The 72,089-nt window shown below is 43.5% G+C and overlaps 1 protein-coding gene across 1 annotated transcript; it reads right to left on the reverse strand.

The window, feature by feature from the left end:
* Positions 1–3,307: 3,307 nt before the first annotated feature.
* B4GALNT2 (beta-1,4-N-acetyl-galactosaminyltransferase 2 (SID blood group)) lies at positions 3,308–23,914 on the reverse strand. The gene is made up of 8 exons (XM_067714216.1): positions 23,788–23,914; positions 22,566–22,603; positions 19,785–19,965; positions 18,664–18,750; positions 7,239–7,426; positions 6,363–6,503; positions 4,497–4,716; positions 3,308–3,661 (listed from the first exon to the last, which is right to left on the reverse strand). Exons 1-8 carry the CDS (start codon positions 23,912–23,914, stop codon positions 3,456–3,458), a joined length of 1,188 nt encoding a protein of 395 aa, XP_067570317.1. The 3' UTR covers positions 3,308–3,455.
* Between the last annotated feature and the right edge of the window lie 48,175 nt (positions 23,915–72,089).

A 72,089-nucleotide genomic window follows, 5' to 3' on the forward strand; every position in this document is an offset into this window, starting at 1 on the left:
AATAAATAAGAATTGGTATCACACTTCAAGCATGATACATCTAGAACTACATGTATAAAAATTAGAGTAATAAAAATTGCTTCTATTTTATTTTTTAAAACTATCCAATTTAGAATGTTTATTTTTGGCATGAGGCATTGAGGACTCTTTTACGTTAAAAATTAAGGTAAGATCTTACTCCAATAAAGATCTATTAAAAAAAAACCAAAACAAAAGAAAATGTCTCATAGTATCTTGTTCAAAGATCTTTGCTTACTATTTTTAAATGTTCTTAAGCCACACGTGCAATTGTTGTGAACAGCACACTAATTTTCTAGTACTTTTGGAACCATGAATTGAAAGGCAAGAAAATAGACACTAGGTAGTGGGCAAGACTCTATTGCTATTTATGTTATCTGAGAGGAAGAATTTGACAAATTTAAAAATGTGTCTTTTTCTTTTACCTAAGCACTTTGCTGCTCAAATATTACCAGCATTCCAAAGCACTGTCCACAGACTTGCAGGGCGTTTACACGCAGTCGCCTTTTGTTTTGAGAACATAGGGCAAAAAGAATGGAGAGGGCTTCCCTGGTGGCGCAGTGGTTCAGAATCCACCTGCCAACTCGGGGTACATGGGTTCAAGCCCTGGCCCGGGAAGATCCCACATGCTGCGGAGCAACTAGCCCGTGCACCACAACTACTGAAGCCCATGTGCCACAGCTACTGAAGCCCACATGCCACAACTACTGAAGCCCACAGCCTAGAGCCCGTGCTCCGCAACAAGAGAAGCCACTGCAATTAGAAGCCCATGCACTGAAATGAGGAGTAGCCCCCGCTCGCCGCAACTAGAGAAAGCCCGCGTGCAGCAACAAACACCCAATGCATCCAAAGATAAATTAAAATAAATAAATTTATTTTCTTAAAAAAAGGAACAGAGAAACATTTCTCTAGAGCCTGAACAGTGTTTAGTCCCAAGAGGGGATATTTAGGGAAACAGGTTATGCTGTCCCGGCGCTAAGCACTAGATCCTGAGTGACAGAGATGCCCAAATGTTCATCAGTAAATACATGTGTTTGTTCTTTTCCTCCAGTTTTATTGAGATATAAATGACCGACAGCACTGTATAATTTAAGTAGAGCATAATGATTTGACTTAGCATACATCATGAAATGATTATCACCATAAGTTTAGTGAAAATCTATCATCTCACATAGGTACAAAATTAAAGAAATAGAAAAATAATATTTTTTTCTGCGATGAGAACTCTTAGGATTTACTCTCTTAACCACTTTCATATATTACACACGGCAGTGTTCGTTATATTTATCATGTTGTACATTATGTCCCTAGTACTTATTTATCTTATAACTGGAAGTTTGTACCTTCTGACCACCTTCATCCAACTTTGCCTTCCCCCACCCCCTGCCTCTGGTAACCACAAATCTGATCTCTTCTGTGAGTTTGTTTGTTTTATTTATTTGGTTGTGCTGGGTCTTAGTTGAGGCAGGCAGGCTCCTTAGTTGCGGCTCACTGGCTCCTTAGTTGTGTCATGTGAACTCTTAGTTGCAGCATGCATGTGGGATCTAGTTCCCTGACCAGGAACCGAACCTGGGCCCCCTGCATTGGGAGCGTGGAGTCTTAACCACTGTGCCAACAAGGAAGTTCCTGTTTGTTTGTTTTTAACATCTTTATTAGAGTATAATTGCTTTACAATGGTGTGTTAGTTTCTGCTTTATAACAAAGTGAATCAGTTATACATATACATGTGTCCCCATATCTCTTCCCTCTTGCATCTCCCTCCCTCCCACCCTCCCTATCCCAGCCCTGTTTGTTTCTTGTTTTTTTTTTTTTTTTTTGCGGTACGCGGGCCTCTCACTGTTGTGGCCTCTCCCGTTGCGGAGCACAGGCTCCGGACGTGCAGGCTCAGCGGCCATGGCTCATGGGCCCAGCCACTCTGCGGCATGTGGGATCTTCCCGGACCGGGGCACCAATCCACGTCCCTTGCATCGGCAGGCGGACTCTCAACCACTGCACCACCAGGGAAGCCCTGTTTGTTTGTTTTTGAAGTAAATACATGTGTCTGTGATATGCAGGGTTCTCTAAAGCACAGGATCCAGGTAGGGGCTCGTCTTGCCTGGGTCTAAGGACAGTACTGAATGGAGCAATCCAACATTGTCCCCCTCTATAGCTATGGTGTTGTACATAAAATACATACTATTGCACTAAATGATCATGCATGCTGAAGTTATAAAAACTTTATAACTATGTTTATGACATACACAATGGAATGAGGTGTGTACTTTACTCCTGTTTGGGAGAATAAACAATGATCGCCAGTCTGTATTTGTATCTGAGAAACGCTAAATTGAAGTTAAGCCAATTTCTTTACACCAGGACTTCTCAGAACCTTGAATATACTAATGTGAATTGCGACTGTCCAAGAGGGAGACAGAGCGTGCAGTATTTTTCAAAATTATTTGACCACCAAAACATTTTTCATGAAGTTTTATTAATATCTCACAGACACATTTTCAGAGATCCTGAACTACCCTCGGCCATCTTCAGTAGGAAAGAGTAGAAACCAAAAGGCAGAGCCAGTGCAGCACTGGGAGAACCTCCTGACTCCCAAGGTAACCGAGAGAGCCTGCCTCATCGTGACGGCTCCACTCTGCAGATGACACGGGTCTCTGAGCGGTCAGCAACTGATCTCAAGGCCCTAGAATTTAGTGGCTTGGCCACTGCACTTACGCCGTTTATCATGGCTCCTCAGCAGTGTCTGAGTTCAATCCCAGGAAGTATGGAATCTGTCTTTATGATAGGGAGTCTGATGCCAGGGAAATCTTTATTCCAGCAGTGAGTGGACTACCCCAGGGATCTCATCCCTCCAACTGCCTGCGTCCCATCTGTGTGCCGGGCTCCAGGTGAGCTGACTCCCTCCTCGCCTGCCTGGTCCGCCTCTCATCATCTGATCCGATTCCACTAGTGGACTGAACTGAACCAGGCTTCCACCTTCTCCAGGCAAGGACCCTGGGTTATTCACATTATTTGAGTCCACAAGGTAGGACCAAAAAAAATCTGTGGATGGCAATGATGCTGGAGATGATCTGTGATATAATTTCCACCAAATAACCCTCAAGGACCCAGCAGCCATCTTTTTGACTGAGGATACCAACCCATCATATACTCTTTTGTGTGAGATGAAATGAGATAATGTGAGACACTATATGTACAAATGTTTCATAAATGGTAAGACATCATACAAACAATAATGAATACAGTCTCCGTTGCCCTGATCAGTGATTGGTCCATTTCTAATAACCCTCAGCTTTTGATTGAGATTTCCAGTACCTGAGCCAGACCCATCTGCCCTGTCTGTCTTATCTAGAGTTCAAATTTTGATAGCCCATCCACCAGTTCCTCTGTTTTAGATACCTGCAACCGCTCAGCATAGCGCTTTTCCAGTGCCCGGACAACCTTTACGTGGCACATTGGAGATGGTTCTTGAAGTAGTGGAGAGCCAGCTTGAACTGGATCTGAGCTTTGGTGTTGGTCCGGTATATGTTGTAGCTCTTCTCCAGGGCTGCCAGCTCTGGGTCCGCCACTGGAGAACGGGGCTGGTGACCTACAATCACATTTGAGCAGGACCCCACAAGCAGGCTTCCGAGCCCATCGATAAAGAACTCTGCCAAGAGAGGGAAAGTGCGAGAAGGAAATGTGAGCTTCCGCCAGAGACCCAGGGCCATACTGCAGGTCTGGGAGGGGAGTCGGGGGGAGGGGACACAGTTTATACCCCTGGGGAGCTTCCGCCCCTGTGAAGCCACCTGCCCAGGCTACTGAGTTGAGGACAGACAATGATATGGGTAGAGAGACACAGATTGGCTTCCAACTGGACGGAACTGTGGACTCCAGGACTGAGAGGAATGAGAGGGGAAGGTCACCAGCTGCAGTTTCATAGGAGAGGATGTCTGGAAAAGAAGCAGCAGCAGCCAGGTGGGAAAAGAGGGAGGGGCCAGAGCTGGAGGCAAAGGAAGGGGAAGGGCGTCGTGGAGAAGCAGAACAGCCTGGGGGAGACAAGAAGGCAGAGAGGGTGGTGGGAGGCAAGAGAGACCACGAGGGACTTCCCTGGTGGTCCAGTGGCTGAGACTCTGAGTTCCCAATGCAGGGGGCCTGGGTTCAATCCCTGGCCAGGGAACTAGATCTCACATGCCGCAACTAAGGGTTCGCATGCCGCAACTAAAGACCCTGCATGCTGCAACAAAGACCCTGCACATGGCAATGAAGATCCAGTGTGCCGCAACGAAGACCCAGTGCAGCCAAGTAAATAAATAAATATTCTAAAAAAAAAGAGAGAGACCACGAGCTCTCCATTTTAGGGAGAAAGGGTGAGCTCCCCATTTTGGGGAGAAAGGACAAGCTCCCCTGAGCAGTGGCATACGGCCCTCCCTCCTTGGGAAAAAATAGGCTTCTGAGATCTGTCCACAGCACAGCTCCCTTCCTCACTCTTCCAGCCTCCCCACCTGAATGAGCCACTCGCTGCAGGCGGGGGTCGAAGCCCACTCTTTGGAGCCGCTCTGTGTGGGCCAGGAAGAAGTTGACAACGCCACTCGTCACCACGCAGCTGGGGAAGCCGTCCAGGGGCCGGAAAGATCCTGACCGCCGGTGGAGACAGTTCCCATTCTCACTGTGCTCCAGGAACAGCTTAAACTGGAACACGTTTCCAAGCACACTGCCGCCTACCTAGCCGGTGGGCAGAGAAATCCACATTAGAGAATAGACTCAGTATCCATGTAGCTGCTGTCAAGAAGCCTTCCTGGACTGAACCTCAGTTATGACAAAAATCACACCCTTTATCTACCCTTCATACTACACTTACACCAAGTCCAAAGGGCAGACAACTCTGCTCCGTTTACCCTCCAGCAGGCTCACTCTTTCCAGGTGACTCACTCCCTTCCAGTACAAGGAGTGGTGTTTAGGTGCAAGAGGCAGCCTGCTCGTGCAGGGGTCCCTGTGTGGACTTCCTGCAGCTAGTAGTTTGTCTCAAGCTGCCTTCGTTCCGTTCTCTGCTCCCGGCTCACCTCTCTGTGCTGCCCGTCCCTGCACTCGTGGGAGATGCATGCATCTAGCTGTTGCAGCCCGAACAAAACAGGACAAGCAATTATATCTATTCCTGAACCATCATAATCACCCTGGGTAGCACACCAGTCTGATTGTCTGCCATCACCTGTACTTTCCCTCCCCCCTTAGTAAATGAACCCTCTTGAGTTTTAACTGGACTAAATTAAAGTCTAGCCAATTAACCCAATAAAGATGAAATTTTCCCACTTCCCTTGCAAGGTCTGACCATGTGTCTAAGTCCTGGCTGAAAGGATGTGATTCAGAACAGATGTCTGCAACTTTTATAAAGATCTCAATCTTAAAAGAGAACTTGTCCTTCACTTCCCCTCTCCCCATTTCTTCCGACCATACAGCTGAGGACCACGAAGATGGACAAACAACGGGGAAGGAAGCTGGTCCAGGATGACCCTGGAAGGAGAGTCGAGTGCCAGCTTGCATTCTTACACGGGTGGGAACTGCACCTTCTATGTCATTTACGCTATTGTGATTGGGTCTCTAGAGACATCTTAGTCAAGTCAGATGCTTTGGGGACTGTCCACCTGGAGTATGAAGTAACTGTGGTCACTGTGCTACTTCTTATACATTTTCTTTCTTTTTAACAGCTATATTGAGATAGCTTTGACATATTAAAATTGTATATATTTAAGGTGTACAGCTTGGTGTTTTGATGTATGTATACGTTGTGAAAAGATCACCACACAAGCTAATTGACAAATCTATCACCTCTACCTAGTAATCTCTGCAAATTTCAAAAATACAATGCAGCATTATTAATTACTGTCACCTTTTTCTTCTCTTTTCTATATGTGACTTGACTTTTGATGTTTTTGTTATTTTTTTAATGTCCTTAAGGCCACATAGTCTTTTATAGCCTTGTGCCATTTTCATTTTTGTAACGGTGTGTGACAGCGCCAGAGCCCCGCTCGCTTTCTCTGGCCACTCCAGAGAGGAGGAAGGTAGAAGTAATAAACACACCATTTTAAAAACAGAACAACGGTGAGTTTTGGGCGTGGGTGTTGGTGTAATTTGCTCAAAGAAAAGTAAGAACAGAGGCAGAAGCGGAACTCGTGTGTCTGATTCCCGCGTGATGGTCTCAACCCCGGAGCTGTGCTGCATCACCTCCTGCACCGGGCCCTCCCCCGCCCCTTCTGCCCTCCCTTCTCTCTTTCCCTCCTCTTCTTTCGCATACTTCCCTCTCTTCCTTTCTCCTCCCCTTCCCCTCTCACTTGTCAGATTGCAATGGGGTAGAACCAGCAACTCTCCCTTACCACGTCCAGTTCTGTCTTCTCTAGGACATCCACCAGCACCTCAATCTTGGTCTTGTCGTTGAAGAGAAAGTCATCGTCCACCCAGAGAACGTATTTGGTGGTGACCTGAGATATGGCCAGGTTCCTACCAGCAAACCAACCCTGTGAGTAGAGTGAGGTTAGATGGTGGTTGCCTGCCCTGCTTCATATCAGCGTCACCTGGGAGATTTCTCAGTTCCCAACAAGCAGGCTGCACCACAAACAGTGGCTGAGAACCTCTGGGTTAAAGGGAGTCCATGTCTCAGAGACACTGGAAGAGGGACAGGGACTCTCTGGATCAAAGACTGAGACAAAGGCAGAAAGTCCTTCCTTGGCCCTGTGGCTAACATGGACCGATGGAAGTCCCCTTTCACCCCAGAGAGTCTCTGTGGCTCTCCCGCCCTTTCCCCTCATGCAGCCTGGAAGCTGTTGGAGCGGGGGACACTCTGGTACGTATAATATCCACTATCCACTTCCTCCTGTGTGTGCTTGAAAGATGGTGCATGGGGGAGAGAGACGCTCCAGCGAGGGGGGAATTATAGGGATGAGAGGTTTCTCTGCTGTTGGACCTGCATGTCAGGAAACCTTAGCCTGTCGGACACCTCAAGCCACTTAGAAGGCCCTCAATCAATTTCCACACCAAGTGTGAGGAGAGGCAGATTAACTACCCTGTTAATGCAGAAAAGGGAGAGTGGCCTGATTTCTCTGTGAATTCGGAATCAGCAAGGGGACTCCCCGCCCATGCCAGGCCCCTGCTGCCTTGGGAGGGCCACTGAAGCAGCCCCATTCAGGGCAGAACCTGACTGTGGGCCCTCTTGTCCCGGGATCCGGGTGTCTCCCCATCTGGGAGGGACATACCTTCCCATAAGGCATGGTGTAATACTCCACGTGGCTGTCATTAATTTTCAGGGGCTCCTTGCTGTCATCAGCCACGATCACGGTCAAATCTGGGTAATACTCACGAATGCTCCGGACCATGGTCATGAGCTTGTGGGGACGGAGGAAAGTTTTGGTGGCAATGGTCACCAGGTCTCTGAGCTTCCTCTCTGAGCAAGAAAGGGTAGATGTCAGAGCTCTGTCTTCAGGAAGCCTCGCTGTCCTGACTTGCATCATTCTGGGGGCACATGGGTCGTCTGGTGCGGTGGGGTCAGCTGAAGTTAACGCATGCTGAAAGCTACACCCTCACCTATTGTTGTGGGTGAATGCAAGAGAACCCGACTGCAGAGCCACTTTTCAGAATGACAGAAATCAGAAATCATTCTATAAACCCTTTTCAGTACATGCTGCAGCATTACCCAGCTTCTCCTGGGTCTGTGGGAGAGAATGGAAATGAGACAGGGAGACAAGAGTACAGCCATTTTGGAAAAAGACCGGTCTTGGGTAAACAAGACTTGCAAACTAAAGAACAAAGGCCCTGGGGGCCCGAGTCCCAGAGGAAAAAAACCAGACTCACAGGAATAAAAGATTAACTTTATCTCTGTGCCACTAAGAGTATACCTAGTTGCCACAAGACAAGAAGCTCAACTGTAAATTTTCGCCTAATCTGTTCCTGGGCTTTCTTACAGAACATTCTCATGCATTTCTTCCCCCTCACGGAAGGGCTCCCTATTCCTGACAGCCACCATGCAGCCACCCGCTGCTGAGCAAAGAAGTTGGATGATTTCTGGAAATTATCCGTGATTGTGAGACAAACCTCCCTTTTGTTATAAAAGCAACTCTTCCCTTCTACTCGAGGAGTTGGCACTTTTTTCCCGCCTTCTCTCTCTCTCTCTTTTAAATTTTATTTTATTTTTTATACAGAAGGTTCTTATTAGTTATCCATTTTATACGTATTAGTGTATACATGTCAATCCCAATCTCCCAATTCATCCCACCACCACCACCCCCCCGCCACTTGGTGTCCATACATTCGTTCTCTACATCTATGTCTCTATTTCTGCCCTGCAAACCGATTCATCTGTACCATTCTTCTAGGTTCCACATATATGCATTAATATACGATATCTGTTTTTCTCTTTCTGACTTACTTCACTCTGTATGACAGTCTCTAGATCCATCCACATCTCTACAAATGACCCAATTTCGTTCCTTTTTATGGCTGAGTAATATTGCATTGTATATATGTACCACATCTTCTTTATCCATTCGTCCGTCAATGGACACTTAGGTTGCTTCCATGTCCTGGCTATTGTAAATAGAGCTGCAATGAACATTGTGGTACTTGACTATTTTTGAATTATGGTTTTCTCAGGGTATATGCCCAGTAGTGGGATTGCTGGGTTGTATGGTAGTTCTATTTTTAGTTTTTTAAGGAACCTCCATACTGTTCTCCATAGTGGCTGTATCAATTTACATTCCCACCAACAGTGCAAGAGGGTTCCCTTTTCTCCACACCCTCTCCAGCATTTGTTGTTTGTAGATTTTTTGATGATGCCCATTCTAACTGGTGTGAGATGACACCTCATTGTAGTTTTGATTTGCATTTCTCTAATAATTAGTGATGTTGAGCAGCTTTTCATGTGCCTCTTGGCCATTTGTATGTCTTCTTTGGAGAAATGTCTATTCAGGTCTTCTGCCCATTTTTGGATTGGGTTGTTTGTTTTTTTAATATTGAGCTGCATGAGCTATTTATATATTTTGGAGATTAATCCTTTGTCTGTTGATTCGTTTTGCAAATATTTTCTCCCATTCTGAGGGTTGTCTTTTCCTCTTGTTTATGGTTTCCTTTGCTGTGCAAAAGCTTTTAAGTTTCATTAGGTCCCATTTGTTTATTTTTGTTTTTATTTCCATTACTCTAGGAGGTGAGTCAAAAAAGATCTTGCTGTGATTTATGTCAAAGAGTGTTCTTCCTATGTTTGCCTCTAAGAGTTTCATAGTGCCCGGTATTACATTTAGGTCTCTAATGCATTTTGAGTTTATTTCTGTGTATGGTGTTAGGGAGTATTCTAATTTCATTCTTTTACATGTAGCTGTCCAGGTTTCCCAGCACCACTTATTGAAGAGACTGTCTTTTCCATTGTATATCCTTGCCTCCTTTGTCATAGATTAGTTGACCATAGGTGCGTGGGTTTATCTCTGGGCTTTCTATCCTGTTCCATTGAACTATATTTCTGTTTTTGTGCCAGTACCATATTATCTTGATTACTGTAGCTTTGTAGTATAGTCTGAAGTCAGGGAGTCTGATTCCTCTAGCTCCATTTTTTTCCCTCAAGACCACTTTGGCTATTCGGGGCCTTTTATGTCTCCATACAAATTTTAAGATTTTTTGTTCTAGTTCTGTAAAAAATGCCATTGGTAATTTGATAGGGATTGCACTGAATCTGTTGATTGCTTTGGGTAGTATAGTCATTTTCACAATACTGATTCTTCCAATCCAAGAACACGGTATATCTTTCCATCTGTTTGTATCATCTTTAATTTCTCTCATCAGTATCTTATAGTTTTCTGCATACAGGTCTTTTGTCTCCATAGGTAGGTTTATTCCTAGGTATTTTATTCTTTTTGTTGCAGTGGTAAATGGGAGTGTTTCCTTAATTTCTCTTTCAGATTATTCATCATTAGTGTATAGGAATGCAAGAGATTTCTGTGCATTAACTTTGTATCCTGCAACTTTACCAAATTCATTGATTAGCTCTAGTAGTTTTCTGGTGGCATCTTTAGGATTCTCTATGTATAATATCATGTCGTCTGCAAACAGTGACAGTTTTACTTCTTCTTTTCCAACTTGACTTCCTTTTATTTCTTTTTCTTCTCTGACTGCCATGGCTAGGACTTCAAAAATTATGTTAAATAATAGCGGTGAGAGTGGACATTCTTGTCTTCTTCCTGATCTTAGAGGAAATGCTTTCAGTTTTTCACCATTGAGAATGATGTTTGCTGTGGGTTTGTCATATATGGCTTTTATTATGTAGAGGTAGGTTCCCTCTATGCCCACTTTCTGGAGAGTTTTTATCACAACTGGGTGTTGAATTTTGTCAAAAGCTTTTTCTGCATCTATTGAGATGATCATATGGTTTTTTTCTTCAATTTGTTAATATGGTGTATCCCATTGATTGATTTGCGTATATTGAAGAATCCTTGCATCCCTGGGAAAAATCCCACTTGATCATGGTGTATGATCCTTTTAATGTGTTGTTGGATTCTGTTTGCTAGTATTTTGTTGAGGATTTTTGCATCTATATTCATCAGTGATATTGGTCTGTAATTTTCTTTTTTTGTAGTATCTTTGTCTGGTTTTGGTATCAGGGTGATGGTGGCCTCATAGAATGAGTTTGGGAGTGTTCATTCCTCTGCAATTTTTTGGAAGAGCTTGAGAAGGATGGGTAATAGCTCTTCTCTAAATGTTTGATAGAATTCACCTGTGAAGCCATCTGGTCCTGGTCTTTTGTTTGTTGGAAGATTTTTAATCACAGTTTCAATTTCATTACTTGTGATTGGTCTATTTATATTTTCCATTTCTTCCTGGTTCGGTCTTGGAAGGTTACACCTTTCTAAGAATTTGTCCATTTCTTCCAGGTTGTCCATTTTATTGGCATAGAGTTGCTTGTTGTAGTCTCTGACGATGCTTTGTATTTCTGCAGTGTCTGTTGTAACTTCTCCTTTTTCATTTCTAATTTTATTGATTTGAGTCCTCTCCCTCTTTTTCTTGATGAGTCTGGCTAATGGTTTATCAATTTGGTTTATCTTCTCAAAGAACCAAGTTTTAGTTTTATTGATCTTTGCTATTGTCTTCTTTGTATTTCATTTATTTCTGCTCTGATCTTTATAATTTCTTTCCTTCTAATAACTTGCGTTTTGTTTGTTCTTCTTTCTCTAGTTGCTTTAGGTGTAAGGTTAGATTGTTTATTTGAGATTTTTCTTGTTTCCTGAGGTAGGCTTGTATTGCTATAAACTTCCCTCTTAGAACTGCTTTTGCTGCATCCCATAGGTTTTGGATCATCACGTTTTTGTTGTCATTTGTCTCTAGGTATTTTTTGATTTCCTCTTTGATTTCTTCAGTGGTCTCTTGGTTATTTAGTAACGTATTGTTTAGCCTCCATGTGTGGTTTTTTTTTTAACGTTTTTTCCCTGTAATTGATTTCTAATCTCATAGCGTTGTGGTCAGAAAAGATGCTTCATATGATTTCAGTTTTCTTAAATTTACTGTGGCTTGATTTGTGACCCAAGATGTGATCTATCCTGGAGAATGTTCCGTGTGCACTTTAGAAGACAGTGTAATCTGCTGTTTCTGGATGGAATGTTTTATAAATATCAATTAAATCTATCTGGTCTGTTGTGTCATTTAAAAGTTATGTTTCCTTATTAATTTTCTGTTTGGATGATCTGTCCATTGGTTTAAGTGAGGTGTTAAAGTCCCCCACTATTATTGTGTAACTGTCGATTTCCTCTTTTATAAGCTGTTAGCAGTTGCCTTATGTATTGAGGTGCGCCTATGTTGGGTGCATATATATTTATAATTGTTACATCTTCTTCTTGGATTGATCCCTTGATCATTATGTAGTGTCCTTCCTTGTCTCTTGTCACATTCTTTATTTTAAAGTCTATTTTATCTGATAGGAGTATTGCTACTCCAGCTTTCTTTTGATTTCCATTTGTATGGAATATCTTTTTCCATCTCCTCACTTTCAGTCTGTATGTGTCCCTAGGTCTGAAGTGGGTCTCTTGTAGGCAGCATATATATGGGTCTTGTTTTTATATCCATTCAGTGAGCCTGTATCTTTTGCTTGGAGCATTTAAGCCACTCATGTTTAAGGTAATTATTGATATGTATGTTCCTTTGACCATTTTCTTAATTGCTATGGGCTTGTTTTTGTAGGTCCTTTTCTTCTCTTGTGTTTCCCACTTAGAGAAGTTCCTTTAGCATTTGTTGTAGAGCTGGTTTGGTGGTGCTGAATTCTCTTAGCTTTTGCATGTCTGTCGAATCTGAATGAGATCCTTGCCGGGTAGAGTAATCTTGGCTGTAGGTTCTTCCCTTTCATCACTTTAAATGTATCATGCCACTCCCTTCTGGCTTATAGAGTTTCTGCTGAGAATCAGATGTTAACCTTATGGGAGTTCCCTTGTATGTTATTTGCCATTTTTCCCTTGCTGCTTTCAATAATTTTTCTTTGTCTTTAATTTTTGTCAGTTTGATTACTATGTGTCTCAGCATGTTTCTCCCAGGGTTTATCCTGTATGGGACTCTCTGCACTTCCTGGACTTGGGTGGCTATTTCCTTTCCCATGTTAGGGAAGTTTTCGACTATAATCCTTCAAATATTTTCTCGGGTCCTTTCTGTCTCTTTTCTCCTTCTGGGTCCCCTATAATGCAAATGTTGTTGCCTTTAGTGTTGTCCCAGAGGTCTCTTAGGCTGTCTTCATTTCTTTTCATTCTTTTTTCTTTATTCTGTTCTGCAGCAGTGAATTCCACCATTCTGTCTTCCAGGTCATGTATCCGTTCTTCTGCCTCTGCTATCCTGCTATTGATTCCTTCTAGTGTATTTTTCATTTCAGTTATTGTATTGTTCACCTCTGTTTGTTTGCTCTTTAATTCTTCTAGGTGCTTGTTAAACATTTCTTGCATCTTCTCGATCTTTGCCGCCATTCTTTTTCCAAGGCCCTGGATCATCTTCACTATCATTATTCTGAATTCTTTTTCTGGAAGGTTGCCTATCTCCACTTCATTTAGTTGTTTTTCTGGGGTTTTATCTTGTTCCTTCATCTGGTACTTAGTCCTCTGCCTTTTCATTTTGTCTATCTTTCTGTGAATATGGTTTTCATTCCACAGGCTACAGGATTGTAGTTCTTGCTTCTGCTGTCTGCCTTCTGGTGGATAAGGCTGTCTGAGAGGCTTGTCTCCTGCCTTCTCTCTTGTGCACAAACTATCTCTTTTAATAAAAAGCTCTGTGTGCCTAAGAGTCTTGCAGAAGCGATATTCATTTCTATGGTATTGCTGCTGCCCAAGAATCTGGAAAGGGCTCAGTAACAGAAAGTGTCAAGTAAATCATGTTCAAGAGCATGGCAAATGAATCCTCTCCTACCTTTTCTCTTCTCAGGCCACATGATAAGTTTGGTTCTTTTGTTATAGTAAAGAGAGAATCAGGGGCCTGAATTACCATAGGAGGTGGTCAAGGTAGGGGACTCCCAGCCAAGTTGGTGGTACAGAATTTTGCTTTGAAATTCCATATTTTTCCAAACACATAGCAATGATAAAGAAAAATGCAGACACAGCTGTGCTCAAAAATAGACAACATTTCTTCCAAGAACAGATATCAACAGCTGTGAGCAGAGCTGGAGCTGGGTGTGCAGCAATCTGAGGTCAGAACAGCAGAGGAGTCTGGGAGGCCAAGTCTGAGTGTTTTAATGGAATAAAAGTGTCTCATAAGGTATGTGGGTCCACAGCCAGGCTTTTTGCTAGAAGCCACACACTGAAGCCAGGCTGCACTCCCTCCATCTCTCACCACATACTACCTGCTGGGCAAGGAACCCCAAACATCCATCATCCCTGTACACAACTCTGGTTGCAGAGATGACACCACATCACAGCCAAGCCCTGTGCCAAGCCACCCTTAGGCCCAGCAACTGGCTCTTCAGTGATGACAGTATCACTAGGGAACAAGGACCCCAACACTCCGGTATGAAATGATGGACTAGGAATCTTGGGCTAGTGGAAGTAGAAGCAATTGTAAAGCTGTGAGATGGGAACAAATCAGGAGAGAGAGAGAGAGAGAGGAAAGAGGGAGAAAGAGGGAGAGAGGAGAAAACAAAACAAACAAGCAAAAGCCTCCTACTCAAGATGAGCCACCAGCAAAAATTCCAAGACACTCAAAGAAAACTACAGCCAGCAAATCGACTCTGCACAGTGTGTATCTACCACTCTAGATAGACAAAATCATAGAGGAAGCTGAAAAGGATTTTAAATGAGAATGTTTAAAATCTTTAAAGTGACAAATCACAGAATCACCTATATGAAAAAGAAAATATGGAACAAAAACAGGCATAAATGAAACGAGAATATTTAGATATGAAACCAACTTAAAATTACTGAAGATAAGTGTAAAGAACCAAAAGGGAGACCTGACTTCAGATATTTAAAATTTTTTAACTAACATAAGAGAATGCTATGAACAGCTCTATGACAAAAAAAAAAAAAGTAGGCAATTTACATCAAATTTAAGACAACTTTACAGAAACATTTTAAAAATTGACTCAATGTACATACAGATCAATAACCATTAAAGACACAGAACTGATAGTTTTAAATTTCTTCCCTTTCTCTCACTCCTTCCCATCCACATTCCCATCCTTAACCACCTTCCCCAAAACTTGGACCAAAAAAAAAAAAAAAAAAAGACATAAGGATCAGATAAGTTGTAATAAAACTCCAAGAGACGTATTATTCTTATTTTATTACAATTCACTTCAGCAAACAGTGAAAAAAGGAAAGCTATCCAACTTGTCTTACGAGACTTGTATAATATTGACAACAAAACTGGGCAAGGACATTACAGGAAAAAATAGTCTCAGTTTTGAATACAGGTGCAAGAATCCTATATAAAATTTCATCAAATTTAATTCAGCATTTAATCAACTAATACATTGCAATCAAGATGGGTTTATTCCAGAAATACAGGAACAATTTCAACAGCAGGAAGTCAATAATATAAGTCACTACATAAACCCAATTAAAGGAGAAAAATTATTTCAATGGGTACAGACAATTTATCTGATAAAGTTCAATACTCATTCATATAAAAACTCTCTGCAAGGAAATAGAAAGTAGAAATAGAAAAATTCTTAGCAGCAGTAATAGAAGGAAAGGGACTTCCCTGGTGGTCCAGAGGTTAAGACTTTGCCTTCCAATGCAAGGGGTGCAGGTTCAATCCCTAGTCGAGGAGCTAAGACCCCACATGCCTCACAGCCAAAAAACCAAAACATAAAACAGAAGCAATATTGTAACAAATTCAATAAAGACTTTAAAAAAATGGTCCACATCAGAAATAGAAGGAAAGAAGGAAACTTTCTTACCCTGACACATCTACCACACTCCTACCCAGCAAACATGAATGGTAGAGCATTCGAATGTTCTTAAACTCAGGAACAAGCAAAAGTGCCTTCTACCACTGCTATCATTCAACACTGTACTGCAGATTTTAGCAAAATGCAGTAAGACAAGAAAACTAAACAAATGATAAGAACTGGAAAAGAAGAGACAAAAATTATTATTTGTTCAAGAGACTCTGTTAAAAACGATCACTAATATGAGTGCAAGAACGATGCTGCTTGTGTAAGTTCAGCATTCAAAAATCACTAATGTCCTATATACCAACAGCAACCAATTAAAATGTAGAAGAAAAAGATCCAATTTATAAAAGCAATAAGAAATATAAAGTACCTAAGACTAAATCCAATGAAGTGTGCAATTCCTTTACAAATAAAACTAGAAAATAAATTATTGAAGAACCTATGAAGAGACTATGACATGGAGATTATAACATGGAGTGGTATACCAGATTCATGGTTGGGAATATTCAACTTCATAAAACTGTCAATTCATCTCTAATTAATCTACAAATTCTATGAAATTCTCATCAAAATCTCAAGGGATTTTGGAGGATCTTGATGAGCTGATGCCAAAACGCTAATGAAAAAGTAAAAGACCAAGAAGGGCTGAGAAAAGTTTGCTAAATGAAATACAGTCATCCTGAAGTACAGAATTTATCCCCACTAGATACAAAACCTGTTATAAAGTGTATGGAAACATTATGGAATGAGCCCAAGGATAAATAGATCGATGTGACCTAAGAAAGGTTCAGACCCCTGCATGCATGAAAGTGGGTGTGTGAACGGCTGGCTGTACGAGCAGTAGGCGGCTGCACCACTAGGTCTGTGGTGGTGGGACAACAGGCTCTCCATACACAAAAAATTAGGTCCTCTTCACATGCCACACATAAATATCTAAATGTAAGAACCAAACATGTGCAACTTTTGAAAAAAATAGAGGAGAGTATCTTTGTGGCTCCAACGTAGGGAAGAATTTCTTTTTTTTTTTTTTTTTTGTGGTACGCGGGCCTCTCACTGTTGTGGCCTCTCCCGTTGCGGAGCACAGGCTCCGGACGCGCAGGCTCAGCGGCCATGGCTCACGGGCCCAGCCGCTCCGCGGCACGTGGGATCTTCCCGGACCGGGGCACGAACCCGTGTCCCCTGCATCGGCAGGCGGACTCTCAACCACTGCGCCACCAGGGAAGCCCGGGAAGAAGTTCTTGAATAAGGCACAAAAAGCAAAAGATAGAAAACAACGAATCAATTCTATTAAAGGATAAAGCTTTTAATAACAAAAGACCCCGAAGCAAAATCAAAAGACAAGCCATGGACTGACAAAAGGTCAGAAACTAGAACTTCATGCCATACAATGTAACTTTTATGAGAAGTTCAAAAATGCATTGTACCACACTGTATATGCTGTGTGTGTGTGTGTGTGTGTGTACACATGTGTAAGAATAGAAATCTACATATTAAAATGTACAAAAACAGGGAAAAGAAAGATCATGACTGCTGGAAGAAGGGAGGGGAAGAAGATTGTGGTGATTTCCATTTTATTGGTAACACTTTATCTTTAAACAAATCTGAAGCCAGAAAGGGTTTTTTTGTGAACTCCTTGTACTTATTTCTTTTATTTTTGAGATAGTTATGATGTTAAGCCCATACTTTAAATCCCTCTCCACAGATATTTAATACTATTACTTTAAAATAACAATTTATATTTTGAAAAGAATCTATTTGAATAGATTACATTTTGAATATATAGGTAATACAGTAAAAAAATGTCAACTGTTCAAAATCCTAAATGTATTGAAAGTTATACCATGAAAATACTTCTTCCCATCTCTGTTCCCAACTACTTGGTTTCTTCCCAGGAGTTTACCAGTATTACTAATTTCTTGTTTATTTTTCTGTAATCAAGCAGTTATGTCTTCTTTCCCCCTTTCTTTTTACAGAAAAGGTAGCTTACTCTTTACTCTTTTCTGTACATCTTGGAAAGCATTTTGAATCAGAATAAAAACCTTCCTGCTCCTGTTTTCCTCCTCCATCCTTCTGAATGGCACTGCGTGGCATTTCATTATACCGATGGACCACACTTGATTTAACCCGTGCCTCCCACTTTTAAGGTTTTTGGCATTGCAAACAATGCTGCAATAAATACCTTCAAACAAATGTCATTTCACACAGATGTAAGCATCTTAGGATAATTTCTAGAAGCCACATGATAAGTGGCTGGACCAAAGCACATATACGTTTAAAATGCTGATAGGACTTCCCTGGCGGTGCAGTGGTTAAGAATCTGCACTTCCACTGCAGGGGGCACGGGTTCCATCCCTGGTCAGGGAACTAAGATACGGCTCGCAGTTTATATTTCCCCACTCTTCCAACACAATATGAATGTAGTTTTCATTTGCACTTTTCTTAGCATGAAATTGAGCATATATTTTAATGGCTAAAAGTATTCTTGAATTTAACTTTTTGTGAATTGGCTTATTCTTTTCTTATTGTTCTTTTCTTATTCATGTTCTTTTCTTATTGATTCACAAGTGCTCTTAAGTAAAATTAGACCTTTGACTTTAATGTGTGTTGAAGATATTTTTTCCCAATTCATCCTTTGTCATTTGACTTTGCATATGGTAAGTTTCTGTCATAAAAACATTAAAAATTGTTATGTATTTTATGTTTTTAGTCTTTTCCTTATGGCCCGTGGGTTTTGTGTCATATTTAGAAAAGCATTATACGCCAAAGTTTTTATTAATTAATTAATTTACTTGGCTGTGCCACACAGCATGCGGGATCTTAGTTCCCGGACCAGGGATTCAACTCATGCCCCTGCAGTGGAAACACAGAGTCCTAACCACTGGACTGCCAGGGAAGTCCCTCCAAAGTTATTTTTAAACTCCACGTTTTTTTCTAGTACTTCAAAAAAAATAGATATTTGCCTATTTGGAATTTATCTTGGTATGAGCTGTGAGATAGATTCAACTTGTTCTTTTCCACATAGTTACACAGTTATCCTGCATGATTTCTTAAATAATCCATCTTTTCTCCCTTTAATTTGAAAAGCTACCTTTATCACATGGTAAACTATCAACATGTCTATTTCTAGATTTCTAATTTGATTCCATTGATGTACATATTCCTGCTCTAGTACCACTCTATCTTTATAATTATTCTTCTCCTCCATCTCAGATGGGATCCCTTCTGAATCTCACCAATATTCTATAGGACCCACCATGAAGCCCCAGAGACAAGGGCCTTACCTGGTCCAGGATCATATAACTTGGGCATAACAGGAAGGCGGATGGTCACTGGAAACTTGGCCACTGAGGACTTGGACTCCAGACTCACTGGAGAGAGAAATAAGGTCAGGTTGGGTGCACTGTGTCTGGGTCACTCCCCACGCTGCCCGGGAAGCTGACGGGATGCGGGAGTGGACTGGTGGAATGAGACTGAGGACCGCATAGTCTATGGCAGTGTGGCTCATAACCTGCTGTGCATCCCTGGGGCAACCTGCTGATCACCTCCAAAACTCACGTTTCCTCCCCGTAAGAATCTGTTGGGTAAAGTGGGCTTGGAATCAGAGGGATGGATTAAATTTGACTTTGCCTTGTTATCTGAAATTCCTTGGATAAATCACTTCACCTCCTTCTCCATCTACAAAAGCAAGATAATACTACCTGCCCCATTTTATACCTCACAGGGTCATTTTGTGATAAGAAACGTTTGAAAATCTGAAGGTGAAGAGAACTTTGCCTCTAGTTTGTGCTCATGGGAAATCTGTCCCACACTTCATTTTTTCTGTTGGTGTCCTGGGAATGCATCCTGTGTAGCTGCTCAAAATGGGAACGGGTGCCTTGAATTCAACCAGAAAGAAACTGGGGCTGCCCTGCCGGTGGCAGGAGTTGTTCTCCCAGGAATTCTGGGGATGGGAATGGGGACTGGGATGGGAGGAGGAAGACAAAGCCACTGACCTGGGGGCTTCTAGTTCCCCACATCCCTCTTTCCTGTTAGTGCCCAGGACAAAATACTGATGCATAGACTGCCCCCCATCTACTGCAGCCAACATCTTCAGGTTTGCTTGCTACTGAGAATGAGGAACAGAACTGGATGGTTTCTAGGGACACAGCATGAATGATCTGTCTTCATGGAGAGTCGAGCAGGCACTTTGCCTGTCCTTTCCTTTGAGTCACTCTATGTGGTCAATGGCAACGTGGGGGATAGCACTGGGTACAGTAATTGGGAAGTTAGGTGTTTAGAGTTAGAAACAGGAGCTAGAGAGGCAGGCTTCCTGGAGGAGGAAGACTTTGAGGGCCTGATGGTGTTTTTCTGGGTCCCTAAGCATTTTGGACAGGTCCCTAAGCATCCAAGGACAGCCTCTCACCTACATCCACCCTGCAGCGCTGATACTCTGTGCTTGTGTATGTCACGTGCTGGAGTATGAAATTCAAAAGCTTCCGGTTACTGGTCGAAATGTTCAGCTGCTTCTGGCCTCTGCCCTGTACCACACTGTCTGGGATGTCAGCGAGGGTGTTCAGTGTCCCCAGAGAAGCTGTCAGGGTGACCTAGGGTGGATGAGATAGAAAGATGAAATGCAAAGAACAGCACATACCCAGAATGGCCAGTAGGGAGCAGAGTGCATAAACACGAGAGGAGAAGGATCACGGGTGCCCCTGAAACCTAGGGTCTGGCTCTGCGGTTGCTGCCCCAGCCCCAGTAAAGAAGAATCAAGTTCTAGGACCTGGTGTGTTCAAGGGCCATTTCTGAAGCATTCTTAACTCTTGCCTTGCAGGATACCATTCTTAAAGATTTCTTCCTACCCTTTCCTACCCCGGCTGCTCATATATATATCTATCTCTCCCTCTCCCTCTCTCTCCCTCTCTCTCTGTCTCTCTCTCTCTCTGTCTCTCTCTCTTATTTATTTATTTATTAAAATTTATTTATTTATGGCTGCGTTGGGTCTTCGTTGCTGCGCACGGGCTTTCTCTAGTTGTGGCAAGGGGGAGCCACTCTTCATTGCAGCGCACAGGCGCTTCTCATTTCAGTGGCTTCTCTTGTTGCTGAGCATGGGCTCTAGGCATGCAGGCTTCAGTAGTTGCGGCACATGGGCTCAGTAGTTGTGCCGCACGGGCTTAGTTGCTCCACGGCATGTGGGATCTTCCCAGACCAGGGATTGAACCTGTGCCCTCTGCATTGGCAGGCAGATTCTTAACCACTGTGCCACCAGGGAAGCCCCATGGCTGCTCCTTTTGAATTCCGTTTGCCGACTCCTTGTCTATCTGACCTCCAAAGAGAGTTTTTCAGGGTTTGGTTCTGCATCCTCTTCCCTTCTTAATCTACACCTTCTCACTAGAGGAGGCAGCAGCTTTAAATACTATTCATATGCTGATGGTTTAAAAATGTACATCTTCAGGGACTTCCCTGCTGGTGCAGTGGTTAAGAATACACCTGCCTGCAGTGGTTGAGAGTCCGCCTGCCGATGCAGGGGACACAGGTTCGTGCCCCGGTCCGGGAAGATCCCACATGCCGCGGAGTGGCTAGGCCAGTGAGCCATGGCCTTTGAGCCTGTGCGTCCGGAGCCTGTGCTCTGCAACAGGAGAAGCCACAACAGTGAGAGGCCCACGTACCTCAAAAAAAAAAAAAAAAAAAAAAAAGAATATGCCTGCCAATTCAGGGGACAAGGATTCGATCCCTGGTCTGGAAGATCCCACATGTTGTGGAGCAACTAAGCCCGTGCGCCGCAACTACTGAGCCTGTGCTCTAGAGCCTGTGAGCCACAACTACTGAGCCCACGCGCCATAACTACTGAAGCCCGCGCACCTAGAGCCTGTGCTCTGCAACAAGGGAAGCCACCACAATGAGATGCCTGCGCACCGCAATGAAGAGTAGCCCCCGCTCGCCGCAACTAGAGAAAGCCTGCGTGCAGCAATGAAGACCCAACGCAGCCAAAAATAAATAAAGTAAATAAATAATTTTTTTTTTTTAAGTACATCTTCAGCTCCTATCTTTCTGAAATCCAGCTGCTTCATTGGTTGCTCTGCTAGGAAGTTTCACAAGCAGCTCAAACTGATATCTTCAAAACTGAACTATGTTTTTTTCTCGAGAAACCTGTTTTCCACCCCGTCCCTGGCTCTCCTTGCCTTGTGAATGGCATCTCCACCCACTCAGCTGTTCCAGTCCCCAAATGAAGTCATTCTTGTCCTGCTCTTTCCCCAACACCTACAGCCAATCCATGAGAGAGTCCTGCCCAGTCCACCTTCAACATGTAGCTAGAAGCCATCTGCTTCTCTCCATCCCCACTGCTACTCTCTTCCCTTGCCTTCTTGTCTTTTGCAACAGCCAGTTATCTTTAGGAAAAGTAGCCTAGATTATGTCATTCCTGCTGAAAACACTTTAGTCATTCGAGGTGCTTTCTGAGATCCAAACTACAGGCACTGGGAAAAGAGCAGTGAATAAGACAGACTCCCTGCCTTCAAGAAGCTTATAGTCTAGTGAGGAAGAGTGGCAATAAGCATATCATGACACATATAAAGTAATTCAGGTATGATAAGTGCCATGAAGAAGGGAACACAGAGTAGAGACAAAGTGACAAAGGTGTAGGGGGCAGCGGCGGTGAGGGTAGTTGCGGGGGAGGTGTCCAGAGGCGCCCTCTGGAGGACAGAGCAGCTTTGCTCAATCACCACCTATTACAGCCCCGTGTGGCATGCAGAAGGAGGAAAACTAAATTTCCCAGACTCCTTTTCAGTTAGGGTCTGGATGTGATTTACATCCCACCCCTCAGACATACTTGCATAGACCTTGATTTGGAGCTATCTTAAATGGGAAAGAAGGGCCAGCCACAGAGCATCCACCTTGCTGGCACTGACCCGAATAGAGCCAATACAGCCCGGCTGTGGCCGCAGCTTCCTCTTGTAGCTGAAGGACCCTTGGTGGCCCAGTCCTCTGGAAGTCCTCCCTGGAACTCCAGCTACCCCACGGCTGGAAAATTCTTGACGTCTATAGGCACCCTTCCCCCTCTCCCCACCATGGACTCACGTCTAATATTTAATCAGGATAGAGACTCTGTCAAAATCTGAAACCGGCTACCATGGGGGGAAGAGGGCACAGGCAGTGAGCAAAAGACAGGATGCCAAGTGCAAAAGGGAGCTGGGAAGGGGACCCTTGCCTCATAGATGGGAGCATCTGGTCCTTCAAACTGGAGACCTGGAGAACACAGGGAAAAGGACAAAAAACAACATTTGAGAGGATGCCAAGGACTCCCTGATGCTCTCACCTTCCTGACTGACTCCTACACATCCCTCCAGAGCCCCTTTAAGTGTCACCTATCCAGAGAGTTTGCTGACCACTCCCCTCTCACCAGGGCTCTATTAGATGGTGTCCCATGGTCCTTCTCAAATTCCAGCAGTTCTAAAGCCACCAATGCCCACCCTCAGTTTTGGATGGGTGCTGTGAATTAATCCAGTCCCTTCTAGGTATCTCTGTTACTAAAGGGAAGGAAGCAATAGATAAATAATGAATTATCCTGAACACGCTCAGTTTCCTGGAATAGTCAAATTCATAGAGACAGAAAATAGAATGGTGGTTGCCAGGGACTGAGAGGAAAAGGGAGTTACTGTTAAATGGGTGCAGAGTTTCAGTTGGAAAGATGAAAAAGTTCTAGAGATGGTTGCTGGTGATGGTTGCAGAACAATGTGAATGTACTTAATGCCACAGAATTAGACACTTAAAAATGGTAAATTTTATGTTATGTATGTTTTACCACAATAAAAAAAGAACTACCCAAAATGGCAAATCATTTTTTAAATGACTATTCAAAAACACTAGCAATTCATCCGAAATGATTTTATTTTAGAATCTATCTCTGTTCTTATAATATGATCAGTTCAAGCTCTAATTCAGACATATTCTTCTTATGTGGCCTCAGATAACTCTGTGAAGTTGGCAAAATAATATTTACCTCACAGGGATGTGATGCTGAACTAAAAGAGTGTGTAAAATTCCCTTGTAGAGGAGAGTTTTAACTGGCATAAATATCCTTTGCCATATGCACTCCCTGGAGATGGGCTCATGCTTTGCCTGCTCCCATGATGCTGGAGGCCACCAAAAAGCCAATTATGTCCCAAGATTCCTCGATGCACATAGATTTCTGTCCTCTTCTGTTATCTCGGATACCCAGGGAGGTCACAGCTACTAAGGGCGATTCCCAGTGGTGGCAAGAGTGAGACTAATGAAATGGTTTCATTTCATTAAATGAAACCATATCAAGCTTCATTGTGCTGGGTACACAGCAGGTACCCTATGAATGACTGTTCCCTTCTGCTTCCTCCTTTTGCTTAAGAAGGAATAAGAAAGTTGCTCGGGTCTTTTCTGAACGGAGATGTACCTACCTGGGATGGGAACCGTGTGCAGGGGCATCACTTCCACCCCGTGGACAGGGTACCCAAAGGGCAGGTTGGGCTGAGCCAGCAGGGGCGGTGGGCGAGGCAGCCCTTCTCTGCAGAGAAACAAAACCATTGGCAGCTGCTTCGACGCCTGTCCCTAGTTAGTTCTTAAAGTGATGTTTGTACCCAGAGCTTTGGGCTGCCAATGGTGAGAAACTGAAAGTAGATTGGCCCGATCTGCCCTCCATTTTCTCTCCTCCTTTATTCCTGCCCCTCCCTCCAGCCTCTAATTCCGCACAGGAATTGAAGCAGATTACAACAAAGCACATTCAAAGTCAAAATCACAACCAGCAAAAAAGAAGAAGCAAAATAATCAGACCATATCGGCCAACCCAGCAGCAGTGGCTAAACACCAAAGACACATCTGAACTTCCTGGTAGGCAAGGTACAAAGTAATTGACAACCAATACGCTGGACAAAGGGCAAAGCAGACCAACTCCTGAACGGTGGTAAAACTTTTCTTGTCACTGAACAAATAAAATATATAAAACTTTATCTAGGAATGGATGTTGTCTCAATATTTTTAGAGCAACCACAGTGACCATTTCCAGGTGGCTTTGTTGTTGTAACAACCTTCAGTCAAACGCATAACACAATCCAGTGATATTTTGACTGTTTGAGGGACTAAAGGTAATACGGTTGTTAGGTAGGCTTCAGGGATCCGCTTAACCATGGAAATCATTTAGATTACCTGGAAGGAAGATTAGACTCCTGAAGTATTTACGGGAACATGAAAAGGACAAAATTTTTAAATGGAAAGGTACAGAAATAGGCAATTAACAGAAGAGGAAATACAAATGGCTAATAAATATATGGAACACGCTCAGCTGCAATATTAATCAGGGAAATGCAACTTTAAAAACAATGCAAAAAACAATGATACCTTTTCCTTGAAGCTTTAAAATGTTATGATAGCCAGTGTTGATCAGGTAGACAGTATGTAAATAAGGTACTACACTTACCGACTCTTCATGAAAGTGTGAATTAATATTGGTCCTCTTGAAGGCAATCTGGCCATATTTATTAAAAGCAGAAATAAGTATATCCTATGATTGAGTAATTCAGATGCTAGGTAAGGGGAGAAACTTGTGGTTGTCAACAGTAGGACATGCATAAGGAGGTTTGTTTCAGCACTGCCTGAAGTGAACATCCTTATACACATCTTAATAAATGAAAGAAAGAATGGAAGTATAATGTAATATTATTATAAATTATGTAAATGTAATAATGAAAAATTTGCAAAAATCTGAATATCTTTCAATAGGGGAATGGCTTAATAAAATTCATTGCATTCATATTCATAGCTGTATAGCAATTAAAAGGAATGAGTTGGATGTATCGAACGCTCTTAAAAATGTATCATTGAGGCTCCTGGTGTTGCTTGAGTGCTCATGTGGTGCAGACCTGGTACCTCTTTTGTGAAACGGCAGCTGAGGAGACTCCCGGCGCTCGGATGACGGACAAAAAGCCCAAGAGTTTGTGCATCTGAGTATAGTTTATCCAGAGTGTAATTACAACTGGGGGTGGGGGGCGTCCCTCAGACCGCAGGGGAAAATGTGAGGATCTTGAGCCCTTGAAGGGTTGAGGTGAGGAGAAAGCCCCAAGCAGGATCTTCTTTCCTGAGCATGGGGGACTGACTAGCAGAAAAATTTCCCAGAGCCGGGCCTCTTGGATACCCCTAAATTGGTAGCCAGCGTATCAGCCATTGAAAGCAGGCGCCTCAATGACTTGGCCCAGCCCGCTGTCCCCTGGAAAGCTTAGACACTTTGTGTGAAAGGGGCTTGTAAGGCAATATCTTGCTTACTCACTTGTCTGCCGCCAAGGGACACACAGCCATTGATATTCATGTATAATAGTGGTGTGTGAGATCTGGTTGTACTGACACAGGAGAGTCAATTGTTGAATTTTCAGGAACTTTGAAAGCCAGCTTTTAAACACAGCCAGTAATAAAAATTAAATTATATACATTTAAAATTAAATACAATGGGAACACAGGTAATAAATACTCAAAACTCTCCACTTCCAAATTATTTTACTACATTTTCCTATTATTCTGCTCTTGAGGTTATTTTCATCTATTGTGTCTGTGTGGTGGAGATATTTTATAACTGGAATTCAGTGATATCTTGTCTGTAGCTTGAAATCAGCCACAGTGTGATTATTAAACCACAGAAATTGGCAGACACTACAAGCCACTATCAAAAGACCATTGTGAAACATTTACACCACTGTTCATACTTCTCCCCCCAACATCCATAAACACACCTCCACACACACACGCAACACACAAATGTCCACCCCTCTTCTAAAAACACAAACTAATACACTGTACAAACTTTCTGCACCTTGATGCGGAAAGGTGCTATTCTACTTCACCTTCTAAAGGTACAGCGGGATCTACTTCATTCCTTTTTAATGCCTGAAGCTTCATCCTCCAAACTGCTTCTCTTCCCTCAGGAAGTGAATCACACCCAGAGCTCTGTCCAGAGTCACACATCACCCCATGCCTCTTATTCATTCATTTCTTGACTTGCCCAGCACAGTGCTAAACTGAGGACAAAGAGATCAATAAAGTTCCTTTCCTGGAAGGGTGAGAACCCAGAGCCAGACTCCAAAAGCTAGAATACAAAGTCATCTGTTCAGTAACAGAGGTCAGGCCAGCTCTGAATGTCACCTTTTTCTTGAAGTTCCTTTTTCAATTCTCAGAGCTAGATGCTGTTCTCCCTCTTAAAACCTAGCACATCCCTCCCTCTGACTGCTGTTATAACATTGAGCTTGGGATTGAACTCTTGAGTTCCATGCAATTTGCTGAAAACACTCCCTGGGCCACAGACTGCTCGTGTGCTCTGTGATGATGGTGGCGCAAGGAGGATGTGGTGGGGAGAGTGGCCACTTGACCCCGGTGGGAGGGCACAGTCTGTATCCCTCTATTATACTGTAAGCTCATTGAGAGATGTTGTCTAGATCAGCCCACTACTATAGATAAAATAGATAACCAACAAGGACCTACTGCATAGCACAGGGAACTCTACACAATATTCTGTATATAACTGAATCACTTTGCTGTACACCTGAAACTAACACAACATTGTAAATCAACTAGACTCCAATAAAATAATAAAAAATAAATTTTATAATCCAAAAAAAGGCCCCCTCTCTTGAGTCATCTCCTGCACCAAACTTCTGCCACACTGCACGGCTTGTGCTATCTTAGTTCCCCGACCAGGGATCGAGCCCAGGCCCGGCAGTGAAAGCTCAGAGTCCTAACCACTGGACAGCCAGGGAATTCCCCAAGCTTCTTTAAACTTGAGAGTCGCAGGAATGTCAGTGGCATCTCAGCAACCCCGACCAGAAGAGGAGGCCAGAGGGACAGAAAGGCAGCATCTTTTCTGTGGTTTGGGTTAAACAGGCGCTCCAAAATCATAAGGGACTTCGTTCGCTGGGAACAGAGTCTGTGCCCTGCAGACCAAGCCTTTTCCTGGTTCCGTGGTTTGGAATCACGTTCGCAATCAACACAGGTGCAGGAAGGTAGGGAACTGGCTGTAAAGTGGGCACAACAGGACACTGTGAGCCACAGGAAGGAAAGGTCAGACCAAGGTGGAATAACTTGTTATCTCACCAGATTCCATCATAGGCAAAGAGGCTCCTGACACGTTCCTCAGGTAGAAGCTTCAGCATCCCAGCAGCCGGAGCAGGGTGAGGGAGCCGTGGTTTGTGGTTACTGGACTGTGTATAAAGGTATACACTTCTGAACATAAATAACACAACGCCCAGGACCAAGAGTAAGACCGGCATCTTGAGGATCCACAGACATCTACAGCTGTTGGGACACAAAAGAGCAAAGGCTGTTAAAGTTATTTTTCTTGATTATGTAAACAAAAAAGACTTGATTGTGTAATATAGACGGGAACAGTAACTGGAGGAAAAACGTCAGTTAAACCTGTATCTTACACTACTTAGCAAGATTGATTTCTGTTAAATAGAAGAGTAAAGAATCAATTTGCAACAGAGAGACTCAATAAAAAATCAGAAATAAAAGAATAGGCGGGGGCTTCCCTGGTGGCACAGTGGTTGAGAGTCCGCCTGCCGATGCAGGGGACACGGGTTCGTGCCCCGGTCCGGGAAGATCCCACGTGCCGCGGAGCGGCTGGGCCTGAGAGCCATGGCCACTGAGCCTGCGTGTCCGGAACCTGTGCTCCGCAACGGGAGAGGCCACAGCAGTGAGAGGCCCGTGTACCGCAAAAAAAAAAAAAAAAAAAAAAAAGAATAGGCAAAAAGAGCCCAAGGGGAAATAAAGAGTAAGGTTTGCAATATTAACGTCAACACAGTTGAATTCGAGGCAAAAAAATTATTAAGTGGGACCAAAAGGATCACTTATCATGATCACATGCATGATCCAGAAAACAGACGTAGAGGTCATGACCTTTATCCATTAGATAATAGCATTAAAGCACACAAAGCAAAGAATGGCAGGACATGGAAGGAGAAGGATTACAAATACGAAGACAGTCATAGGTTCTAACCTTCTCACATCTAACACTCTAAAATCTCAGTCCTTAACGGATCAAGTCTCAAAAATATATAAAGCAATAGAGCAACTAAATTATAGAACTCATATTCTGTTAAAGAGCTTTTAGAACATTTACAAAAATGGGCCACTTATTTGAACACAAAGAAAACCATAATAAAGTAGAAATCGTTCAGATTATACACTCCACACTCTGACAAGTACAATCAAAATGAAACCTGTAATAATAAGCCCCCTCTCCCAACAATGTGGAAAAATTTTTTTAAAGCTTTCCAAAGCAAGTGTTTGAATCAAGGACAACATTAGGACAAAAATATAAAACTAATGAGGGTACTACATACAAAACTGTGGAACACACTAAAACTACACTGAGAGGAAAATTTGAAGCTTTAAATACAAATTTCTGATCACAAGACATAAAATTAATAAATTAAACAATCAAATAAGAAGTTTGAAAATAGATAACAAAATGAATCTAAGAAAAGCAGAAACAAGGACTTAATAACAATGCAAATGGAAAGTGGCAAATTAGAAAGAAACCTGAAATGAAATAATTGCTAAATCTAAGCACTGAGGAGAAAATTTTTGAGATACCTGCCTACTTTATAACCTCCCTGCTCTAAGACTCTTCTCCTGACCCACAGAGGTGACACCTATGAGTCTAGTTGTACCACACGATGCTCCCCTGGCCATGGCTGATTGGACCAAGGGTGGACACCTCTGAGCTGGGCTGATCAGCCAGAACTTATTCCCAGGAATCAGGAAGCAGAGATATTGATCAGTTAAACCTGGTCCCCTGAACTGAGAATAGAGGGGAGGAGAGAAGGGAGAGGAGATAGAAGATGAGCGACACAAGAAGCCTAGATCTTGAATAGCTAGATGAAAAAGATGACTTTCTAGAAAAACACAAATAACCTAAACAGATCTGTAAAAGTGAAAAAAAATTGAGGAAGTTGTCAAAGGCCTATGTACTCAACAAAGTCCCAAATCCATGTTTCATAAGTAAACAACTCAATGCCAATTTATAAAAACCAGTTTTAGGGACTTCCCTGTTGGCGCAGTGGTTAGGACTCATGCTCCCAATGCAGGGGGCCCGGGTTCAATCCCTGGTCAGGGAACTAGATCCCACGTGCATGCCACAACCAAGAGTTCGCATGCCACAACTAAGGAGCCAGCAAGCCGCAACTAAGGAGCACACGTGCCGCAACTAAGGAGCCAGCGAGCCACAACTAAGACCCAGCACAACCAAATAAATAAATTAAATAAATATTTAAAAAAAAGTTTTACAGCGATGCAAATGTAGGTATAGATGAATAATGATGTAAACATGCTAAACAAATATTAGCAAATACAGTACAGTGGTATCCTAAATGAAAGATTCACCACTAACAAATGGAGTTTTCTCTAGGAGAGCAAGGATGTCTCAGTGCTATAGTGTGGCTGAACCACTCTGACTCCATTTTGTCAGCTTATCTTAGGCCCACAGTCCTACTCGCGCCCCTTTCTTTTCTTTTCCTTTTTTAAAGAATGACAGCGTCATCAAATTCATTACACAATTTTCAACCTAACAAAAAGAAACAAATCACCGACAACAGAGGGACGTGGTCTTGACCTTTTTGAGGGTTGGGTTTTTTTCCTTTTGCCGTCAGGAAATAAAACTAAGAATTATGTCACTGAGTAAAAACGAAAGTGGGGAGAAAAAAATTCTCCAGGTAAATGGCTTCTCTGGTATTCTATAGTTTTTTTCTCCTTCAACTGTTACCTGCTCCCTTTTCCATGTCATCGAGCCTACTCACAAGGAATGTGCCCAAGCAAGGTAAGTTTCCTATCAACTTTTCCCCTGGCCTTTTCAGTCCTGGAAGGACGCCTTTTGCTGACGCAGACGGTTAAGGGTCATAAGAGCCCCAAGGGGAGGGGAAAATAACCCAGTTCCCATTAATATGGACATGATTCTCCCTAGTAGTCAGATTCTATTTTTAGCTTTGGCCCTTTAAATCCCCCTGTACCCTTTTCTGCAGCACAGAGTGCAGCTTCGAATGCCTATGGATCAAATGCCTCTGGATCCTCTGCCAGAGCCAGCCCATATGTAAGTTACCCACAATAAACTCATAACTGCACTTCATGGAGTTGCCTGCTTCGTTTTCCGGTATCAAAGTTCATTCTCAGTTAGAAGGATATTATTCGATGTCTCTGCCTCCCAACAATCACACAATTTATTAATAAATTTCACCAAGAGAAAATTCAGGTCAGGAGAAAACCCAATATGATTATATTGACAGATGATTTTTTTTTAATAAATTTATTTATTTATTTTTGGCTGCGTTGGGTCTTCGTAGCTGCACGCGGGCTTCTCATTGCGGTGGCTTCTTTTGTTGCAGAGCACAGGCTCTAGGCACGCGGGCTTCAGTAGATGTGGCTCGCGGGATTTAGAGCGCAGGCTTAGTAGTTGTGGCGCACAGACTTAGTTGCTCCGTGGCATGTGGAATCTTCCCTGACCAGGGATAGAACCCATGTCCCCTGCACTAGCAGGCAGATTCTTAACCACTGCGCCACAAGGGAAGCCCTTGACAGATGATTTTAAAAGTATTTAATAAAATCCAACATCCATTCTTAATTTGTTAAACATCCCTCATTTAAGAAAGGACCAAAAACGTCTCCCAAGGCAATAGAAAAGCAAAAATAAACAAATGGAATCTAATCAAACTTACAAGCTTTTGCACAACAAAGGAAACCATAAACAAAACAAAAAGACAACCTAGGACTGGGAGAAAATATTTGCAAATAATGTGACTGACAAGGGCTTAATTTCCAAAACATACAAACATACAATTCAATAACAAAAAAACAAACAACTCAATCAAAAATGGGAGAAGACCTAAATAGACATTTCTCCAGAGAAGACATACAGATGGCCAAGAGGCATATGAAAAGATGCTCATCATCGCTAATTATTAGAGAAATGCAAATCAAAACTACAACGAGGTACCACGTCACACCAGTCAGAATGGCCATCACTAAAAAGTCTACAAATAATAAATGTTGGAGAGGGTGTGGAGAAAGGGAACTCTCCTACACTGCTGCTAGGAATGTAAATTGGTGCAGCCACTATGGAGAAACTAAATCAGAGCTACCATATGATCCAGCAATCCCACTCCTGGGCATATACCCAGACAAAACTATAATTCGAAAAGATACATGCACCCCTATGTCCATAGCAGTACTATTTACAATAGCCAGACCCCCTGGAAACAGCCTAAATGTCCATTGTCAGATGAATGGATAAAGAAGATGTGGGGTGTGTGTGTATATATATAATATATATATAATATATATATATAATATATATACACACACACACAAACACACACACAATGGAATATTACTCAGCCATAAAAAATAAAATAATAATACCATTTGCAGCAACATGGATGGACCTGGAGATTACTGAGCAAAGTAAGTCAGAAAGAGAAAGACGAATACCATATGATATCACTTATATGTGAAATCTAAAATATGACACAAATGAACATATCTATAAAATTGAAACAGACTCACAGACATAGAGAACAGACTTGTGGTTGCCAAGGGAGAAGTGGGAGTGGGGGAGTGAAGGACTGGGAGTTTGGGATTAGCAGATGCAAACTATTATACAGAGAATGGGTAAACAACACGGTCCTACTGCATAGCACAGGGAACTATATTCAATATCCTGTGATAAACCATAATGAAAAAATATGAAAAAGAATATATATATATGTACAACTGAGTCACTTTGCTGTACAGCAGAAATTAACACATTGTAAATCAACTATAATAAAAAATTTTTAAAAAGAAAGGACCTAAAAGAAATGACATCACACTAATAATCGTAAGCACACCTAACATCTGGATCTTGGTTTACATACAGTATTCCCTTCTAAAGGAAATCAGAGCCCCTTGGAGAAATGGTTGATTCTGGCTTTGGGGCAAGGAAAATTCAAAGCAAGTCTGGAATATCCCGTGGTGTCAGAAAGGAAGGAAGCTATCTAAGAAGACCACAGTTATGTCCAAAGAAAAAGAAGCCAGTTTAGGGTCTTCTACCAGCCATATTTGGGACAATTGATACATCAACAAGAACAATGGCTATAATTAACTATAACACATTGAATAAAATAAAATAAAACCCATGAGGCTTCCCTGGTGGCACAGTGGTTGAGAGTCCGCCTGCTGATGCAGGGGACACGGGTTCGTGCCCCGGGCCGGGAGGATCCCACGTGCCACGGAGCGGCTGGGCCCGTGAGCCATGGCCGCTGAGTCTGCGCGTCCAGAGCCTGTGCTCCGCAACGGGAGAGGCCACAACAGTGAGAGGCCCGCGTACCGCAAATAAATAAATAAATAAATAAAACCCATGAAACTAATGATACCCAAGGGGAAAAAATGCAAGGGGTGAGTGGGGTACTTAAAAAAAAAAAAACTTTTTAATTATAGAAAAAAATCCAAGTAAATACAAAAAATAAAGAGAAAAATAAAATAAATTTTACTGTACCGATTACCCACCTTCTACTCCTGTACAAAATGGATTTATCTATTTCTTTACCTATTTCCCTCACTGCTCAAATCATTTTGAAGAAAATTTTGACATCATATCATTTCATCAGCAAATATTCTATCTCTGAAGGGTAATGTGGTAGTTTTGTACTCAAACGAACCGAGCTGGAACCACGTTTCCTTGAATTCCCTTCCCTGTGTAACGCCAGGTTAGTGATGGCCACAAGAGAAATTTGCATGAGATTTAGAGGCACTGCAGGTACTGGCAAGTTCCATCCACTTGATCCTCTTTCCCTCGACTCTGGGTCCAGCACTCCTTCCCAACTACTGGTCCTGCTGACCAGCTACCCCAGGTTCACTACCAGAACTTCCTCTGAGAATTCACAGTAGTGGTAACCATGAGGGACAAGCTTTCATATACTTCTCCAGCAACTCTGTTTGTGGCTGTACTCCAGAAAAACAGATGCTTCTGAATTCTTTCTTTTTTTCTTTTTAAAATTTATTTATTTCTTAAATTTTTGGCTGCATTTGGGCCTTTGTGGCTGCGCACAAAAAAAACTTTCTCTAGTTGGCGGCGAACGGGGTCTACTCTTCGTTGTGGTGCGCAGGCTTCCCATTGCGGTGGCTTCTCTTGTTGCAGAGCATGGGCTCTAGGTGTGCAGGCTTCAGTAGTTGTGGCACACGGGTTTAGTTTCTCCGTGGCATGTGGGATCTTCCCAGACCAGGGCTCAAGCCCATGCCCCCTGCACTGGCAGGCAGATTCTTAACCACTGCGCCACCAGGGAAGCCCTGCTTCTGAATTCTTGCAAGTTCCAGCTCATTCACCTGTGACAAGGTGGCTGGTGACTTTTCTCTAATTCTTTTTTTTTTTTTGGAACTTTTTTTCCCCAGCTTGTCCCACAATTGTGTTAATTCCTATAAAAAATATTTCTTATTCTGCAATACTCATAGAAGTTTTCCTTCTTTGCTTAAGGCTTCAGATAAGGGTTCTTACACAGACACACAATACCATTATCAGCTAAAAATCTAACAATCATTTTCTAATACCATCAAATGTCCACAGAGTTTAACTTTCCCTTTTGTCTTTTTTTTTTTTTTTTAAGGATCAAAGCAGAATCCAAATAAGGTCCATACACTGGTTGATATGTCTCATCAGTTCCTTTTAATATACAGATTCCCCTATATCTCTCTCTTTTTTTCTTGCAACTTATTTGTTGAAGGAACCATGTTGTTTATCCTACATGATTTGGATTTTCCACATCTGGACTGTGCTGATTTCAGCCCCCTGGGTCATGTTCCTTTGCCCCTGTATTTTCTATAAATTTGTAGTTAGATCAAGAGGCTCAGTCAAATTCAGGTTTGATTTCTGAGAAAACTACTTCATAGGTGATGGTGCGTGCCCCTCCATCCGGGAGGCGAGGCACAGAATAGCTCATCATCTCTCTTTCAGGGGATATTAGCAGCCATTTGATGCTTGCCCAAATCACTGGTTCTGAGTATTTTTGGTCTCAGGACCTCTTTATAATCTTAAAAATTATGGAGGACCCCCAAAGAGCTTTTGTATTTGTGGCTTATATCTGTCAATGTTTACCATTTTGGAAATTAAATTTGAGGAGTTTTTAGAAGTATTTATTAATTCAGAAGTAAAATAATAAGCGCATTACATGTTAACACAAATAACATATTTTATGGAAAAAAACTACATTTTTCCAAATAAAAAGTAGTGAGAAAAGTGGCGTCGTTTAACATTTTTGCCTATCTAATGTTTAGCTTAATAGATAAAATGAATCCTCACATTGTTTCTGCATTCAATCTGTTATGATATGTTGTTTGGTTGAAGTATATGAAGAAAATACGGCCCCACAGATGTATAACTGGAAAAGGGAGAAACATTTTAATCGCGTTTTCAGATAATTGTGGATATTCATCTTTGATACCACACCAAAAATCAAGAAGTGGTAGTTTCTTAAAAGATTAGCAGCCCTCCAGGACCCCCGACGGGGCCCTGCACTCCTGGAAGCTCCCTCCCCCGGCGCCCCCTCCCTCCCAGAAGGCCTCGGGGCAGAGCGGTCCTACACCCTGCGCCCAGAACGGAGCCCGCGTTTCCGCAGAGCTGGAACTCCCGGCTCGGGGTCTCTTCCTCCGCCGTCGCGGAACTGCCCCGGAGCCCGAGGGGAGGGCGGCCTCACTGAGGCTGCCGGCTCTGGAGAGGCCCCGGCGGCCGAAGCTGCGACAGTAGTGGGGACAGCGGGCCGGAATCATCGTACCTGGGGGGGTTTGGAGAAGATGGCGGAAGAGTAAGACGCGGAGATCACTTTCCTCCCCACAGATACACCAGAAATACATGTACACGTGGAACAACTCCGACAGAACACCTACTGAACGCTGGCAGAAGACCTCAGACCTCCCAAAAGGCAAGAAACCCCCCACGTACCTGGGTAGGGCAAAAGAAAAAAGAATAGACAGAGACAAAAGGACAGGGACAGGACCTGCACCAGTGGGAGGGAGCCGTGAAGGAGGAAGGGTTTCCACACACTAGGAAGCCCCTTCGCGGGCGGAGATGGCGGGTGGCACAGGGGGAAAGCTTCGGAGCCGCGGAGGAGAGCACAGCAACAGGGGTGCGGGGGGCAAAGCGGGGAGATTCCCGCACAGAGGATCCGGCCGACCGGCACTCACCAGCCCGAGAGGCTCGTCTGCGCACCCGCTGGGGCGGGCGGGGCTGGGAGCTGAGGCTCGGGCTTCTGTCGGGAGCGCAGGGAGAGGACTGGGGTTGGCGACTTGAACATAGCCTGAAGGGGTTAGTGCGCCACGGCTGGCCGGGAGGGAGTCCGGGGAAAAGTCTGGACCTACCGAAGAGGCAAGAGACTTTTTCTTACCTCTTTGTTTCCTGGTGCTCGAGGAGAGGGGATTAAGAGCGCTGCTTAAAGGAGCTCCAGAGACGGGCGCGAGTCGCGGCTAAAATCGCGGACCCCAGAGACAGACATGAGACGCTAAGGCTGCTGCTGCCGCCACCAAGAAGCCTGTGTACGAGCACAGGTCACTCTCCACACCCCCCTTCCGGGGAGCCTGTGCAGCCCGCCACTGCCAGGGTCCCGGGATCCAGGGACAACTACCCCGGAAGAACGCACGGCGCGCCTCAGGCTGGTGCAACGTCACGCCGTCCTCTGCCGCCGCAGGCCCGCCCTGCGCTCCATGCCCCTCCCTCCCCCGCGGCCTGAGTGAGCCAGAGCCCCCGAATCAGCTGCTCCTTTAACCCCGTCCTGCCTGAGCGAAGAACAGACGCCCTCCAGCGACCTACACGTAGAGGCGGGGCCAGATTCAAAGCTGAACCCCGGGAGCTCTGAGAACAAAGAAGAGAAAGGGAAAGCTCTCCCAGCAGCCTCAGAAGCAGCGGATTAAAGCGCCACAATCAACTTGATGTACGTGCATCTGTGGAATACATGAATAGACAACGAATCATCCCAAATTGAGGAGGTGGACTTTGGGAGCAAGATATATTATTTTTTTCCCCTTTTCCCCTTTTTGTGAGTGTGTATGTGTATGCTTCTGTGTGAGATTTTGTCTGTATAGCTTTGCTTTCACCATTTGTCCTAGGGTTCTGACCATCCAGTTTTTTATCTTTTTTTGTTTTTTTACTTTTTAAAACTTCTTTCTTAATAATTATTTTTTATTTTAATAACTTTAGTTTATTTTATCTTACTTTATTTTATCCTCTTTCTTTCTTTCTATTTTTTCTCCCTTTTATTCTGAGCCGTGTGGAGGACAGGCTCTTGGTGCGCCAGCCAGGCGTCAGGACTGTGCCACTGAGGTGGGAGAGCCAGGTTCAGGACACTGGTCCACAAGAGACCTCCCAGCTCCACATAATATGAAACGGTGAAAATCTCCCAGAGAGCTCCATCTCAACGCCAAGACCCAGCTTCATTCAGCGAGCAGCAAGCTACAGTGCTGGACACCCTAAGCCACACAACTAGCAAGACAGGAACACAGCCCCACCCATTAGCAGAGAGGCTGCCTAAAATCATAATAAGTCCACAGACACCCCAAAACACACCACCAGACGTGGACCTGCCCACCAGAGAGACAAGATCCAGCCTCATCCACCAGAACACAGGCACTAGTCCCCTCCACCAGGAAACCTACACAACCCACTGAACCAACCTTAGCCACTGGGGACAGACACCAAAAACAATGGGAACTACGAACCTGCAGCCTGCGAAAAGGAGACCCCAAACACAGTAAGATAAGCAAAATGAAAAGACCGAAAAACAGCAGATGAAGGAGCATGGTAAAAACCCACCAGACCTAACAAATGAATAGGAAATAGGCAGTCTACCTGAAAAAGAATTCAGAATAATGATAGTAAAGATGATCCAAAATCTTGGAAATACAATAGAGAAAATGCAAGAAACATTTAACAAGAACCTAGAAGAACTAAAGAGGAAACAAGCAATGATGAACCACAATAAATGAAATTAAAAATACTCTAGAAGGGATCAATAGCAGAATAACTGAGGCAGAAGAATGGATAAGTGACCTGGAAGATAAAATAGTGGAAATAACTACTGCAGAGCAGAATAAAGAAAAAAGAATGGGGCTTCCCTGGTGGCGCAGTGGTTGAGACTCCACCTGCCGATGCAGGGGACATGGGTTCATGCCCCGGTCCGGGAAGATCCCACATGCCGCGGAGCGGCTGCGCCCGTGAGCCATGGCCGCTGAGCCTGCGCATCCGGAGCCTGTGCTCTGCAACGGGAGAGGCCACGGCAGTGAGAGGCCCGTGTACCACAAAAAAAAAAAAAAAAAGAAAAGAAAAAAGAATGAAAAGAACTGTGGACAGTCTCAGAGACCTCTGGGACAATATTAAACGCAGCAACATTCGAATTATAGGGGGTCCCAGAAGAAGAAGAGAAAAAGAAAGGGACTGAGAAAATATTTGAAGAGATTATAGTTGAAAACTTCCCTAATATGGGAAAAGAAATAGTTAATAAAGTCCAGGAAGCACAGAGAGTCCCATACAGGATAAATCCAAGGAGAAACATGCCAAGACACATATTAATCAAACTGTCAAAAATTAAATACAAAGAAAACATATTAAAAGCAGCAAGGGAAAAACAACAAATAACACACAAGGGAATCCCCATAAGGTTAACAGCTGATCTTTCAGCAGAAACTCTGCAAGCCAATAGGGAGTGGCAGGACATATTTAAAGTGATGAAGGAGAAAAACCTACAACCAAGATTACTCTATCCAGCAACGATCTCATTCAGATTTGATGGAGAAATTAAGACCTTTACAGACAAGCAAAAGCTGAGAGAGTTCAGCACCACCAAACCAGCTTTACAACAAATGCTAAAGGAACTTCTCTAGGCAAGAAACACAAGAGAAGGAAAAGACCTACAGTAACAAACCCAAAACAATTAAGAAAATGGTAATAGGAACATACATATCGATAATTACCTTAAATGTAAATGGATTAAATGCTCCCACCAAAGGACACAGACTGGCTGAATGGATACAAAAACAAGACCCATATATATGCTGTCTACAAGAGGCCCACTTCAGACGTAGGGACACATTCAGACTGAAAGTGAGGGGATGGAAAAAGATATGCCATGCATATGGATATCAGAAGAAAGCTGCAGTAGCAATTCTCATGTCAGACAAAATAGACTTTAAAATAAAGACTATTACAAGAGACAAAGAAGGACACTACATAATGATAAAGGGATCGATCCAAGAAGAAGATATAACAATTGTAAATATTTATGCACCCAACATAGGAGCACCTCAATACATAAGGCAAATGCTAACAGGCATAAAAGGAGAAATCGACAGTAACACAATCATAGTAGGGGACGTTAACACCCCATTTTCACCAATGGACAGATCATCCAAAATGAAAATAAATAAGGAAACACAAGCTTTAAATGATACATTAAACAAGATGGACTTAATTGATATTTATAGGACATTCCATCCAAAAACAACAGAATACACATTTTTGTCAAGTGCTCATGGAACATTCTCCAGGATAGATCATATCTTGGGTCACAAGTCTAGCCTTGGTAAATTTAAGAAAATTGAAATCGTATCAAGTATCTTTTCCAACCACAACGCTATGAGACTAGATATCAATTACAGGAAAAGATCTGTAAAAAATACAAACACATGGAGGCTAAACAATACACTACTTAATAACCAAGTGATCACTGAAGAAATCAAAGAGGAAATCAAAAAATACCTAGAAACAAATGACAATGGAGACACGATGACACAAAACCTATGGGATGCAGCAAAAGCAGTTCTAAGAGGGAATTTTATAGCAACACAATCCTACCTTAAGAAACAGGAAACATCTCAAATAAACAACTTAACCTTGCACCTAAAGCAATTAGAGAAAGAAGAACAAAAAAACCCCAAAGTCAGCAGAAGGAAAGAAATCATAAAGATCAGATCAGAAATAAATGAAAAAGAAATGAAGGAAACGATAGCAAAGATCAATAAAACTAAAAGCTGGTTCTTTGAGAAGATAAACAAAATTGATAAACCATTAGCCAGACTCATCAAGAAAAAAAGGGAGAAGACTCAAATCAATAGAATTAGAAATGAAAAAGGAGAAGTTACAACAGACACCGCAGAAATACAAAGCATCCTAAGAGACTGCTACAAGCAACTCTATGCCAATAAAATGGACAAACTGGAAGAAATGGACAAATTCTTAGAAATGCAAAACCTGCCGAGACTGAACCAGGAAGAAATAGAAAATATGAACAGACCAATCAGAAGCACTGAAATTGGAACTGTGATTAAAAATCTTCCAACAAACAAAAACCCAGGACCAGATGGCTTCACAGGTGAATTCTATCAAACATTTAGAGAAGAGCTAACACCTATCCTTCTCAAACTCTTCCAAAATATAGCAGAGGGAGGAACACTCCCAAACTCATTCTGTGAGGCCACCATCACCCTGATACCAAAACCAGACAAAGATGTCACAAAGAAAGAAAACTACAGGCCAATATCACTGATGAACATACATGCAAAAATCCTCAACAAAATACTAGTAAACAGAATCCAACAGCACATTAAAAGGATCATACATGGGCTTCCCTGGTGGCACAGTGGTTGAGAGTCCGCCTGCCAATGCAGGGGACACAGGTTCGTGCCCCAGTCCAGGAAGATCCCACATGCCGTGGAGCAGCTGGGCCCGTGTGCCATGGCCGCTGAGCCTGCGCGTCCGGAGTCTGTGCTCCGCAACAGGAGAGCCACAACAGTGAGAGGCCTGCGTACCGCAAAAAAAAAAAAAGGACCATACACCATGATCAAGTGGGGTTTATTCCAGGAATGCAAGGATTCTTCAATATACACAAATCAATCAACGTGTTACACCATATTAACAAATTGAAGGAGAAAAACCATATGATCATCTCAATAGATGCAGAGAAAGCTTTCGGCAAAATTCAACACCCATTTATGATAAAAACCCTGCAGAAAGTAGGCATAGAGGAAACTTTCCTCAACATAATAAAGGCCATATATGACAAACCCACAGCCAACATCGTCCTCAATGGTGAAAAACTGAAACCATTTCCACTAAGATCAGGAACAAGACAAGGTTGCCCACTCTCACCACTATTATTCAACAGAGTTTTGGAAGTTCTAGCCACAGCAATCAGAGAAGGAAAAGAAATAAAAGGAATCCAAATCGGAAAAGAAGAAATAAAGCTGTCACTGTTTGCAGATGACATGATACTATACATAGAGAGTCCTAAAGATGCTACCAGAAAACTACTAGAGCTAATCAATGAATTTGGTAAAGTAGCAGGATACAAAATTAATGCACAGTAATCTCTGGCATTCCTATACACTAATGATGAAAAATCTGAAAGTGAAATTAAGAAAACACTCCCATTTACCAGTGCAGCAAAAAGAATAAAATATCTAGGAATAAACCTACCTAAGGAGACAAAAGACCTGTATGCAGAAAATTATAAGGCACTGATGAAAGAAGTTAAAGATGATACAAATAGATGGAGAGTATACCATTTTCTTGGATTGGAAGAATCAACATTGTGAAAATGACTCTACCACCCAAAGCAATCTACAGATTCAATGCAATCCCTATCAAACTACCACTGGCATTTTTCACAGAGCTAGAACAAATATGTCACAATTTGTATGGAAACACAAAAGACCCCAAATAGCCAAAACAATCTTGAGAACGAAAAATGGAGCTGGAGGAATCAAGCTCCCTGACTTCAAACTATACTACAACGCTACAGTAAACAAGACAGTATGGTACTGGCACAAAAACAGAAACATAGATCAATGGAACAGGATAGAAAGCCCAGAGATAAACCCACGCACATATGGTCACCTTATCTTTGATAAAGGAGGCAGGAATGTACAGTGGAGAAAGGACAGCCTCTTCAATAAGTGGTGCTGGGAAAACTGGACAGGTACATGTAAAAGTATGAAATTAGAACACTCCCTATCACCATACACAAAAATAAACTCAAAATGGATTAAAGACCTAAATGTAAGGCCAGAAACTATCAAACTCTTAGAGGAAAACATAGGCAGAACACTCTATGACATAAATCACAGCAAGATCCTTTTTGACCCACCTCCTAGAGAAATGGAAATAAAAACAAAAATAAACAAATGGGACCTAATGAAACTTAAAACTTTTGCACAGCAAAGGAAACCACAAACAAGACCAAAAGACAACCCTCAGAATGGGAGAAAATATTTGCAAATGAAGCAACTGACAAAGGATTAATTTCCAAAATTTACAAGCAGCTCATGCAGCTCAATAACAAACAACCCAATCCAAAAATGGGCAGAAGACCTAAATAGACATTTCTCCAAAGAAGATATACAGACTGCCAACAAACACGTGAAAGAATGCTCAACATCATTAATCATTAGAGAAATGCAAATCAAAACTACAATGAGGGCTTCCCTGGTGGCGCAGTGGTTGAGAGTCCGCCTGCCGATGCTGGGGACACGGGTTCGTGCCCCGGTCTGGGGGGATCCCACGTGCCGCGGAGCGGCTTGGCCCGTGAGCCATGGCCGCTGAGCCTGCGCGTCCAGAGCCTGTGCTCCGTAACGGGAGAGGCCACGGCAGTGAGAGGCCCGCGTACCACACACACACACAAACACACACACACACACAAACACACACCAAAAAAAACTACAATGAGGTATCATCTCACACCAGTTAGAATGGGCATCATCAGAAAATCAGGGTCTGGGGTGATGCTGAGGGTGGAGGAGGGGTGGTGAGTAATGGAAGATGCTGGGAGAGGGGTGTTTAGAGGGTTGACCCAGAGAAGGTTGCCCAGAAGAAGAAAATTAGAATTCCTGTAATTTCTCGGGGGCTTTGGGTAGGTTTCTTGGGGGCTGGTTTTGAAGCCAAAATCTGACTCTTAGTAATGGAAATTTTGGTGTGTATGTGTGTGTGACTCTCGTTTTCCAGCCCTAAGTCAATGAATTTTTTGTACACTGTTACATTAAAATCCACTGGTATGACTTGGACTTTGAATGCATCTTTTACCTACTCATGATTTTATTACACTATACATTAGTCATATGGAAAATATTGGTTAACTGAGTTATGCTGATCCCGCAAATGCTTATGCATTTATTTATTTATTTATTTATTTATTTATTAGCTGTGTTGGGTCTTTGTTGCTGCGCACTGGCTTTCTCTAGTTGCGACGAGCGGGGGCTACTTTTCCTTGTGGTGCTCGGGCTTATCATTGTCGCAGCTTCTCTTGTTGCGGAGCACAGGCTCTAGGCGTGAGGGCCTCAGTAGTTGCAGCACGTGAGCTCAGTAGTTGTGGCGCACGGGCTTAGTTGCTCCGCGGCATGTGGGATCTTCCTGGACCAGGGCTCGAACCCGTATCCCCTATATTGGCAGGCGGATTCTTAACCACTGCGCCACCAGGGAAGCCCTGCTGATGTATTTTTAATGCAATATCGAGAATTCACATTCATTAATATCAACACCAATCTCATCAGAAAAGTCTTTAAATATTAAGACTGTCAAACTCATTGCGGTGGAAATAAGTTTTACAAAGTTCTAATTTATGGAAAGCTTGAACTTTATGATTGGCAACTAATACTGGCAACTGGTGCATCACATGGTCCATTTTTTTGAGAAGACATCTACCCAGTACAGAAGTCTGAATAACCAGCTTATTCTTATTCATTCTTATTCTTTCAAGCAAAAAACATTTCCTTTAAAAAGCATCTACTTCAGGGGCTGCCCTGGTTGCGCAGTGGTTAGGAATCCACCTGCCAGTGCGGGGCACATGGGTTCGAGCCCTGGTCCGGGAAGATCCCACATGTCACGGAGCAGCTAAGCCCGTGCACCACATCTACTGAGCCTGTGCTCTAGAGCCCGCGAGCCACAACTACTGAAGCCCGCGCTCTACAGCCAGTGCTGGGCAACAAGAGAAGCCACGGCAATAAGAAGCCCGTGCACTGCAACAAAGAGTAGTCCCCGCTCACTGCAACTAGAGAAGGACTGGGCGCAGCAACAAAGACCCAACGCAGCTAAAAACAGAAAAAGAAAAAAAGAGATTTCCATTAAAAAGCAGCTACTTCAGGGTCTTCCCTGGTGGTGCAGTGGTTAAGGATCCACCTGCCAGTGCGTGGGACACGGGTTAGAGCCCTGATCCAGGAAGATCCCACATGCCACGGAGCAGCCAAGCCTGTGTGTCACAACTACTGAGCCTGTGCTCTAGAGCCCGTGAACCACAACTACTGAGCTCACGTGCCACAACTACTGAAGCCTACGCGCCTAGAGCCTGTGCTCCGTAACAAGAGAAGCCACCACAATGAGAAGCTCACACACCACCATGAAGAGTAGCCCCCTGCTCGCCACAACTAAAGAAAGCCCTCCTGCAGCAATGAAGACCCAATACAGCCAAAAATAAATAAGTTAAAAAAAAAAAAAGAAAAGCAGCTACTTCAGCTCGCTACTCAAATTGCACAAGCACTTTTTCTTGAGACAACAATCACTGTACTTCAGTCTCTGTCAGGAATGTTTTACGTGTACCTATCATCAAAAAATCTACTTAAAATTGACACTTTTTAAAAAAAAAATCAATCGATTTTACTGTTTCATCAAGGATATTCTGAAGTAAACTGGCTTTTTTCCCTGAGTGTGGTGGGAAAGTACAACTCCCACCAGTTCAAGCTAAGGTACCAGCAGCAGTTTTGCCCATCATTGCCTTTGCATCATCAGTGCAAATGTCAGCACAGTGAAAAAAGCAAGTAGCATCTTACTATTATCATGAAATAGTTTTCACCTTGCAGACTCCCTGAGGGTCACTGGGACCCTCGGGATTCTACGGCCCACAATTGGAGAAGCCCTGCTCTAGCGCATTCTTCTACAGGCCTTTCCTTCCCTAATTTTAGAAGCTCTTGATGTACAGAGATATTCACCTTTTGTCTGTGGTGTAAATAGCTAAGGTTGTCTTTCCCAATTTGTCACTTGTCTTTTTTCTTTAAAAAAAAATGTTTAATTGTGGGAATAAACATAAAGTTTACCACCTTAACCATTTCTAAGTGTACAGCTCAGTAACGTTAAGTATATTGTTCACATTGTTGTACAATGGACCTCCAGAACTTTTCCCTTTTTTCTTTGCTTATATTTTTGCATGCAAATATATTTTATCAATTTTTCTGTAATTGAAATCTTAATCTTTTATCAATTTTTCTGTAATTGAAATCTTAATCTTCCATTGAAGAAAAAAAGCTCCTCTTTACAAAAAAATGAAAATTAATGTATGTAGGAGAAATGATAGAATTAGAGAAATAAATCACCACTTTGCTACCACCAATGTAATAAATGATTCTGGCCAGGACCATCAATGCATGTTAAAACCAGCGGGTGGAAGGCTGTTGGGGAGCAGGATATTGAATGGTGCCAACGTCCAGATTGCTTACTATTTACAAAGAGAAAAAAACTCACCTTTACAATGGAATGATCAGGTAGTCACTACCTTAACCACGTGATCCAAATGAGCATCACTAATAGTGAGACAGCCTAACAAAATGTCCCCCTGATATGATGTGATATGAAGCACACAAATCACTTATGGAGTATTAATGCCAAAAATGTTTGTTGAATCAACATGTAATCAAGACTCAGAGACCTCACTACCAGTTTATAGGAAATAACAGCAGATAAAAAAGCAAACTGAATAACACCATCAACAACTATCAGACACATCAGGATGTGGAACGTTCTGTAAGACAACTGGCCTGGACTCTTCAAAAAGACAATGCTATGAAAAGAGAAAAAAGAAAAAAGTGGAGGGATGGGATAGCTTTTGATAGTCTAAGGAGACTAAAAAGATCAAACAACAAAATGCAATGTGTGAACTTTGACTGGATCATTGTTTCAAAAAACAGTTTTGAAAGACATTTAGCACTAATTATTAGAGAAATGCAAATCAAAACTACAGTGAGGTACCATCTCACATTAGTCAGAATGGCCATAACTTAAAAATCTACGAATAACAAATGCTGCAGAGGATGTGAAGAAAACAGAACCCTCCTACACTGTTGGTTGAGATGTAAATTGGTGCAGCCGCTACGGAAAACAGTATGGAGGTTCTTCAAACTAAAAATAGAGTTGCGATATGATCCTGCAATCCCACTCCTGGGCAAATATTCGGAGAAAGCTATAATTCGAGAAGACACGTGCACCACAATGTTCACTGCAGCACTATTTACAATAGTGCTATTTACAATAGCCAAGACATGGACACGATCTAAATGTCTATTGATAGATAAATGGATAAAAGAAGATGTGGTATATATGTATATAACACACACACACACACACACACACACACACACAAAATGGAATACTACTTGGCCATAAAAAAGAATGAAATAATGCCATTTGCAGCATGTTGATTGGACCTAGAGATTATCACACTAAGTGAAGTAAGTCAGACAGAGAAAAATATCATATGATAATCACTTATATGTAGAATCTAAAATATGACACAAATGAACTTATCTACAAAACAGAAACAGACTCACAGGGGAGTTCCCTGGTGGCCTAGTGGTTAGGATTCTGTGCTTTCACTGCCATGGCCTCAGTTCAATCCCTAGTCATGGAACTGAGATCCCACAAGGCCGCGCAGAGCGACCAAAAGAAAAAAACACTCACAGACATAGAGAACAGACTTGTGGTTGCCAAGGGGGAGGGGGGTGGAGGAGGGAAGGATTGGGAGTTTAGGATTAGAAGGTGCAAACTATTATATATAGAATGGATAAGCAACAAGGTCCTACTGTATAGCACAGGGAACTATATTCAATATCCTGTGATAAACCATAATGGGAAAGAATATGAAAAAGAATGTACATATGTGCATAACTAAATCATTTTGCTATACAATAGAAATTAACACATCATTGTAAATCAACTATACTTCAATAAAATAAATGTAAAAAGCCATTTAGGGGACAATTGTGAACATTTGAGCATGGGCTGAATGTTAGATCATGTTAGGGAATTCATTTTTTTTAGGTGAGATCATTATATTATGATTATATAGGAGAATGCTGTTATTCTTAGAAGTATGCTCAAGTATTTACGGGTGAAGTGTTAAGATGTCTGAAAATTCTTTTCAATGGTTCAGCCATTTGAAAGTAGGGGTGAGAGATAAAGCAAATGTGGTAAAATATTAACCTAGGTGGATCTAGGTGCAGGGTGTATGAGTGTATTCAGTAACATTGTTTCAAGCTGTCTTTAGTTTGACAATTTTAAAAATAAAACTTTGGGATTTATAAACAATTAAGTAAAAATTCCTCAGGTAAAATAAGAATAGGTGGATGCTTTCTTAACATGGCAAAAGATTTACCTTTCAAGCCAAAGCCAGCATTATGCAAAACTCCATTATATCCAGGAACAAGATAAGAATGCCCACTGCTATTATTTAATATTATCATGAAAGTATTGATAAATGCAATAAAATTAGCTTATGGACTAAAAAAGATATATAACTAAAAGGGTAATTAAAAATATAATTATTTACAATACATAAAATTGCATATTTGGAAAAACTAAAATGTTTTAAACGGGAAACTATTAGAAACTGAGGTTTTAGTAAGGTAGCTAGTTACAAAATAAATATTTTTAAAATCATAATAATTATAGTTATAATCTAGTGACCACCTACTATGTTTTACCCCTCTGCCAAGAGCTTTGTGTGTATTTAATTCTCACAACATAATAAAGACGTTCCATTACTCCACCCAATTAACAGATGAATTAGCTGAGGGCGAAAGCAACTTGCACAGTTGGTTGGTGTTAGATGCAGGATTCAAAACCAGACCACACTTTTTTTTTTTTCAGACCACACTTTTAAACACTACATTACCCAGTTTTCTATAAGCCAACAACCATGAGTCAAAACGTAATGAAAGGGATTTCCCTGGTGGCGCAGTGGTTAGAATACGCCTGCCAATGCAGGGGACACGGGTTCTATCCCTGGTCCAGGAAGATCCCACATGCCGGGGAGCAACTAAGCCCGTAAGCCACAACTACTGAGCCCACACGCTGCAACTACCGAGCCTGTGTGCTGCACTACTGAAGTCCACGCCTAGAGCCCATGCTCCGCAACAATAGAAGCCACCGCAATGACAAGCCCACACACCACAATGAAGAGTAGCCCCCGCTCTGTGCAACTAGAGAAAGCCCACGCGCAGCAACGAAGACCCAATGCAGCCATTAATAAATAAATAAATAGACAGACAGATAGATAGATAGATACATAAAAGAATTAAGAAAAACCAGTATATTAGGGAAGTACAAATAAATGGAGATAAATTTCTTATTCTTGACTAGAATAATTCCACACTGTGAAAATGGAACTTCACCCTATATTAATGTATAAATTCAATACAATAACTACATAAATGAACCCACAACAAAAATTTTTTTTCATTTGTCAAAATGACTCAAAATGAAGTAACACATGAGAATAGCAAGGAAAATATTATACATAAGGAGAGCCATACTACTAGAGAATAAAATTACTGTAAAGCTAGAGTTAACTAAAAGCATGTTATTGATTCAAGAATAAGCATATAGGTAAATGGAATAAACCAAAGTCCAGAAATACTTGGGACTTCCCTGGTGGTCCAGTGCTTAAGAATCCACTTTCCAATGCAGGGGACGCAGGTTTGATCCCTGGTTGGGGAACTAAGATCTCACATGCCAAGGGGCAACTAAGCCCACACACCGCAACTAAGCCTCTGCGCAGCAACTAGAGAGCTCGCCGTGCCACATCTACTGAGCCCGAGCACTCTAGAGCCCAAGCACCACAACTAGAGAGAAGCCCACGTGCCACAACAAAAGATATCGTGTGCCGTGGCTAAGACCTGATGCAGCCAAATAAATATTAAAAACAAACAAACAAAGTCCAGAAACACTTGAGTGTAATTTTATGTGGAATTTTCACTATTTTGTTATATATTTCTGTAACATCTGAATTTTCTAAAATGGCATTCAGAACAAGATAGATATATTTAAACTATTCAAGTTATAGACATGCCCGCAGAAAAAAGACCTTTACTTCCTTAGTCAAGTTTCAACCATCTGATCAGACCCCTCTCAGCTTGGAGTTTTGATTTATCAAAGCTGGTTCCAGCTAGGGACAGCATTTTGTGATGCAGTCATTCATAGGAATTGTTCGGTAGGAGATTCCTAATAAAATGTTCAACAGCCGAATTTTTAACAGACGACTACAGATGTTCTACACTGTTAAAATCACACTGTTTATGTGCTTATGTGGGGATATTAAAATTATAATTGTATGGGTCTGCTATTCTGGTTGGACCATATTTGAGAAACATTCGAAAAAGGGCCAAAATCCAATTTATAAAGTCAATGAGAAATAAGGAAATGAGCTTGTCATGTGTATCAGCTGATGGCAACTTGTCCCTTCAAGCCAGGTGAAGCTGTTAACCCTGCCAAGTGGTTCTCCTAGTCCAACTACAGAGGGCTTTGGGACCAGGCAGAAACTAGAGAGGCAGCCTGAGTCCTCAGTCAAAGGTGGTGATTCTCATTGCCCCAAAGCACTCTTGTACCCGAGCAAGGAGGGTCTGATGTTAAGCTGTCTCTGCAGACAGTGGAAACCAATTAGTCAAGATTTTCCTTTTGCCTAAAAATGTAGTCTCATGATTCTGTGTGCTTTATTACAATAATCCCTTTGTGAACCATGACACTTTGACAGCATAGAAACATCTACAAAGAGAAAGATTTAAATATTTAAAGATGCATCAGAACTTTTAAAAATGTCTGCACAGTGAAAAAAAAACTGAAATCAAAAGGGTAGTATTAGACTACTGAAATGGTTCCTAACAAATATGAGAGCAAAGGTTTAATCTTAATTTACCAATGAGAAAAGCACCAAGACACCAAGTAATAAATGGGCACAGAATATGAAGAAATGACTGACCAAAGAAAAAGTACATTTAGCAGGTGAACACACAGGAAAATATTTGTTCTCACCTATAAGTTAAAAAGATTGATATTGAAAATAACACTGAAGTAGCTTTTTTTTTTTTTTTTTTTTTTTTGCGGTACGCGGGCCTCTCACTGCTGCGGAGCACAGGCTCCGGACGCGCAGGCTCAGCGGCCATGGCTCACGGGCCTAGCCGCTCCGCGGCACGTGGGATCTTCCCGGACTCGGGCACGAACCCGTGTCCCCTGCATCGGCAGGCGGACTCTCAACCACTGCACCACCAGGGAAGCCCTGAAGTAGCATTTTATGCCTATTAAGTTAATAACCAAAAAGGGTGGGACTTCCCTGGTGGCACAGTGGTTAAGAATCCGCCTGCCAATGCAAGGGACACTGGTTCGTGCCCTGCTCAGGGAAGATCCCACATGCCGCAGAGCAACTAAGCCCTAGCGCCACAACTATTGAGCCTGCACTCTAGAGCCCGTGAGCCACAACTACTGAGCCCACGTGCCACGACTAAGAAGCCTGTGCGCCTAGAGCCCGTGCTCCGCAACAAGAGAAGCCACCGCAATGAGAAGCCCGCACACCACAACGAAGAGTAGCCCCCGCTCGCTGCAACTATAGAGAAAGCCCACGTGCAGCAACAAAGACCCAACATAGCCAAATAAATAAAATAAATATATTAATTAATTAATTATAAATAAATAACCAAAAAGATTTGGTGAAATTGTGGGCAAAGGTGATATATACACACTACTTTTAAATATTTTAGTCAGGAATTTTTGGTTGCAAGTAACAGAAACTTAGTCAAATTATTTACATAACAACTATGAGTTATTATGTAATTATATAATACCTATGAATTGCTTCACTATGTTAAGAACACAGATAACATTAGCCTTTTTTCCTTGAACTAAATTAGAATTGGCTATATCCCATCCTCTACTGTGATTGGTAGAAAGTCAGAAAAACATTCTGATGGAGCTCCTGCCTCCTCTACTGGCTAGTCTAAGAGCCTTAGAGGCAAAAGAGACTTCTGCCTCCAATAACAATTGACTGGGCAATTCAGACCAACGTTCTCACTGATGACAACTAGAAAAGCTGAACAACTACAACAAATCTGCCTGAAAGGATCAGATGGCTACCAAGACGGTGAAGAATTACTGGGACTGGATTCAAGAGATAATGGAGGCTAAGGATGGAGGCTACTTTTTCCTCTGGATGTGTTTGCTGATTCCTAAGTGGGCGGCTCACAGGCTGAGCATGTTTATCTCAGCCCCTTGGGGTTAAGGGAATAAACGTTAGAGTCCAAGATCCACCGTAAGTGGAGATGGGCGGGGGGTGGCGTGGGGGGCGTTCCTGGTGAATCCCCTTTGCTTTGCATTGGAACTCCAATGGCTTACACCTCGGAGGAGTGAACCAGAATCAGATAGGAATTCCCAGGCATGGCCATAAGGCTTCCCGTCATCTCTTGAAGTTGGATTGAGGCAATCCCACATTGCTAGTGAACCCAGTGCCTAGCAGAACAAAACATAAATCATCTCTGGCAGAAGTTATCCTAGGTCTCAGATTATTCTCACGAACTATTTTGTAAAGACATTGTTTGGCACATGTGGAGATAGTATTTTTAAAAAGAGGAAAATAAGGCAATGAAAACACAGGGCTTCAGATACTGGAGTTATCAGACATATATTGTAAAGTAAATAGACTTAGTATTAAAGAACTGTAAATTAATTATGGAGAATTTTAACACAAAATTGGAGAATACAAAAGGAAACAGAAATTTTAGAAATACAAAATAAAATAACACTATTGAAAAGTTAAGTGGATGAATTTAACAGACAATTAGACAAGACTGGAAGATAAGTCAGACTATAACTGCCAAGGCAGGCGGAGGGGCGGGAGGAATAAATTAGGAATTTGAGATTAACAGATATACGCTGATATATATAAAGCAGATGAACAACAAGGACCTACTGTATAGCACAAGGAACTATATTCAGTGTCTTGTAATAACCTATAATGGAAAAGAAACTGAAAAAGAATAGATATATATATGTATATGTATAACTGAATCGCTTTGCTGTACACCTGAAACATTGTAAATCAACTATACTTCAATAAAAAAATAAAATAAGAGCGGCAGACGGAGTGGGCGCTGCCGCCTGAGACCGAGGCCTGAAGAGAGCTGAGACGCGCCCCAGGAGCGCAGTTAGGATCTGAAACTCGCCTGGGTTTCATGCAGAAGGCCGGAGCAACGGTGTAGAGAAGTGGCGCACAGGCTAGCGGGTCTGCAGACCGTCCGGGGTCGGGCGCGCGCGGGTCCGGCGTACTGTAGTCAGAGCCCGCAGCCCGCCCGGGCGAGTTACGCTGCAGGCGGAGTATTGAACACTAAGTAGTGGCTATGCAGATACAGCTTGAAGCAAATGCAGATACTTCAGTGGAAGAAGAGAGCTTTGACCCACAACCTATTTCTCGATTAGAGCAATGTGGCATACATGCCAATGATGTGAAGAAATTGGAAGAAGCTGGATTCCATACTGTGGAGGCTGTTGCCTATGCACCAAAGAAGGAGCTAATAAATATTAAGGGGGGGGGGGGCTTCCCTGGTGGCGCAGTGGTTGAGAGTCCGCCTGCCGATGCAGGGGACACGGGTTCGTTCCCCAGTCCGGGAAGATCCCACATGCCGCAGAGCGGCTGGGCCCGTGAGCCATGGCCGCTGAGCCTGCGCGTCCGGAGCCTCTGCTCCGCAACGGGAGAGGCCACAACAGTGAGAGGTCCGCGTACCGCAAAAAATAATAATAATAAATAAATAAAATAAAAGAGATTGTTAGTTAACTTTCCAGCAGATTATACGGGAAGCCAGAGACACTGAAATATCTTCTATACCATCAGAACTATTCAAAAATGAAGGTGCCCATAAAGGCATTTTCAGACAAGCAACATTTGAGGGAATCTGTCACCAGTATACCTGCACTAAAGTAACTACTAAAGGCAAATTACTCCAGAAGGAAGATCATAAGGAAAGAAGGAAGAGAAATAAAAATGACAAATAAGTGGGTAAGTCTAGATGACTACCGACTGTGTAAATTAATAGTGTTTTGTTCCTAAACAAAACAGTAAAAAAAATCATAAAGCACACTATAACCAAAAAAGGGTAAAGTAATGACATGTAAATCAGGAAAGGCAGCAAACAGACTAAAATCGTTCCAAGGTCTTCGCATTGTCTACGAAGAAGATTAAAAATACCAAGTAATTTTAGACTATGATAGGTCAAGAATATGTTATAATCTATAGAGTAACTACTATAGAAGTAGTACAAATAAGAAATAATATTCAATAGGAAAATGGGATAATAAAATAATACAAAATAGCACAAGAAAAGAGAAGAACATAGACCAGGTAGAACAAACAGAAAGCACTCATTGAGATGTTAGATTTAAACCAATTGTATCAATAATTACATAAATGTAAACTGATTAAATGCTCCAATTAAAACATAAGGCAATCAGAACGGATGGAAAAAAGAAGCCCAATTATACACGGTTTGCAGGAGACACATCTAAAACAGTGATACAGAAACACTGAGAGTAAAAAGGAAGATAAACATACCAAGTGTAACGAAGATAAAGTTGATATCTCTATATTAATATCAAATGAAGTAGACTTTTAAGACAAAAAGCCAAAACCACAGATACCTCAAGTTATAACATATTCAGTTCACAGGAAGAGATGACAATTCTTTATTCTAATAACATAGCCTCAAAATACATAAAGCAAAATCCTGAAAGAATTCAAAGGAGAAATAGACATATCCACAGTCATGGTGTGAGATTTTAACATACTACCTGGCTCAGCAACATAGGCTCCTTTCAAGAGTCAACTTGCAATCAGAGTAAATATATAACATTCAGAATTGTTCAAGCTGGCTTAGGGAGAAGTTTGTGTCCCTAACCTAGGGGGTACTACTCATTCCTCCATCTATGCAATAGATGTGAAATAAACACTAATAGCACAGCGATTTTAAAGATGAAACCAAGCATCAGTTACTTCAATTCGGCCATTCGTGTGAGCACTTTGAGTTTTTCATTAGTGTTTAAAATTTAAAACAGTGCAGACTGCCAAGTATATTTTGTCTGGTAAGTGTGAATTTACCACGTATGGATTAATTCATACACAAAATATTTTACCCAGTTTGCATATCTTTAAAAATTGTAGTTTTTTAAAATTGTCTTCAAATGAAAAGAAAGCAAGACAACAGTAATTATCATTGGTATTACATAGTATTACTGAAAATAATTCTGTCCTATAGAGAAGGGGAGTATTAAAAAATGATCAGCTGATGATGTCAAATACCCTAGAGTCATAACTTCTCCAAGAGGTCGTGTCAGTTGTATTCCCAGTACCTAGTATGATGCTTCGCACGTGGTAGGATTATCAAACTTTTGTGGAATGAAATATTATGAATAAAATGTCCCACACAATCAAAAAAATACTGGCTTTATCCCCAAATGGAGTTGGATTCCAACCTGCTCCTTCCATTGTAGTCTTTGGGCAAACTTCATTTCATTCTCCATTTCCACAACTATGGCATGGACATAATTCTTCAAAGAGTGCTTCGGTGAACACCAGTGGCACAGTCTAGAACAGGGCCTATACGTAACAAATAAGTGCACCACACTGAATGAAATGAAATGAATTTACCAACTAACAGCCCTCTTGTCTGTATTTCCCATCAGTCTGAAAACTGTTTTTGGAGACACCCTGCTCAACATAACGCTGCTTCATTTCCCCTGACTCATATGCCACGTGCTGCATTTGCCGATGAAGGTCCTGCGGTATTACCGAAGAATAAAAAATATGAAAATCTAGATTATTCCTGCCAGCTAGTCTAAGTCACTGACATTTTAGTTTTAAATAAAACTTACTAATATGCAAAAAAAACCTAACATTTACTGAGTTTACTGCGTGCTACTGTAGTGATCATTTCCTGGGTTGGTAGGGTGTGTTGGAGTCAACTAGCCTATCTCAGAGGGACAAAAATCAGAAATACCTATTTCAAAGCCAGATACTTTTTTTTTTTTTTTTTTTTTTTTTTTTTTGCGGTACGCGGGCCTCTCACTGTTGTGGCCTCTCCCGTTGCGGAGCACCGGCTCCGGAAGCGCAGGCTCAGCGGCCATGGCTCACGGGCCCAGCCGCTCCGCGGCATGTGGGATCCTCCCGGACCGGGGCACGAACCCGTGTCCCCTGCATCGGCAGGCAGACTCCCAACCACTGCGCCACCAGGGAAGCCCCAAAGCCAGATACTTTTTAATAAAAAGGAAAACTAAAAAGGCAAAGAAAAGAAATAGTTTCTTCGGAGGAAGAAACGTTACTTCCCCAAGGCCACAAAGGCCAGCCGCCTTAAGATCATAGAGATGTAAATTAAACAGCAACAACATCATTTAAAACCCAGACCTTTTGTTCACGGTTCCGGCTGCCCATATGTGAAAGGAAAGTCAAGTTTGCCGAGGACTTGCCAGCGTTAAATTCGTTGGCACCAGGAATGTGGGGTGAGGGAATGAGGAAGGTGCTGGAATGAAAGCCTTAGCCAGGGACTTTCGGCGACACGAGGGCTGCCTCCTTCCCCTCGCTCCGCCACAGCCTCTGTACAACGTGTGCTTCATTTTAGTGCTCATGAAACATCATCTGACCAGCACGTTTTTGCATTGTCGGGAGACACCTTCCTTGTTAGCGTTAAATGATCGTTCTAGTTTTGAAAAAGAAAAAGTAAACTTTGGGGATAAAAGGCACAAAATGTATTTCTGATCCTTCTTCCTGGTTTATAAAAACTAAATGAGCCCTCCAAGTCTACTCTTCCCCCGTTAATTAATATGTTATTCCTTAGAGGCGTTAGCGCCCGGAGCCCCAAAACAGACGCTCACTCTGCCTCGAGGCTGTCGCCTGAACCTGAAAACCTACTTTTCGAAACCCCTGACTCCAAAACCCCGGGCTGTTTTCTGAAGCTGCGTAAGAAGGAGCAGCCTAGGTTTCCCGACTGCCCGGAGCCCGCGGTCCCCTCGCCGGGGACCCACATCACCAGGGACCCACATGTCCAGCCCTGGTCAGAGCGTCCGTGTTCCAGGCCGCCCCCCACGCTCGGCACCACAGCACTACGCACTCCAAGCACGAGAGGCAGCCTCCACGTCGAATTTTCCACCTCGAAAACCAGTGTTCCCTGGAGCGCAGCGCTGGAAAACGAGCAGGGGCTCTCAATACCGTCCCCAGGTACTGTCTCCTCGCTGCCCCACCTACGCAGGGGACCGGTTGGACTTAATTTAGAGATCGGCTGCCCCCTCGCTTGGCCCTGGCTTCCGCGGCCCCCGCACCTGGCCGCTTCCCGACGGTGCGTCCGGCTGGCCAAGTCTGACCTCCCACTTTTCTCTGCTTCGGGGACACTCACCCGCACGAAGTCATCCCGAAACCCGCCGCCTCGCACGTTCCGAGGTGGTGGAGCCGGGCAGCCACCCCGCCGATTGTCCAGCCCTTGGCACCGACCCGGGGTAGAGGAAGCCGCGAGAGCTTGGGTCGGACCTGTCCACGTCACCACCAACCCCCGCCCTCCTCCTGGGTCTTGCCTTCCGCCCAGCTTGGCGCCAGTCCGTCCCAGCATCTTTGTGGTCTTTTGGGGACGACCGCACCTTACAGGATCTTAGTTCCCGGACCAGAGATCGAACCCAGTGCCCCCTGCAGTGGAAGCCCCGAGTCCTAACCACTGGACCGCCAGGGAATTGCCGAAAAGGTGACAGTAATGACCACAGCCCCTGCTTGTGATAGATACTAGGCAAGGGCTTGGGGGCTAAACGCTTTATTTACGTTGTACCATTTATTCGTCGCAACAGCCCCAAGAGACGAGTGCTGTTATTAGCCCCACTTTTAGGATGGGGAAGCTGAGGAGAAGTGGGGTGATCAGCTAGTAGGTGGAAGAGCTGGAATTCGAAGTGAGTCTGGGTGACTCGGAAGCCCCGGGCGAGTGGAGCAGTTTCCGTCCCTTGTACGCGGAACCCCCACACCGGCCAGACGCCACCTTGTTGGTGGTCCGAGGTGAAAGAAGGGGCCTTTCTGCGAAGAACCGCGTGGACCCAGCGTTTTACCCCGCGGCACCCGCGCTTCCCTTCTCCCGGCCGGGTCACCAGCCCTGGGCTGTCGGAGCCCGTCCTCGCAGCGCTCTTCGAACGCGTAGCGCACCCTACCCAAGGGCTGCAGTCCCGCTCCCACGCTTCTCTCCCAACTTCCCAGACTCGATCTGGGACCACTTCTCCCGCTCGGTGGGTAAACGGAGTTCCAGCTACACCTTAAGGAGCAACAAAATCCCTGCGCCCACCTCTAGCCTCCCTACCATCGCGGCCTCTCGCTTTCCTTCCCATTGAAACCGTATCCACCTGTCCGCGAGCCTCACTGCCTCCCGCGCAGCTCAAGCTAGAGTTCCGTCTTTGCCCCGCCTCCACCTCGCTCCGCACTCCACACCCCACCGGAACAGTTCCGGCAAAAGAGGCGGGGAGGAAAACTGGAGTGGGTTGAAACCCTCTAACAGCCCCTTACAGCCACTTAATGCCTCTGTGTCTGGACGAGTCTGGTGAATTTCACATGAAATTAGCATTTGCCGGAACCTTTTCATAAGCCAGGTGCGGTGCTGGGCGGCTTCCTGTGCTTCATCTCAAGTGCGATTGTACTGTATTTTACTATGACCCAGCTTAAGTCACAAACATAACCTTGCTTTAAACTAGACAAAACAATGGCACTGGGCTTCCCAGGTGGCACCGTGGTTAAGAATCTGCCTGCAATGCAGGGGACACGGGTTCGAGCCTTTGTCCGGGAAGATCTCACATGCCACGGAGCAACTGAGCCCCTGCACCACAGCTACTGAGCCTGCGCTCTAGAGGCTGCGAGCCACAACTACTGAGCCCATGCGCCACAACTACTGAAGCCCGCGCGCCTAGAGCCCATTTTCCGCAACAAGAGAAGTCACCACAGTGAGAAGCCCGAGTACCCCAACGAAGAGTAGCCCCAGATCGCCACAACTAGAGAAAGCCCCAGCGCAGCAACAAAGACCCAACACAGACAAAACTATATAAATAAAATAAATAAATTTATTAAAAAAAAATAAAACAAAGGCATTTAAAATGCTTGCAAAATGACCGGTGTTTCTATGTGTATATAGTACGTCCTTACTTATACCCTGCCGTGTCCCAAAAAGGAATTTAAGACAGAGACATAAAATAGAATGTCGTGCAAATAAAAGAGAAAAATGACAGTCAATCAGTCAAACCAAATAAGTCTGGAAAGAGATCTGCTACCAGAGGGATCTACGACCTTGCTGCAGGTGAGTCCCAAATTCGGCTCAGAGCTTCTCAGCAGCCAGCAGAAAAGAGAAACCCTGCTGGAGAGAGTTCTGAAGCAGCTATTATAGGTAACTATTTTCTAGGAATAGCTGTGAAAGGGATACTATGCTTTCCCGGGCAAGACTAATCAGCAAAGCGTTGTACGTTGTACTATTTGCCACGTACATGTAATAAAAACACCTCACCGTTTACCAAGGGCTTTCACATGCATTGTCCTTCTTAATTCAACGGATAATAAAGCTGTGAACCGCTTCGCAGATGTGAACACCCAGCCTGTGAGAGATTTCATGACTTGTTCAAACTTTTGTGGCCAGCCTGGAGCTAGGACTTGCACCCAGGAGTTGTGTCTCTAAGGCCAGTGCTGACTCCACTCTACCGCGCCCCCCCCCCCCAGCTCTATCTAAATGGGGAGCTCTTCTTGTGACTTGGAAGTGGGACTGGATTAATTCAGCCAGATTAACTCTTGCCTCACAGAAGTATTGTTGAACCGAGAAGGACCCTGTGGGGTCCTCCTGGGCACAAAAGCCTTTTGGGTGTCCCCTATTTCTTTTCTTTTTTTGAATTTTTTTATTTTTTTTTAATTTTATTGAAGTATAGTTGATCAGGTCCCCCATTTCATATTTGCAGGATAAAGGTTTCAGCCTTCTAGACCTTCCCTGAGTACCAAAGAGCAGATTCAAATAAGGAAATAGGGAATGCAGAAACAAAGGAGGAACTATCAAGAAACTATAGTGCAGCGATGGGGCAAGATCCTGGTTCCTCCTCAGGGAATATACATAACAATACCTTTGAGTTCTTCTACAGGAAGTAAGGCCCCCACCCAAGCGGAGGTGGTAACTTAAGGCTGAACACAAGATTCTGTTGCCAACCAGGGTTCTTGGTCTTCCCCCATCAATAGAAATTGATTAAGAGGCCAAACAAGAAATTCAGGCAAGGCTTTATTGGGGCCCCTGCTGCAGCAGGGAGGGGGAGCGAAAACAAGTAACAGGTTCCCTTTCTGGCTCCAGAGGAGAGACGAGGGGGGATGAGCTGGTCCCTTACAGGGGGTGAGGGTAGGGGGTGTGTCCAGGGGTCTAGCCAAAGGGGTGGCTTAGGAGGTTTACCCACCCTTTTGTCTGTGTTGAGTGCAGGGGGCATGCGCAGTACCCTGCTTTTGCTCCCGACACCCTGGTATTTGCTCCCACTCTTCAGAGATGGCAGCTGGGGTTTTTTTTTCGTCTTTTTGTATCTTGTCCATAATTTGCCCCAATTGCGCATGGACGCAGTTGTTTTTAGTCTCTTATAGTTTCTTTGTATTTTGTTGCTTGAGGAGACTTTTGTCCAGGTGCAAGCACTGCAGCAAAGTGTCCCAGGTCCCAAATCCCAGCCTGTCTCAATTCCTGGAACACCAACCATTACCTCACTACCAGCCAATCGGAATAAAGTCACACACACTGCAGCCCTCACCCCAAATTTTGCCTAGAAAATCTTCTCCCCGAAAACCATTGGGGAATTAGGGGTTTTTGAGCACGAGCCACCCATTCTCCTTGCTTGGCTCTGAAATAAACCTTTCTCTGCTCCGAACTCCGAAGCCTCAGCTTGGCCTCATTGTGCACTGGACACAGAACTTTTCTTCGTTAACACTGTGACCTGTGATTTTGGTTCCAGGGTGCATTCTTTGTGATGGGCAGGAAGGGAAAGTTAGCTAAGTGAGGAGGTTTGCTGGTTTTCAGCTCGATTAGCCAGGGGTTTAAACACCAGTTCCCCATGGCAAAAGCCTGGCTGTGGTCCCTGGGTGTCTAGACCCAGAGCCAAGCAGTGTTCGCTGCTGCCCTGAGACATAGGGAAGAAGGGGCCCCTCCCGTCTACCTGGAGCCCTAACATGTGGCCAGGTCTGTGCACATCTTACACCAGGTGCTGCCTGGGCCAGCCTGAGGGTAGCCTCTCCCAGGATGACTTCAGGCTTTTTCATGGTGGCTGGTTACTATGTATTTTACCACCATAACAAGACCTCCACTTCTCCCTATGTGTGGGCCCATTTCTGGCTGTCACTTGATAAATTGGCAAGTTCTTAAGTCATTTGAACCTCCTCTGTGTTTGGTTATTCTAGCCACTCCCAGTGTCCCATTACACCCACCTCCATTACTGGTGTCACTGGGTCAAAGTCCAAACTCTTTTTTTTTTTTTAATTGATGTATAGTTGATTTACAGTGTTGTGTTAATTACTGCTGTACAGCAAATTGCACAAACTAGGCACTGTTCATTGACTGAGTGGATGATTACCTTGACTGGTGGAATTGCTTTCTTATCCACATAGTCACTAGCCCTTCCTCCTCCCCAAATCTAGTCCTTGCTGATGCTCAATAAATGTATGCTGAAATTATTTTTATATAAATTTATTTAGTTAGTTAGTTTTGGTTGCGTTGGGTCTTCATTGCTGTGCTCCGGCTTTCTCTAGTTGCGGCGAGCAGGGGCTACTCTTCGCTACAGTGCGCGGGCTTCAGGCTCTAGGCGCACGGGGTTCAGTAGTTGTGGCTCTCGGGCTTAGTTGCTCCGTGGCATATGGGATCTTTCCGGCCCAGGGCTTGAACCCGTGTCCCCTGCATTGGCAAGTGGATTCTTAATCACTGAGCCACCAGGGAAGTGCTATGTTGAAATTAAAAAAAAAAAAAAGAAGGTGGGGGTCAGCTGTTCAAAGGACTGAAGGAGCAGGGACAAAATACCCTGGTGTTGGTTTGCAAACTGGCCCGTGTACACGGAGGGCAAGAAGCGACTGAAGAAAGCAGCAGATCACTCCAGACTGGTAGCTGGCAATTTTACTAAGCAAGGGAACTTACAAGGCTTGTCTTGAGCAGCAGCAAGACAAGTAGATCTCAGCATCCATCTGCCAGAATCTTAAGTTTATATAGAGGCCTTAACAGGGTTCAATCGTATACCGTTGCTGATGGTCCCAACACCACCTTGCTCTCTCAAGGTTGTGTCCTTGGAATGGCTCTCGCTGTGGGAACAATGTACAGAGTGTACCTTCCAAGGACAGGGGAGGGGGTGAGGAGCTGCCTACATCCACCTCGAGGGTCAACCAGAGGCCATGTCCTCTTGATTACCTCCTCCAACACCTGGCTTGCCATAATCTCAAAAGGCAAGTGGTGCCCTTTGCCCGAGAATAAGAATTAAGCTCTAGATGTACAGGGTTGGGCCCTCAAGGAGGGAAGGTCCTAAATAAATTAGGCTATGATCTTGGTGGGCTCAAAGGTTGTTCAAGGTCTCACATGCTATTCCTTCTCCCCGAAAGACTCCTCCAATCCTCCATGCTTCTTTTGTCTGGCTTTTATTTTCAGTCTCTGGTTAAATGTCACTTCCTCAAAGTGGCCTTTTCCAGAGCAGGTGTAGCTAAATCGGACTCCTTGTTCGACCTGTTTCTTTGACTTTAACCTTTGCTTTTCGTTGCTTTTGTTATTATAATCATACCTGCCTCAGGAAACCCTGCCCACCTGTGAATGGCTGCAAGAAAAAAGAAACTAACACATCCCCTCCCTGAAGCTGGCCATTCCAGCAGATGTTTTGCAAGACTGATGGCCCTTTTACTTTACTTCCTTACTGCCTCTCCCTCTCTGATACTGTAAGAGAAACTGGCAGCCAGACCCAGATAAGATGGTTTTTCAGAGACTCTAGTCTGCCACCTTCTTGGTCTGCCGGCTTTCCGAATAAAGTCATATTCCTTGCCTCAACACCTCCGATTCCCTGGCCAGTCGTGCGGTGAGCAGAGCGAGCTTGGACTCGGTAACACAGGGACCAGGTCAAATTCTTCTTTTGGTGTCCTTGTAGCACCCAGTACTTCCTGGTCGCTGTCCCGGGCAGAGTTTGTAAGTTATATTAATGTGCTCGTGTGCGTGCGTGCGTGCGTGTGCGTGTGTGTGTGTTTGCTGCTTGTTTCCAACATTCCCTGAAAACAAGGAACGTCACCACTTCTGTTTTGCTCTCCAGTTTATCCCTAGCGTAGGAGCTGGCTCATAGTTAATGTTCAAAACTATCTCATGGAGAAAGGAATGAACGCGTTTTGCTTTACCATTTGATGCTCAGAACAATCTCGGGCCTTCAGTGTTGTGTTTGTCTCATTTTCACATGAGGAAAGTGAGCTCAGAGACTTGTGAGGGGAGGCAGAGGGACTGGAGCCGGGTCTGCTGGATCTAAAGCCCTATACCTCCCCTGCTGCCTGTGTAGAAGGGAGGGTCCAGGTTAGTGATTATGGGAGAAACAGAAAGAGACAGAAGAGACAGGAAGAGACAGAAAGTCAGGAAGGATAGGGCCAAGTCTGGAACAGTGAAGCGAGGACTGAAGTGGAGGATACTGCCTCGCTGTCTTTAGCCTTAACTTGAGTCAAGAAGTGCGTCACTGGGAATTCCCTGGTGGTCCAGGGGTTAGGGCGCCATGTTCTCACTGCTGAGGGCTCAGGTTCAACTCCTGGTTAGGGAACTAAAATCCCACAAGCTGCATGGTGCGGCCAGAAAAGAAAAAAAAAGTGCCTCACTGATGAGGACCGAGGGGAAAAGAAAGCAGACTTGAAAGGCTGCGGATTTCTTCTCAATTGTCTTCTGAATTCTCTGGATGCCCTCAAGAGGCAGAGTGTACTGGTTAAAAGGTGAACTCCAGAGCCTGGCTCTGCTCCTGCCCCCTACCTGCTGTGTGGCCTCGGACAAGTTCTTCAACATCTCTGTGCTTCAGTACCCTCAGCTGTGAAAATGTGGATGATAATATCACTTACCTCATGAGATTGTTTTAAGAATTAAGTGAGTTAATACATGTAAACTGCTTCAGACAGTGCCTGCAAGTGGTACTCTCATAGTAAGTGTTGGCAATTATTATTTGAAGGGCAGCTTTTTTTTTTTTTACATCTTTATTGGGGTATAATTGCTTTACAATGGTGTGTTAGTTTCTGCTTTATAACAAAGTGAATCAGTTATACGTATGTTCCCATATCTCTTCCCTCTTGCAGAAGGGCAGCTTTTTTTTTTTAACTTTTGAATTTTATTTTATTTTTATACAGCAGGTCCTTATTAGTCATCAGTTTTATACACATCCTTGTATACATGTCAGTCCCAATCGCCCAATTCATCACAGCACCACCACCACCACCACCGCCGCTTTTCCACCTTGGTGTCCATACGTTTGTTCTCTACATCTGTGTCTCGATTTCTGCCTGAAGGGCAGCTTTTGTGCTTTGAAATCTCTGTTACTACTAGGGTTTAAGTTAATATTTTTTAAATTTTATTTTTTATTGAAGTCTAGTTGATTTACAATGTTGTGTTAATTACTGCTGTACAGCAAAGTGACTCAGTCATACATATATATATACATATATATATATATTCTTTTTCATATTCTTTTCCATTATGGTTTATCACAGGATATTGAATATAGTTCCCTGTGCTATACAGTGGGACCTTGTTGTTTATCCATTCTATATCTACCAGTTTGCATCTGGTAATCCCAAACTCCCAATCCTTCCCTCTCCCAACCCCTCCCCCTTGGCAACCACCATTCTATTCTCTATGTCCCTGATTCTCTTTCTGTTTCATAGATAGGTTCATTTGTGTCACATTTTAGATTCCACATATAAATGATATCATATGGTATTTGTCTTTCTCTTTCTGACTCACAAATTAATACTGAATGTACTGAAATCACAACTACAAGCTCCATATTCAATGAACAAATCTTATTATTTGTGGTGGAATGAATTATGGGCTCCAATACTTCACCCCCCTGTAGAGTTCTACATCACATGCTTGCCATGGCCTCAGGGTGGGCCAAGACCAGCAACCCTGGGTTCAGTCACAACACTTGCTTGAGCCAAGTGGATGTTAGCAGAGGCTGAAACCTGTTTGTGTGGGTCGGCTTCTTCTCCTGAGTTCCAGTGACCTGCCCTTAGAAGAACACGCCCCAGGTAGCTGTTGTCCCTTCAGCTTTTGACTCTAGAAGAAAACCCAGGAAGGGGATTCAAACCGAACCCATGGCCAGGAGCCAAGACCAACTGACGAGCAGTCTATAGCAGAGTCACCTAGCTGAGCACAGCCTAGGTCTGCTGAAACGTAGTTGATCTTTGGACTCCACAAACTTGAGAATGAATGCTTGTACACATTTCTGGGATGGTTGTTTTTTTTTTTTTTTTTTTTTTTTTTGCGGTACGCGGGCCTCTCACTGTTGTGTCCTCTCCCATTGCGGAGCACAGGCTCAGCGGCCATGGCTCATGGGCCCAGCTGCTCCGCGGCATGTGGGATCTTCTCAGACCGGGGCACGAACCCGTGTCCCCTGCATCGGCAGGCAGACTCTCAACCACTGCGCCACCAGGGAAGCCCTGGGATGGTTTTTACACAGCACTATTTTGACAAAAGTCAACTAAGACATATTTCTATCAACAAGTCCAGCACATTTTAATCCTAAGTTTTAAGGAAAACTTTGATTAATATTTAAAGTTCCTTTAATAATCGTATGCATCGGTCAATGTCAAGTTCACAGTTGGCTCACTCCAAAGGGTTTGGCTGAAGGGAGTTAGAATAAGAATTATTTACAGAGATGTGGGTAGGGTTAAAGAAACCAAAATGAGATGGTGAAACCTTTGGGTGATGAGCAGCAGCAAGAAGCTGTTACCACCTTAGGCTGAGGGGCAAGAGGTGGAAAGAGGGATATTCGAATGACCTCCCACTCCAAAGGACACCTAATGGCATTGTCCACCCGTCATCTGACACCCCTGGGAAAACTGTCTATTTGCATGGCCCTTTAGTTAATTCAGAGGCCCCATGGAGACCCGAACGGCCGGTGAACGAGTGGGTACAGCTTGTTGGCAGTTTCTTATGAACACTTTACACAGGTGCTTCATTCAGCCGGATGGCACTGCATAAGCCTCGGGTTACCTGTAATACCACAGGGTTTAGCTGGGCACCTGGTGGCAGACCCAGGCTCGGGAGAAGCAGAAGCACCAAACAGAGGTGGTGAGCTGGGTCTGTCATCTGCTATATTAGCTATACCTCTTGTCTTTGAATCACCTGCAAATAAGATGTTAGAAATATGTACAGCTATATTAGAAACCAAGATAGATATGAGGACTAAACTCATATATAAAAGACAACCTATTGGGAATTCCCTGGCAGTCCAGTGATTAGAACTCGGCGCTTTCACTGTCCAGGGGCCGGGGGTTCGATCCCTGGTCAGGGAACTAAAATCCTGCAAGCTGCAAGTTGTGGCCAAAAAAAAGACAGCCTATCAACTTGGATTATTAAAATGAGCTATATGATCCTCGTAAGGCACATCCCAAACCAAAATAAAACAAAACAAAAGGGGCACAGGAAGGTTAAACATAAAATGATGGAAAATATTTACTCGGCAAATAGCTAACTGAAAGAAAGCTGGTAGAACAATATTAAAATCAGACAGGAAAATCTTAGGCAATGAATATTAACAGAGACAAGGAGCAATATTTGGTAAAGATAAAAGGAACAGTCTTAAAAGAATAGATAGTAATCAGGAAATCTTCTGTCTCTTTATAATAGAACCTCAAAATGTAATTATAGGGAGAAATTAACAAGCATCCAATTATAGTTGGAGATTTTAACATAAACAGTTCAAGCAGACAAAATTCTAGTGAGGATTTACTAGAATCGAAAAATCCAGTTAACAACCTTGATCAAGTGTGTGTGTGTGTGCGCACGCACGCTTATGTACACTGACATATATACACATACACACATATATGTACTCAAAAGATAGAGAATATACATTCTTTTTAACCACACACACATTTATGAAATGGACTGTTTACTGTGCCCCCCAAAATCTCCAAAAAGTCAACATCTTATAGACCACATTCTCTAACCACAGTGCAGAGCAGTTAGAATCACACACACACACACACACACACACACACACACACACACACACACACACGCCAGGAACCCTTATTAATTTGTAAACTGAGACACATACTTTAAAATGATGCATGCCTTAAAGAGGAAATCTCAATGGAAATTGCTAAATATTTAGAAGTGAACTATGGTGTGGTTCTGGTTTTTACCAGTAAGCTGAACTAACTATGGAGGGAAAATACCATGAAATGGGAAGATTGTGAAAAAACCTAGGGGTGGAGGGGTGGGTGGAAGGTATAGGACAGCAGCTTTGGCTCGAGGTTAGCCGAAGGTGGTTATATAAACTCAAGGAGGAGCTATTGGAGTTATGCCATTACCTTGGAACAACTCATGCCTGGCCACACCTGTGGTGACTCAGAGCTGTTCCAGGTGTCCTCAGAGTAAAATCAGGGCAGCACAAGCAAGTGAGGGGCTAAGGAAAACAAGGAGGCCAACCAACCTGTATATTCACTTCTCTCCCCAAACCTCCAGGAGACAGTTTCAGTTCCTAATTCTGTGAAACCATGACTGTGCATTTCAGTGAGAACATTCCTCCTTGTTCACTAGGACCTTCACATCCCCAAACACAAGGTCATGGGGGATGGGAAGAAAAATTATTCAAGCAAATTTTTATGTGTAATAGTAAGAGGACTGCTTCATCCTTCACTCCATGGTTCCCCAATCCGTGCTTCCAGGCTAAGGGTAAGAAGATGGCGTGTACTGGCCACAGGTTTAAGGCATATGCCCTTTAGACGCAAGCGAAAGGGAACCCTGACTCGGGCCATGAACTTCAGAGGCCCTGTTGTGTTTCTCCTGTGGGGGCGCTCTCATGGGAGGAAGAGTCTGGGCCAAGGGGATGTACCAACCCAGAGCCCACACACACTCAGGCCACTCTCTAGGTGCCCAGGACCCTGGAATTCCCTGCCCACTTCCGGAATCTGCACAGGCCTCTTCCCTAGGAATGTGTCACCACCATCAACATATACATCCCTAGACTCACAGAGTGGCCAAGCGTTAGCTATTTGCAGGGCGTGTGGATGGCGCTTGAGATGTGAAGGTTTGGTCTATACAAATTTACGGAAAGACAAAGGCAGTGGTTGGAAAGGGAAGGGGCTAGACCACGGGCTGCAGCTGGACGTTGGTTTGCCTTGCACTACAGAGATCCGAAAACTCTCAATTCAAATTTGAGTTTCCCCTTCTAATCTGTACCTCTTAATCCCCTACACCTATTTCGCCCCTCCCCCATCCCTCTCCCCTGTGGTAACCTCTAGTTTATTCTCTGTATCTGTGAGGCTGTTTCTGTTACACTTGTTTGTTTCGTTTTTTAGATTCCACATATAAGTGAAAACATACAGTATTTCTCTTCCTCAGTCTGACTTAGTTCATAATACCCTCCAGCTCCATTCATGTTGTTGCAAATGCCAACATTCCTTTTGATGGTTAATATTCCATTGCATATATATATATATATATATATATACACCACAACCTGTTTATCCATTCACCTGTTGATGGGCACTTATTTTTTATTAATATTTATTTATTTGGCTGCGCCAGGTCTTAGTTGCTGCAGCATGTGAGATCTTTTAGTTGGGGGCATGCGGGATCTTTAGTTGTGGCATGTGGGATCTAGTTCCTTGACCAGGGATCGAACTCCGGCCCCCTGCATTGGGAGTGCAGAGTCTTAGCCACTGGCCCACCAGAGAAGTCACTGTTGATGGCATTTAGGTTGCTTTCATAGCTTGGCTATTGTAAATAGTGCTGCAGTTAACACAGGAATGCACATATCTTTTCATTTTCTTCGGATAAATACCCAGAAGTGGAACTGCTGGATCTATGGTAGTCCTATTTTTAATTTTTTGAGGAACTTCCATACTGTTTTCCATGGAAGCTGTACCAATTTACATTTCCGCCAGCAGTGTATTAGGGTTGTAAAGTACAGCACAGGCCATATAGTCAATATTTTGTAATAACTTTGTATCGAATTGCCATTTGTATACCTGGAACTAATATAATATTGTAAGCCAACTATATTTCAATAAAAATAGTAATACAGAAATAGAGAATAGATGCACTGGGGCTTCCCTGGTGGCGCAGTGGTTAAGAATCCGCCTGCCAATGCAGGAGACATGGGTTCGAGCCCTGGTCTGGGAAGATCCCACATGCCACGTTGCAACTAAGCCCGGGCGGGGCACCACAACTACTGAGCCTGCGCTCTAGAGCCCGTGAGCCACAACTACCAAGCCCACATGCCAAAACTATTGAAGCCCTCGCACCTAAAGCCCGTGCTCCCAACAAGAGAAGCCACTACAATGAGAAGACTGTGCACCACAATGAAGAGTAGCCCCTGCTCGCCACAACCAGAGAAAAGCCCACGTGCGGCAACAAAGACCCAGCACAGCCAAAAATAAATAAATTTATTTAGTTTTTTATAAAAAGGAATAGATGCACTAAAAAATTGAGTTTCCAATTCATTATGAAAGTGTATTCGTTAAGGTAGGAGGGCAGAACATCTTCTATTTGACTGCTAGCCTCATTTGTAACTTAAAGTATTTAGACACACGGTACGTCTGCCTCTTATATTCCTGCCTTAGCCTCGCCACTGGGCCTGTGTACTGTGCGCTGTGGGACAGAACTCCAAAGGCACAGTGCTGTCTCCCAGCTAGTGTGTGGCTGAATCTTCAGCAGACCTTTCTGCTGTTCTGTCAAGCCGCTGCTTCTGTGATGGGGCCACTCGTTAAGACCAGGAATTCTGTGAGCATGAACCCACTATCATACTTGCTTCACCACAAAACGTGTCCCCTGGTTGGCATTCCACATTTTATGGGGGACATCATGGTGATGGACGAAGCATTCTGTACAGGGGGTTCGGGCAGAAGTGCTGAGGGTAGGCGGGCAAATCTGTACCCGAACGTGTCTTATCCCCATGTGGACAGAGCACTGCCCTCCATGATGGGGAAGGGTCCAATGTAGTCCACCCACCTTGCCTCCAGGTAGCCAGCTGGTTCCCAGGGAATTGGGGGAGCTTAGTGTTATTCTCTGCTGTTGGCAGGTTCGGCACTCAGCAGCGGCAGAGGCCAAATCAACCTTGGGAAGGGAAGAACGTGTCTCCACTATGGCCACTTTGTACCTGGGCCCATTGAGCAAGCACTAGGGTGACTGGGCAGGGAAAACAACCCCCTGCCTGGTATTTACATCAATCCTAGTTAGGACCCTCCAGAGCAGAAAGGATCTGATATAATCAACCTGCCTCTGACTGGCAAGTTGGTTTCCTAAAGATGGTACCATTTTGAGGGTTTAGCCATTGTTTCTGCTGCTGACAGGTCAGACACTCAGAGGTAGCAGCAGAACGGAGACCAGCCTTGATGATGGGAGCCCATGCACAGGGCCATGCCTAGCTGCATCCCTGCCATTATGGCTACTCTGCTCATGGGCCCATTGGCAAGCATGGGGTGGGGCTGGGGGGTGGGGCAGGACAGAGGCTGGCTGGCCTCCACTGAATCAGTGTATCCACCTCATTGTTGAGTGCCTCTGAGGTGGATGCCCTCTTACGGTTATTGATGGAAAACATAAATATATGCACACTGATGCCCACTCCCACAGGTCCATCCACACACATCTCTAGACCTCCTTTCTCTAGTCTTTCAATCTTGCTTCTTCCAGACCCCAGAGCATCCAGCCAAGCTATTCTTTATTATCCAGACATTCACGTATCTCTTAACCTCTGACCACTTTACCATCTATACTATGACGCTGCCATTAAGATACAGCCTGTATCAGTTAGCTTTCGCTACGTAAAAAACTTCTCCAGTCTGAACGGCTTAAAAACAACAAGCACTTATTTTTTCTCATGATACTGTGGGTAGACTGGGCAGCTCCTCTGCTCCGGACTGGGCTCAGCTGGAGCTGGGGCTGAATAACCTGAGAGCCTCATGGCATGTCTGATTGTTGGCAGGCTGAGTGGCCTAAGGAGACCTCAGCTGGAGTTGAGGACCCTTCACATTTAGGAACCCTTCTGAGGGAGAAAGGTTCCTAAATTCAGTGAGGGCAAACCCTTCCCAAGTCTCTGCTTTCATCAATTTTGCTAATAATGTAACATCCTACAGAGCAAGCCACCTGGCCCAACCCAGATTGAAAGCGTGAAAAACAGGATCTACCTCTTGATGGAAGGATTGGCAGTCACAATGAAAGGGGTGTGCATACACCCACTGGAGGAATTTGTGGCCATTACTGCCATCTACTACATGGCTTTAAGATAAAGAAAAAGTCAAGTGTGTGGCTATCACACCCTTTTAAAAAGACCTCTGAAAAGATGAAGGCAGGGCCTAATAAATCCACTCAGCTAGACAGAAGGGTTCCTGGAATGATTAACTGTAAACTCACAGAAGAGTGATATGCCAGTTCTTTTTCTGTTTGTTTGTTTTGCCTTTTTTTTTTAACTTTTTATTTTATACCGGATTATAGCTGATTAACAGTGTTGTGTTAGTTTCAGGTGTACAGCAAAGTATACATATAAATGTATCTATTCTTTTTCAAATTCTTTTCCCATTTAGGTTGTTACATAATATTGAGCTGGGTTCCCTGTGCTATACGATAAGTCTTTGTTGGTTAACCATTTTGTTTTAAACCTTAATTTTCTTTACTTTTTAAAATTGGTTAATTAATTAATTTATTTTTGGCTGCATTGGGTCCCCGTTGCTGCACGCGTGGGCCCTCTCTAGTTGCAGCGAGCAGGGTCCTCTCACGGTGGTGAGCTCTCTTGTTGTGGAGCATGGGCTCCAGGCGTGCTGGCTCAGTAGCGGTAGCACACGGGCCTAGTCGCTCAGCAGCATGTGGGACCCTCCTGGACCAGGGATTGAACCCACATCCCCTGCATTGGCAGGCAGACTCCCAACCACTGCACCACCAGAGAAGTCCCCATCCATTTTAAATATAGCAGTGTGTACATGTCAATCCCAAACTCCCTAACTACCCCTTCCCCCAACCCCCGGTAACCATAAGTTCGTTCTCTAAGTCTGTGAGTCTGTTTCTGTTTTGTAAATAAGTTCATTTTTATCTTTTTTTTTTTTTAGATTCCACATGTAGGCGATATCATGATATTTCTCTTTCTCTGTCTGACTTACTTCACTCGGTATGACAATCTCTAGGTCCATCCATGTTGCTGCAAATGGCATTATTATTATTCTTTTAATGCTCTACTGTATGAAACTCTTTATTTATTTATTTGGTTGCTCTGGGTCTTAGTTGTGGCAGGCGGGCTCCTTAGTTGCAGCTTGTCTGCTCCTTAGTTGTGGCACGCGGGCTCCTTTAGTTGCAGCAGGCAGGCTCCTTAGTTGCGGCACACCAACCGTTAGTTGCGGCATGCATGTGGGATCTAGTTCCCTGGCCAGGGATCGAACATGAGCCCCCTGCACTGGGAGTGCAGAGTCTTAACAACTGTGCCCCAAGGGAAGTCCTGCAAATGGCATTATTTTGTTCTTTTTTATGGCTGAGTGACATTCCATTGTATGTATGTACCACATCTTCTTTATCTGTTCCTCTATCAATGGACATTTAGGTTGCTTCCATGTCTTGGCTATTGTAAACAGTTGATATGCCTGTTCATAAATATCCAATATTAAGTCTAGAGAGCATAAAAGAATTGTGAGCATGGCTTCTGGCCCATGAAGTTGTCTGAAATCAAATACATAAGAAATATTCATTTCTGGCAGTTATGTGGACAAAGTGGCCCCAACTTGGACTGAAAGAGACAGGAGATGTGAAAGAACCTCGATGCCCCCAAGTTTCTACTATGAAAGGAAAATCACAATGGGAGTCTGCATTGCTAAGAGCACTCTCCACAAAGGAGCCAGCAGGACACTAGGGAAGTGCGATGTATGCACTTCTCAGCCTGGATGGAATCTGACCTTTTGACCTGACGAAGTCACACAGAACACCTGCCAGAAACTCAACATATGTATTGGACCCTTACACTAGAATAACTTGTGATAACCTATCTACTTATCAGACACCTACCCTACAACAACTTGGGATTCCTTGAGGACAAATATTTTCCGATTTTCGTCAAAGTCAATCACAATTCTCACCAGGCAACTTTTAACAACCTAGGGGCTTTTTGTACTTATAAACCCCTGACTCTCTTCCTTGGAACACTCTTTCAGTATTACCCAAATCTGTGCCTCTCAAATTGCAATTTTTAAAAAAAATTTATTTACTTTATTTATTTATTTTTGGCTGCATTGGGTCTTCGCTGCTGCACACGAGCTTTCTCTAATAGCAGCGAGTGGGGTCTACTCTTCGTTGCAGCGCGCGGGCTTCTCATTGCGGTGGCCCCTCTTGTTGCGGAGCACAGTCTCTAGGTGCGCAGGCTTCAGTAGTTCTAGAGCGCAGGCTCAGTAGTTGTGGCGCATGGGCTTAGTTGCTCTGCGGCATGTGGGATCTT

This window comes from Pseudorca crassidens, chromosome 19, assembly GCF_039906515.1.
Source record: "Pseudorca crassidens isolate mPseCra1 chromosome 19, mPseCra1.hap1, whole genome shotgun sequence".
In the NCBI taxonomy this organism is placed as follows: domain Eukaryota; kingdom Metazoa; phylum Chordata; class Mammalia; order Artiodactyla; family Delphinidae; genus Pseudorca; species Pseudorca crassidens.

What these genes read in the sequence shown, in the direction of transcription:
- B4GALNT2 (XM_067714216.1), bottom strand. Translation starts at nt 23,914, where the DNA reads ATGGTTTTGTTTCTCTGCAGAGAAGGGCTGCCTCGCCCACCGCCCCTG. An exon ending in ACACCATGCCTTATGGGAAG is followed by an intron (nt 6,504 to 7,238) that starts GTATGTCCCTCC and finishes CTCTACTCACAG; the next exon opens with GGTTGGTTTGCTGGTAGGAA. An exon ending in GCAGCGAGTGGCTCATTCAG is followed by an intron (nt 3,662 to 4,496) that starts GTGGGGAGGCTG and finishes CTCTCTTGGCAG; the next exon opens with AGTTCTTTATCGATGGGCTC.